The 64013-nt window shown below is 37.0% G+C and overlaps 3 protein-coding genes and 1 pseudogene across 6 annotated transcripts; 2 read left to right on the top strand and 2 right to left on the bottom strand.

Moving 5' to 3' along the window:
- Nucleotides 1-26929: 26929 nt before the first annotated feature.
- On the bottom strand, nucleotides 26930-32753 carry LOC147521967 (N6-adenosine-methyltransferase non-catalytic subunit MTB-like). 4 transcript variants are annotated; one of them, XR_015194806.1, is made up of 5 exons: nucleotides 32519-32753; nucleotides 30761-30844; nucleotides 28367-28457; nucleotides 27751-27902; nucleotides 26930-27485 (listed from the first exon to the last, which is right to left on the bottom strand). XR_015194806.1 is itself a non-coding variant. In XM_086559482.1 (5 exons), exons 1-4 carry the CDS (start codon nucleotides 32522-32524, stop codon nucleotides 27792-27794), a joined length of 306 nt encoding a protein of 101 aa, XP_086415608.1. In that variant the 5' UTR covers nucleotides 32525-32753; the 3' UTR covers nucleotides 26930-27485; nucleotides 27751-27791. The 4 variants fall into 4 exon arrangements, 1 of the variants encoding a protein (XP_086415608.1); XM_086559482.1 differs by having other exon boundaries at nucleotides 28367-28471; XR_015194803.1 differs by lacking the exon at nucleotides 30761-30844 and having other exon boundaries at nucleotides 28367-28471.
- A 6730-nt stretch (nucleotides 32754-39483) lies between these two features.
- On the top strand, nucleotides 39484-44425 carry LOC147521968 (small ribosomal subunit protein mL104 (rPPR9)-like). Its single transcript, XM_086566848.1, has 3 exons — nucleotides 39484-40404; nucleotides 41421-43043; nucleotides 43938-44425. The coding sequence occupies exons 1-2, from the start codon at nucleotides 39527-39529 to the stop codon at nucleotides 43015-43017; spliced, it is 2475 nt and encodes an 824-aa protein (XP_086422974.1). The 5' UTR covers nucleotides 39484-39526; the 3' UTR covers nucleotides 43018-43043; nucleotides 43938-44425.
- Nucleotides 44426-44959: 534 nt separating this feature from the next.
- LOC147521969 (putative methyltransferase At1g29790) lies at nucleotides 44960-46442 on the top strand (annotated as a pseudogene).
- Nucleotides 46421-53346, bottom strand: LOC147521970 (cleavage stimulation factor subunit 50-like). The gene is made up of 14 exons (XM_086589787.1): nucleotides 53086-53346; nucleotides 52925-53008; nucleotides 52739-52866; nucleotides 52564-52636; nucleotides 51799-51882; nucleotides 51637-51723; nucleotides 51115-51185; nucleotides 50622-50673; nucleotides 50468-50525; nucleotides 48572-48672; nucleotides 48304-48458; nucleotides 47224-47332; nucleotides 47012-47068; nucleotides 46421-46923 (listed from the first exon to the last, which is right to left on the bottom strand). The coding sequence occupies exons 1-14, from the start codon at nucleotides 53203-53205 to the stop codon at nucleotides 46768-46770; spliced, it is 1335 nt and encodes a 444-aa protein (XP_086445913.1). The 5' UTR covers nucleotides 53206-53346; the 3' UTR covers nucleotides 46421-46767.
- Nucleotides 53347-64013: the final 10667 nt, after the last annotated feature.

Raw genomic sequence — 64013 nt, forward strand, 5'->3', positions numbered from 1 at the left:
TCAATGGCAATCTAGAGAACTTTATTGATGACTTAGAGAGGAGTAAACAATGCGTTAAAAAGAATAAAATAACAATTTACTAATAGTACTTGCGAAGGTGTTGCGCGTTCCATGGTTTGACAAGAACGTCCCCTTCAACAGTGCGCAGATAATAAAAACCAGTTCAACCAACCTTGTCGATGATGTATGGCCCTTCCCAGTTAGGCCCAAGCTTGCCATTGGGCTCTGGGACCTTGCGCAAAACTAGATCTCCATATTTGAAAGATCGAATCCAGACTCTCTTGTCGTATGATCTCTTCAGAATCTGTTGGTTAGCAGCTAAGCGAAGGGCATCACCTTCTCGCTTTTCATCTAAGAGATCCATTTCTCTACATAACAATTCCTCATTGTCCAGAGTGTGCACAACATCTGACTTCTGAGTGGGAGCTACCAGTTCTGGAGGTATGACAGCTTCAGTTCCATAAGTCAATGAAAATGGGGACTCACCAGTTGACCACCTGGGTGTAGTTCGGTATGCCCATAAGACCTTAGGTAGTTCCTCAACCCATAAGCCTTTTGTGTCGTCCAATTTACGCTTCATGTTATCCAAGATGACCCTATTAAAGGCTTCAGCCTGGCCACTCCCTTATGGGTACCTCGGAGTTGAGAACATGTGGGTAATGTGAAACTCCTCACAGAGTTCTGCGACCAATCCTCCTACGAACTGTAGCCCATTATCTGAGATGATAACTTTGGGTATACCAAACCTACAGACAATGTTGTTCCAAATGAACTTTTTGACGTCCTATTCTAAATGAAGACAAGGGGAACTGCTTCTATCCACTTGGTGAAGTAATCCATTGCAACCAACAAGAATCAGACATTGCTAGAAGCAGGCGGTAGAGGTCCTACGATGTCAGTTCCCCACTGTGCAAATGGTCATGGGCTGGCCAACGGGTGCAGTTATGTTGATGGAGCATGGATTAGAGGAGCATATTATTGACATTTTTCACATATGCGGGCAAAAACCTGTGCATCCTTTTACATATAAGGCCAAAAGTATCCTTGCCTTAGGATCTTGAGAGCTAGTGTTCTGCCCCCAGCATGGTTGCCACAAATTCCTTCATGTACTTCTTGCATAACCTGTTCAGCGAGATGTGGGGAGAGACATCTGAGATGAGGTCCCAGAAAGGACTTCTTGTACAGATCGTCTCCAACGAAGGTGAATCTTTGTATCTTTACAAGCAGACGCCTTGTTACATTATTATCCTCAGGGAGTGCGTCTTTGAGGTAGAACTTATATGGATCCATCCAACTTGGAGTAATAGCTGGAACAACACAAACTGTCGTAACTGGGATCTGAATGCTAGATTTTTCCTAGAAATCTATAGGGATGGAACATAACTCACTATTGCCCAGCATCGAGGCAACATATGCCAAAGCATCTGCGTGTCAATTTTCGGATTGAGGCAGCTGATGGAACTGAATGTTCTCAAACTTTTCTTGAATACCCCTTACCAGTTCCAGGTATTTGGCCATTCGTTCATCCCTAGCCTCATACCTTCCATCAACTTGGAACACAACAAGCTGTGAGTCACTAAAAACTGTGAGGTGTGTTAGGCCCAGATCGAGGGCCATTGTGAGGCCAGCAAATGACGCCTCATACTCTGCCTCATTGTTAGAGGCGTTCCAACCTAATTGAATAGATTTTTCCAGTCGCATGTTGTCGAGAGTAACTAACACAGCTCCAACTCCTGCACCTCTATCATTTGAAGATCCATCAACAAACAGCCGCCATCCGGAGCTCGACTCACATGGGTCTGAACGGGAGTTTGGAGATTCAGGCAGGATGCCATCATCGAAACTGGGGGTGGTTGAATCGTACCCTGTGTAGGTCATTGGGAAATCTCCTAAGAATTCTGCTAGTGCCTGACCCTTCTCTGAGATTCTGAGGACGTAAATAATATCATATTCTGACAGTTGCATAGACCATTTAGCTTGCCTTCCTGACCTGTTCGGTCGTTCCAGAACTGATCGTAATTGTCTGTGATCACTCTGATGGTGTGGGACTGGAAGTACGGTCGTAATTTCTCTGCTGCAAAAGCAAGTGCTAAAGCAACTCTTTCAAGTTTAGGGTACCTTGTTTTTGCTGGTAGGAGCGTCCAACTCAAGAAATAGACAGATTTTTCAATCTTCTTTTCATCCACGCGAATCAGTACAGAACTGATGCCGTAGTCAGAGGAACAGAGATAAAGACCCAGGACTTCTCCCTCAACAAGTTTTGCAAGGATCAGTGGTGCCCCCAGGTATGTTTTGAGTTGATTGAATGCCTTTTGGCACTCTTATGTCCATGCGAAGGAGGTGTTCTTTCGCAGTAACTGAAAGAGGGGTTTGAACTTATCTGAACTCTTGGAGATGAACCTGTTCAGAGCTGCTTACCTGTCTATAACTTTTTAAACCTCTTTCATATTTTTAGGTGAGAGCATCTCTATGAGTGCTCGGATCTGATCTGGGTTTGCTTCAATCCCTCTCTTAGTAACTAGGTACCCTAAAAACTTTCCTGATGATACAATAAAAACACATTTTGCAGGGTTGAGCTTCATGCAATACTCTAGAAGAACGTCAAATGCACGTTTCAAGTGGGAGAGATGATCTCCCCGTTTTAGACTCTTGATCAGGAGATCGTCCACATACACCTCCACAATATTGCCTATTAGTCCTTCAAACATCTTGTTTACCAAACACTGGTATGTGGCTCCTACATTTTTCAATCCAAATGGCATGAGTTGATAACAATACAGGTCATCCTCGGTTGTGAAACTGGCATGCTTGTGGTCCTCTTCATGTAAAGGGATCTGGTTGTAGCCTGACGACCCATCTGTGAAAGATTGCAGTTCATGTCCAACCGTCGCATCCACCAACTTGTCAATTTGTGGCAGAGAGTAGCTGTCTTTTGGACATGCACGGTTTAAATCCGTGAAGTCAATACAAATTCTCCACGACCCATTCTTCTTTCTTACAGGGACAATATTAGAGATCCAGGTGGGGACATTGATTTCCTTGACAAAATTAGCCGCCTTTAGTTTTTCAACTTCAGCTTTCACCGCCTTGGATCTATCAACACCTATCCTTCTTGGTTTCTACTTGACTACTACTGCATCACTGCGGACATTGAGCCAGTGGCATGCCACGTGGGGGTCAATTCCTAGCATTTTTGTGAATGACTAAGCAAACACATCACTGTGCTCTTGGAGGAACTGTATCAGAGCTTGGCGCTCATCAAAACTCAACAAGGTGCCGATGGAGGTGGTTTTTGGCGAGCTACCACCTACAATTTCCACTTCTTCTAACAGCTCCAGTGAGGGGGGATCCTCCCTCTCTCATAGGACCAGGTCTGGGAGAGGTGGATCCAACTGTAATTGCTATTTGGTGGGTCGCCCTACCTCATTGGTTCAAAAGGGAGTAAGGACTGCTTCATCGCCAGCGCGTAGCATGCTTTGGCAGCCACTTGATCGCCTCTGATTATCTCAATTGTCCCGTTATGAAGGAACTTCAGACATTAGTGATAGGTGCTAGAAACAGCTCGGAGTCTGTGCAGCCAGGTCCTCCCCAAGATCATATGATAGGGTGTGTTAACTTTTACCACTACAAAGTTTATAATGAGAGTTACCGGACCAGTAGCTACGGGTAGTTGGATATCCCTAACTGTCAGAGCTTTGTCTCCACTGAATCTATATAGGTTTGAGTTGGAGGCTACCATCTCAGAATCAGGAAGCTGCAGCTTCTTGAATGCATCGTAGTATAGCACATCTGCCGAGCTGCCTGGATCAACCAATATGCGATGTAAATCATAATCTCCAAAAGAAAGTGTCAGGACGAGCGCATCCTCATGGGGGCTTTGGATGCTATAACAGTCAGCCTCTGTGAAGAGGATGATCGGATCTTTGTGAGGCACCGCATTAACCTGAGCTCATGTAGTCAACTCACTGTTCATGATCATCATCAGCTTGGCGATGCGCATTTGGTATCGTGTACCATTTTCAGTGATCTGTCCACTTCGTTTGCTTGCTTTTCTGAAAATCATATTTATTTGGAGCCGGTCTTTGAGCGGTCCAGTACCTAGGGGATCCTGAACTGACGTGCTAATCTCCTCAGGCTGTACTGCGTTAGCATGTTTGTGCGCCACAAACTGTTTCAAATACCCCCTTTCAATCAAATCCTGTAGTTTATTTTTCAGGGTCCTGCAGGCTCTGGTGTTGTGACCCTTACTCTTATGGAACTTGCAGTATGTCCTTTGGTCTCTGGTACCCAGGGAGTCTGGCTTTAGCAGAGCTGGCCACTTGAGGTAACTCTGATTTTTTATCGAGTCCAGAACCTCATCAGGTATTTTGTTCAGATGGGCGAAGTTTCTGTCCATTGAGGGAAGAGCTTCTTCAGTTCCTTCCACACATGGCTTCTTTTGTGGTTTTCCATCTGCACTACTGGCTACATTATGGTATTTCCCTATGGGCATTTGTCCCTTTGATGGAGATTCGGCCCTTTAGCGATTACGATTACGATCTCTCTTTGAGTTTTGAGGGGAAGAATTCCCATTCCTTTCTCGAGGAAGCCCAGGAACTGCCCGACTAGTCTTCTTTGCTTCCTGACGTCTGTTCAGGACATCCTCTTCCTACCCTGCATGAGTTTCAACCCTGTCAAGGAGTTCCTCTAAATTGAGGGGTGGCTTTCTGGAGAGAGATCCGAATAAGGCGTTGTTTTCATTCAACACTTGTTTGAAAGCTATTATAGCAGTTTGTTCATCACAAGACTCTATTTAGATTAAAATTTCCATGAACCGTTGCATGTAGGATCTTAATGTCTCTCCATCCTTTTTCTTGATGTTGAATAGTGCATCAATCTATTTTGGCTGATGCTTAATACATGAGTACCTGTCTATAAATGTCCTAAATAGTTCTTCTGAGGACCTGATCTGATGTTCTGGTAATCTGTGGTACCACTGGAGCATAGATCTAGACAGGGATGCTTTGAACTCCTGACACATGACATTGTCATATCTTTCATAGTGTCCCATAGTGGCACGATATCTGAATATGTGATCCACCGGATCTGATTTTCCATTAAAGACACTGAACTTTAGTTGTCTGTAACCACGGGGATATGGCTTCCTCATCACCCGTGATGCAAAAGGAGATCTGCCTGCCCCCATTATGGCGGATTGAACAAGGGAGTCTTACATTTTTCTCCCCTTGCCTGTCTGATGCATCTAATGGATCAGGTCATTCTTCTCAATTTCCCATGCACTCTCTTTGGTAGAAAGTTTCTTGCTCTGAGCTCTTTTCCGATGTCGAGGGTCGACATCACGATCATGGTCAGAGGACCCTGGTTCTGAAGTTGTTCCTGAGTCTTCATCTAAGTTATTGTACTCTGACTCTGATGGCTCACCTTGTATTGGATCCCCACGCCTTGGGTTCCTAGCACGACCACCTTCTGAAAGGTCGTCATCATCGAGATCGATGAGTGGTTCTTTTCCAGTGTCTAACCAATATAAGTGCCTTAGCAGCTGTAATTCTCGCTCAAGGTTGTTTCTTTGTTGTTCCAGAGCCTACACCGCCTGGCTTGCCTGAACAGACTCTGGGTTGGTAAGGACAACATTCTCACCATTTTGGTGTTCCTCCTGAGTGTTATTTCTGGGACTTGCTCTAGGAACTACTGGTCCATTAGAGCTGGTCATAGGTCCTTGGGGGAGATCATTCACATCTTGATGACTGATGTTCTCACCCCCTTCTAGCATCTCGTGCACTTCTTCCCTAATGGCGACGCTGTGCGTGGTAGCGCCACCCTTTGTTTTCTTTGCTCCTGCCATCACAATGGTAAGATTTTTTAGAATAAATCAATCGTTTAAAACGAATATTTACCTGCTATCGTCCCCACAGACGGCGCAAAAAGATGTAGGGGATATTTCGTGTATCTCCTGATCTTCCTCTGTGCCTTGTGATTTAGAATCCTTTGCTGAATAGAGAATGGATGAGATGATGGTGAGTTCAAGGTTGAACTGTCTAACGGCTGCCTACGTATCTCCTCTGTTCTATTGGAGAATCAAACCCTATTTTGCATAGTTCCTAAGAGCGAATCCCTTCGGTTTATATAGGAAGAGCTACGAGAGTCCTAAGGTTAGGGATGTCTTCACCGCTTATGAGTTCCCTTCCATCTTTGGACTCTGCCTTCCTATTAGGATTCATCTTCTTATGGAAGTTTGAATCTAGACCATATCTTACGAGAGGTAAGTTTCCTTGTTGATAATAATGTCACATCATGTATGGGAAGATTATATCTCAAAAGGAAACTCCTAAGATATGTCATCACGATTCCTTCCTTATCATTAAAGATCGCCATCTTCAATTTCCTTCTGTTTAGGAACTATCTATATCAGTTCCTAACGACTGGGTAACTGTTATGCTTGAAGGCGGTCAGTCATGTGCTTGGCACATGTCCACTAAACACTCGTGCTGAGCACGAGATCACTTATTCACATAACTAATTCGATGGTCCTCGTCTCATTCTGGACATCTATAGTCTTAGGTTATTTCCCATACACGTGTAATCTGTTCAGTGATAGAAAATCCCCCCTACAAATGTATTTTTAATTAATTCACTATGTATTTTAATTTCAACGTCTTTTTAATGTATTACGTATTTTCTTTGTGTATAATTAATGAACTATGCACTATGTTTAATTAATCAAGATAATTCATTTCATAGAAATACAATTACCAATAAAATTAAAATACATTGTAATATAGGAAATACATTACACTTTGGAACTTCATAGTTCACTTATGGAATTACATAAAAGACAACTCGATCATATTAAAACATAAAATTAATTTACTTAGTTCACGTTCATTCACTTTCATTTTCCCCTCATTCTCCCTCTGCATCCGACGAACTTGGATCATAAATTGGTGCTGGTACATTATCAATACCAGTCCAATTCCACACATCCTCAACTAAGTCCCTTTGAAGATTAGTATGTGTAACTTCATTTCTAATTTTATTTCTTGCTTGAATCATCTGATAGACAAAATGAAAACCATCCTTTTCCTGGTAGAGCTCAAGTGGATTTTCAGTCTTCCTACCTTTCCAATTCCACACTCCACTTGTACGTTCATTCTCAACAATCGTATTATGTATTATAATGCATGCCTTCATTATATCCCCAAGAACAATAACACTATGACAACGCGCAGAAGCCTTAATAATATGTCATCTTGCCTGCAAAACTCCAAACGTCCTTTCAATATCTTTTCTTGCAGCTTCTTGATGTTGACTAAAGATCTTTTCACGACCATTTGTTGGATAACGAATAGATTTCACAAATGTGCCCCATTTAGGATAAATACCATCAGCAAGATAATATCCCATATCGTAGTCATTACCATTCACATTAAAATTAACAGCAGGAGACTCACCTTGCTCTAATGATTCAAAAACACGAGAACGATGAAGCACGTTAATATCATTATGCGAACCTGGTAAGTCGAAGAAGCAATGCCATATCCAGCAATGTTTGTCTGGAACGGCTTCAAGTATAATAGTTGGTTCCTTCTTGTATCCCCACATGTTGCCCAGCCCATCCTATTGGACAATTCTTCCACACCCAGTGCATACAATCGATTGATCCAATCATTCCTGGAAAACCCCGGCCTTTCAGCATTTTCAGCTAATATTATAACCAAGTATGCCTCAGTTGGTCGTCTCAAGTACTCTTCCTCAAATGCTGTGATTATTGCAGTGCACCAATGCTTCAGAGATTCAGCTACTGTAGAATCTCCAATTTGGAAATATTGATCAGTTGAATCAGAAGAATAATCAGTTGTTAATTGTTCAATTGCAGCTAATCCCTTCTGCGACCCAGAAATTGCTTGTCGACCCAATCCATCCACCTTGTCTTGGAAGTAGTCATCGAATCCTGCAACAGTTTTCAACATATACGAGAAAAATTCTTTTTGCATCCTGTACCTTCGCCTAAACTTAGGAGGAGGCCACCTACAAGGTGTTGTGAAATAATCCCTTAGTATAGCTTGTTTACGTACATCACCACAATCTCTAAATGTATATACTCTGCCTAACACAGATCCACCTCGTTTGTCTATTTCCATATCATTTTCAATGATTGTTTGAGCTGTTTGAGCTATTAACACCCCAACAGTGTACAATAACTGCCTCCTCCTCCTTCTTCACCTCACCATATCAATATGCTCATCTCTTACTCTTTCCATGTAAGCAGTTTGAGCGTCAGTACCAGAAGATAAACTACTACTACTAGATGCCCATAAACTTTAGTTGTATGCAATTTTATCTTGTCTAGACATTTTTTTTATCTGGAAGAAGATGGTTGTTTGATCTGGAAAAAGAGTAAAACGAAATATGTAAGGTCACATGTGATAGCTAGATTTTGGACCACTCTCCAATTGACAACACATTCTATCCAAATGTACCATTGATCATGATGGATTTAAATGACAATACGCACCCTCAATAATAGTACCATAAATAATTTCAATGTATAGAAGCCACAGTGGAGGGGTGTCGTTTACCAGACGGGATATTTCATTCCTCCTCGGTTGAAAATACTAGACGGGATGTTTCATTCCGTCTCGGTCTAAACCATACACAGCCTACCTATATTTTCTTTTGATTGTGGAAGCAGCGAATACAGATGATGCCGCCACTCTATTTTCTAAGTGTTGGACGGATGTTGACGCTAATGGTGAGTGTTGGTCGACTTTACAACGTGGTGGAAAGTTAAAACCAAGCTCAATTTCGTCATCCTCGTCCACATTTTGAATCATTGATGACGATCCTTTTTGCCCTTTTTTTGTGTAATTTTGCGTTTTCCAAACCATCTACTACGCTCTTGATATGGTGAGGTAGGTGGAGAATCACTGGGGGTTGATAAGTCATTAAGTGTGAGGTTAAATTGAGGAAATTGCAAAAAAAATGTAATGGAGGTGGAGAAATTGGTGGAGAAGAAGAAGTGATCTTGTCTGATTCGAGTATGTTAACTAGACTGATGGGACGGGATGTTTCATTCCGTCTCGGTATAAAATACCAGACGGGATGTTTCATTCTGTCTCGGTATAAAATGCATTTAGACGAGACGGAATGAAATATTCCATCCGAAGTTTAAAGTCACATCTACATTGGGCAACCTGATAGCTTTTCACCAGCAAAATTGTGTTGGGGAATAACGATACCAATCGATCCCCACTACACAAATAACTTGTAATATACACCAACAACTGCTCCAGACTAATTCTAAATATTCAGTACAACCAACCTAGTATGCCCAACTCTCTAAACAACTATTAACAATAGATAATAATGCAAAGAAGTAAAAACATACCACAACACAAAGATATACCGTGGTTCAGCCAATGATGCCAACTTCCACAAGAGCTAATCATTTTATAACGTGGGAAGGAAAATTACAATCACTCCTCTCTCTTTACAGACTTTTCTCTCTGCAAATGTTATCTCTCAATTTTGATAGCTCTCAAAATTGGGTTTTCTCTCTCTCTTATATTGCTTGGTTCGTGTCTTAGGTTTTGCCAAAAATCCCTTTCTTATGCTGCAAACTCACAGTTCTCAAAAATAGAAATTCTGGCGAAAATAGGCATGAGAGCGGGCGTTCCCTCAGACAGGCCAAAATAACGTGTGCGCGGCCTCTTCGATTTTTTCAGGAAAAAGTCCAGTAGACTTGTTTCGAAAAAAGATGAGAAAAAACCTATCTTCTTTTTCTCTAAGGCTCCTTGGGCAAGACTAGTTTCGAGCGTTCGCTCGCTCAAACTTCTTTACGCAAACACCACCAGATTCTCTCTCTCTTCCTCATGTGAGGGATAACTCCAACAATCTCTCCCTACCAAACAGTGAGGGGGGGATACCTCCATACAATTTCCAAATCAACAAGAGGAGTGTGCTACCATTCCGGTGGTAGCACAACAAACATCAAACTTACATTTCGGTAAGACTTTGGTCATCATATCCGACCCGTTCTTGTCGATATGGATCTTCTCAATAAACAAATGTTTGTCTTCGAGTACTTCTCTAATCCAATTATAACACACATGTATGTGCTTGGATCTAGAATGAAAACTCAGATTCTTGCTCAAATGGATGGCGCTCTGATTGTCACATAGAACTACAAACTGTTTCTGTTTTAGCCCTAGTTCATCGAAGAACCTCTTCATCCATAGCATCTCTTTGCAACACTCAGTGGCTGTAATATACTCGGCTTCTGTAGTGGAGAGGGCAACACACTTTTGCAACTTAGATTGACAAGAACCTGCTCCCCCTGCAAAAGTAACCAGATAACCGGAGGTGGACTTCATCGAGTCAACATCACCTGCCATGTCTGCATCAGTGTAGCCTTCAAGTAAGGGCTTACTCCCACCAAAACACAAACATGATTTGGAAGTGCCCTTGAGATATCTCAATATCCACTTAACACCATCCCAATGCTCTTTACCCAGATTTGACATAAATCGGCTTACAACACCAATGACGAAAGCAATATCCGGTCTTGTACACGCAATTGCATACATCAAGCTGCCCACTACGGATGCATAAGGAATCTTTTCCATCTAACTCTGCTCATGCTCACCCTTTGGACACATCTCTTTGGTCATGCAGAACTGGCCACTAAGCGGACAACTTCCCATGTTGAATCTCTTCAACACCTTCTCAATGTAGCTTTCTTGAGAAAGCTACAACTTCCCACTCTTTCTATCACGAGTGATCCGCATCCCAAGTATCTGCTTTGCTTAACACAAATCCTTCATCTCAAAGGACTTACTCAAGTCTTTCTTCAGCTTGGATATCTTGTTGATGTTTGGTCCAACTATCAACATATCATCCATATACAACAAGAGCACTATGAAATCCCCATATGAATTTTTTTGAACAAACACACAATGATCGGAAGCAGACTTTTTCTATCCTTGCTTCGCCATAAAGGAATCAAACTTTATGTACCACTGTCTTGGTGCCTGCTTCAACCCATACAAGCTCTTTATCAGCTTGCTAACTAGGTGCTCCTTGCTTTTGACCTCAAACCCCTCTAGTTTATCCATATAGACATATCCTTCAAGGTCTTCATGAAGAAAAGTTGTCTTAACCCTAGCTGCTCAACCTCTAGGTCCATACCTACGGTCAGATCTAATACCACCCTGATAGAAGTCATCTTAACAATAGGAGAGAAATTTTCATCAAAGTCAATACCTTTCCTTTGACCGAATCCCTTCACAACAAGGTGAGCTTTGTGCCTTAGGTGTGGATTATTCTCCTCATGCTTGACTTTGTAGATCCACTTATTCTTGAGAATTTTTTTTCCTTTCGATTTCTCAACTAACTCATAAGTGTGATTCTTATGTAAAGAATCCATCTCATCATGCATGGCCTTCAACTACTTCTTTTTGTCTATACCTTTAAGAGCCTCTTTATAGTAGATAGGTTCTCCACCATCAAATAATAAAATATACATATGTGGTGGATACCTGGTTGAAGCTTGTCTCTCTCTGTCGGACCTCTTTATCCTAGCTTCTTGTGGCTAAGGAGGATACACTTCTGCTTGCTCAGGTGGTGATTCATGCACTTCATCTGCATATTCTATATCAATAGATTCTATCCCATAATGAGCAATAGGATCATCATCATAAGCTTCAAACTCATGGTTCTCTGCATTCTCAATGCCTTCTGCACGTTCCACAGTAGGAACTTCTGGTTCTAAATCAACAAGATCATTAATGAAAGCTTGTAGCTTCTCACCCTCCTCAAAATCTGCTATGGTTTAGTCTTCTAAGAACACAATATCTCGACTTCGGATTACCTTCTTGTTAATCGGATCATAGAGTTTGTAGCCAAACTTCTCATCCCCATAACCCAGAAAAATGCATTGCTTGCTTTTGTCATAAAGCTTGGATCTCTCATCCTTGGGAATATGAACAAATGCTCTGTACCTAAATACCCTCAAGTATCCATAATCAACATATCTGCCTAACCATACTTTCTTTGGATAATCACTATTCAGAGGCTTTGACGGCGATAGGTTGATCACATGCACGGTTGTACCCATTGCTTCTACCCAGTAACTTCTAGGTAACTTAGAGTGAGACAGCATGCATTTTATCCTCTCTACAATAGTACGATTCATTCTCTCGGCTATACCATTATGTTGCAATACTCTTCAAATGGCCCTATGTACTCACCCCCATTATCTGACGAATACACTTCAAAAGCTTCCCTGTCTCTTTTTCCTTCATGCTATGGAAAGTCTTGAACATGCCAAGTACATCATCCTTAATTGGTCTTCAAACTATATGCTCATATCTTTCTTGATGCATCATCAATGAGAGTCAAGAAGTACAAAGCTCCCTCGTGGGACTTTACTTTCATAGGACCACATAAGTCAGTGTGAACTGATAGGGTTATATACTAAAAACATTACTTTTATATTAACTCTAATTCTTTATATTTTGAATGAGAATCATATGGGCAAATGTTATGCATATTATATATGTTATTAGTTATATGCATGTGTCTAATACTTTATATTGTAGATGATATGGTGTGGACACATAGAAGATCATATCATCAGTACCTTATAAAGTATAAGTAATCGTTCACAACCTAGATGGATTTAGACAAACCATTGGTACGGTTGTAGTATAATCTGGTATTAGTCTATCTTGACTATAGGATTACACTAGTACACTTTGTGTGTATTGAACAGGACCAAGTGAGGTTGTTTCTCCTTATCTTGACTATATAAAAGAACAAACGCGTCTACATTATTATGGATGTTTGTCCTCCTAATCCGGATATAATAACGGGCACTTACATACATTGTACATTACTTTAAATCATCAATGAGTGAGATTCATTGGTGAATCAACAAACTTCGATGGATTGGGTAATGACATTGTATGTAAGGTGTCTTTTGATTATAGAAGGAATCGTGTCCCGCAAAAGTCGGGTTGATGATGTCCCCCTTAGGGAGCTCAAAAAAGGTTGTCATGCAAACCCTGCGGTGGATTTATTCCGACATGACAATGAGGTTGAGGGTACTACTCAAGGACATAAGAAGTTGATTAATGTAGTTGTCGATGAACTTGACTTAATCAACGGACATTCGATATCTTAAACACGGGAGATCAACGAGAATATAATATGGAGCCCATAAACGCCGACCGTAATTTGGGATTAGAGGCGGTAGTGCAACAATGGCCTTTAGTGGAATAAGCCATTTGTTGACGGACTTGGGGCGCGTGTTTCGGCTAACATGGGAAGCCCAAGCCCGGGGGAGGCCCAACCCTAATTTCTCCTCATGGTCCCTGTTGTAGCTTATAAATAGAATACTATTTCTCTCTGGCTGAAATTCACTATTCACTAGTTCTGAAAAAGAGGAAAGAAAAGTAGATCTGAATTCGTTTCTGATATGATCTTGAGAGAAAGAAGGGGATTGGTAGATCGTTGTTCACACAACGTCCAATCTATTCTAAAGGAATACAACAGAAGATCAAGGAGTTGATTGTTGATTTCGGATTTGATAAAGCTTGGATTCTCAAAGTTATCTAAATCGGATTTAACAGTATGTTTTCCAATCACAAATCATGGGCACCCATTAATTCCGCTGCGCGTGGTGTTTGCAATTTGTAGAAATAGTCATTCTGAAATAACAGTTCCTACATGAACTAGCTCAAGGACATTGTCCTTTCTGTGAGACGGGAATCTTTGGAAAGACACCCTGTGTTACTTTCCTACCAAATAGTGAGTACATCTATTTAAATGCGTACCTTTAATATCTGGCAAGTCCTTTTTGCTTGGCAAGAACTTTCATGCCTTTTTCGCCCATATGACACAGTCTCTTGTGCCATAGTTCAGAGGAAGCTTCTTCTTCTGCCCCATTTACTTCTGTTGTACACAGACTAGCCTGTGTCTTGTAAAAAGAACAAGTTTTCTTCCCTTTGGCTGCTACAATGGAACATCTGCTCAGTTTCCATACCCCATTACCTAACGAGTTTAGAAAGCCATCATCATCTAACTTCCCAGTGGAAATTAGGCTTAGCTGAATGTCAAGGACATGTCTTACATCTTTGAGTGTCAAGGTGTAGCCGACATTGGTAACCTACAATCTTCGAGACGCCACTGTTACCAATCTTTACCTCACCAAACTCACCACAGTTGTAGGTAGTGAAGAATCCCTTGTGCGGTATGACGTGATAGGATGCTCCTGTATCTATCACCCACTCTGTATCCTGGCATGAGGTACTAAGACAGCACACACCACATTCTGACACAATTCCCACTAGATCATCGTCTACTAGTGCGGTAGTATCTCTGCTTGTGTTTCCGTTCCTTTTTACCATGTCTTTATGTACACAGTTATTCTTCTCATCCATCTTCAGTGTTCTGCACTCATACCTGAAGTGACCCTTAGTAGCACAATAGTAACATTGTCTCTCTGCCTTAGGAGTTCTAGCATTACTCATAGATTTGCTTCTATCATCACCTCTAGAATGAGATGGGTTTCTGCTTTTACCTCTCCCCCGCTTCTCTGTGACAAGGATCTCTGAGTGAGAGGAGCTACTTCATGAACCCCTTCTTGTCTCCTCATTCAACAATGCCCCGGTAGCTATCTCTATGGAAATAACTCCATCCTTAGCGGCTTCGTTAAGAGAAACTGCTAACGTCTCCCAATTGTCGGGTAGAGAGTTTAATAGGAACAAAGCCTCAACTTCGTCTCCCATATCAATTTTCATCAGGTGCAACTGATTGATGATATTATGTACTTCATTGAAGATGCTCAGACATTGAAGAATCTTCTTTGTACTTCGTGTTGGTAAACTTCTTAATGAGCAGCACTTTGTTTCCGGCCGACTTCCTCTCATAGAGGTCTTTGAGTTTCTTCCACAAGCCAAAAGTTGTAGTCTCTTGGGATACATGGTGGAAGATACTGTCGTCACTCCACTGTCGAATATACCCAATTGATTTTCTGTCAAGCTTGCTCCACTCTGCCAAAGGAATCGCTTTCAGTTTTTCTCCTCCATTCTAAATGAGTTGTGCCAAGTCCTTGTAATAGAACAAGTCTTCCATCTTCGCTTTCCAAATGGTGTAGTTAGCTCTATTCAAACTAATCATGCGAGTGTTCACGGAATAATCTAGCTCTACAAGTTATTTTAACTCAAATCTTCTGTCAGGAATTTCGTCAAACACCTTCTAAGCAAAATTTGGATAACAACCTAGGTTAATCTAACCTGGGTCTTATACCACTTGTTGGGGAATAACGATACCAATCGATCCTGACTACACAGATAACTTGTAATATGCACCAACAACTACTCCATACTAATTCTAAATATTTACTACAACCAACCTAGCATGCCCAACTCTCTTAACAACTATTAACAACATATAATAATGCAAAGAAGTAAAAGCATACCACAACACAAAGATATACCGTGGTTCGGCCAATGATGCATACTTCCACGAGAGCTAATCATTTTATAACATAGGAAGGAAGATTATAATCACTCCTTTCAGTTTCTCATCTTACTAGATCACTCCTCTCTCTTTACACCTCTCTGCAAATGTTATCTCTCAATTTTGATAGCTCTTAAAATTGGGTTTTTCTCTCTCGTGTTACTTGGTTCGTGTCTTAGGTTTTGCCAAAAACCCTTTTCTTATGCTGCAAACTAGCGGTTCTCATAAATAGAAATTTTGACGAAAATAGGCATGAGCGTGGGCGCGCCCTTAGACTAACCAAAAATAGCGCGCATGCGCCCTCTTCGATTTTTTAAGAAAAAAGTCCAGTAGACTTGTTTTGGAAAAAGCTGAGAAAAAAAACTATCTTCTTTTTCTCCAAGGCTCCTTGGACAAGACTAGTTTCGAGTGTTCGCTCGCTCAAACTTCTTTACGCAAACATCACGGATTCTCTCTCTCTTCCTTATGTGAGGGATAACTCCAACAAGTAGCTATGAGGGGAAATAATCCTATGTGACACCTACGTGGAGGTGAAAAGTTGTTTGCATTGGGAATGCTCTTAGATCATCTTTTTAATCTGTTTCTCATAGCGTTTCCAAACTATGTTGTAAGCAAAAGGAATCCTAAGGTGTAGTGGTTACAAACTGTTGGTTTTAACTTTTAAGTAAGATGAATTTTCTAATTTTTATTATGATTAAAATCTATCATGCAAAATTCCTATTATAATTCTTAAACATGATGAGAAAAATAAAAATAAAACTAGAGCCTGTAATCGGACGGGTCAAAAAAGCTTGTTGACACCTATAATAGCATTTTGTAGAATTAGGATAATAAAGTTCTCTTGATTTTCAAGGATCATATTAATTCACCAGGTTACTTTCCTGTCTTGATTTTCAAAAGTGGGTCAGCAAAACTTTTAGGCCAAGTCCTCCCAATTGTGTAAAACTTTTAGACCAACGATTAAGATGGCTGTTTAAAGTGTTGATTTTTTTTTTTTTTGATAGAGTCCCAGACCAACGATTAAGATGGTTGTTTAAAGTGTTGTCCTGCATGGATGGTTTAAAGTAGCAAATCGCCAAGGTCGGTATATATATTCCCTTCATAATTTTACACAATGCGTTGGCGGACTAGTCCTCCCAATTGGGTGAACTTCATAGGTTTCAGGCCCATCCAGACCATTAAGACGGTGGTTTAAAGCAAATCGCCAAGGTTAGTATAGACTCATTACATATGTTTCAGGACCACCCAAACCAACGATTAAGATGGTGGTTTAAACTTTAATTAACAAGTATGAGAACCGTGCTACATATTGGGTTTATTTTCAAGTCTTTAAACCTATCACCTCTAACATCTATCGGGTAGTATGATTTTTTGAATTCTAGTTCTAATTAAAAGAACAATATAAAAACATTAGGAGGGGTTGAATATAATTTCAATGATACGAAAGAGATTTTCTAAATTATTTTAAATAATATGAAGCTAATTCTAATTTCAGTAAAGTGATGGAGTTTTTTTGTAAATTGTTTAAAAATGAGGAAACTTATTAGAATAATTAAAGGAGGTGGTTCTAAAATCTTAAAATAGAGATATTAGAAATACATTGTTCGGTTGAGAAGTGTGGCTCTTAAAAACCTAGCTATCATATAAACAAGTATGCGAACCATGCTACGTATTGGTTTTTTTTTCAAGTCTTTAAACTTGTTGCCTCTAACATCTATCAGGTAGTATGATTTTTTGAATTCTAGTTCTAATTTAAAAAACAATATAAAAACATTATGAGGAGTTGAATATAATTTCAGTGATGTGAAGGAGGTTTTCTAAATTATTTTAAATATTACAAAGCTAATTCTAATTTCAGTGAAGTGAGGGAGGTTTTTGTAAATAGTTAAAAAAGAAGGGAGCTGGTTCTAAAATCTTAAAATAGAGAGATTAGAAATATACTGTTCAGTTGAGAAGTGTGTCTCCTAAAGACCCAGGTATCATATAGTAGAGTGTGGACCGTGCTACACATTGGTTTTTTTTTCAAGTCTTTAAACCTGTCACCTCTAACATCTATCGGGTAGTATGATTTTTTGAATTCTAGTTCTACTTTAAAAAACAATATAAAAATATTAGGAGGGGTTTAATATAATTTCAGTAATGTGAAGGAGGTTTTCTAAATTATTTTAAATATTACGAAGTTAATTCTAATTTCAATGAAGTGAGGGAGGTTTTTATAAATAGTTTAAGAATGAGGGAGTTGATTATAATAATTGAGGGAGGTGGTTCTAAAATTTTAAAATAGATAGATTAGAAATACATTGTTCGGTTGAGAAATATGTCTCCTAATTAAAGACCCGGCTATCATATAGTAGAGAAGTGTTGTCTTGCATGGAAATTTTAAAGAAGCAAAATTATCAAAGTTAGTATCTTACTTCTTTAAAGAAAACCGAGGGTGTAACAATAATTTTCATCACATCATTAATTTTATTCCCTTTTTTGCCATTGTTTTATTATTTGAATTACGTTTTTGTCCTCCATCAATCCATCGTATATGAATCCAAAAAAAAAAAAAAAACAAACAAACAAACAAACAAACAAACAAAAACAAACTGGGACCCAATCCATTAATGTCGTTAATGGGGCAATAGAATGAAACGAGTGATGTTTTGCTCCCAGCGTTGGTTCCTCAAAGCGCTCCAAAGGAATTTTGAGTCATACACGTCTCATCTTTTCCACAAAAAAAGGGAAGTTACAACCGTCACAAAATCTTCAAAATTTCCAATTTTACTAGTTTGCCCCTCATAAAGGAAATAAAAAGAATAAAAAAAAATGTAAAGTGAAATAAACCAACAAGCGTGTGTATTTCTTCTTCATTTTCTTCCCGCAAAAACGTGTTAATAACAATAATATCATCTTCTTGTTAGTTTGTTCTTAATGCATCCATCGTGTTTTTCATATTTTAAGGGTGATCTTGGACACACCCATAAAAATACTCCCGTACCCCAACTTTAAAATAAATAAATAAAATTATTTAAGACACATTTAGATTCCTAAATTATCTTTTCTTTTATTAAGTATATCCAAATAAGTGTTTATCTTTCTATCAAACACAAACCCTCCTTCACTTATCAGCCATTAATGCATTTTTTTTCTTTCTAATTTTTCGCTTGAGAAATTTCCAATTGGATATATTTCTACTAAACTCCTTTAACCCTTCTACAATTATAAAGAAGAAGTAACTGCAATAAAAAAAATCGAAATTGAAGCAATTTCTAGAAAAAGAAAAAGACAATTTGTTTTTTGGGTATTCTTTTACCTTTATTAGAAGTTCTATTATAGTCTTGATCTTTAAGCAAGAACAATCAGAACACAAAAGATTCTTCAAGGTCGCCCCTCTAGAGTATTACTTTCACATTTTTTTATTTGTTGTTTCCTTTTAGAATAAGTTTTTTTGTTTTTTTTCTTTCTTTACCCCTATTGGAAATACGACAAATTAATTTGGGAGATATTAAATGGATTGAAGCGGTTATTGGGGTATGGCAAAAACTTAGTTAGTCATGGGGTACGGGAATATTTTTATGGGTGTGTCCAAGATCACCCTATTTTAATTCATATTTTTTGTTTTTTTTTTTCCGTTTTCTTTTTATTTCCTTTCTAGTTATGACTGAGGGATGAACTAGTAAAATTGAGGATTTTGAGGATTTTGTGCGATGTGTAACTACCCTATTTTTATGGAAAAAATGAGACGTGTGTGGCTGATAATTACCTTGGAAACCGCCCTGGTTTAACGGAAAAAAAAATGAAGCCACCCAAAGTCCCAAACTCCAAAATGTAAGCATGATTTCACTATCAAAAAAATAAATAAGCATAATTTCTTAACGCCATACATATTTAGCTTTTTCTATCAAATTGTCAAGAAATTTCTTAATACATGTTTAATTCAACGCTCATAGAAATGGTAGTTATTGCGTTGGAATGATTTGTTTTAGGCCGAATTGTTTTATATGTTCAGTTCCACCTAGACCAACGACTAAGATGCACGCGCCCTACGTGCCCCTCGTTGCATGTGTGAATTGTTTCAGATTTTCAGTTCCACCTAGACCCACGACTAAGATGTACGTGAGTATCAATATTGGTTTGAAATCGGGAGTCGTGAAGACTTTATGGTGCACTAGGAATCGGGAGTCCTGATGACTTGGTGTGAACAACTCTCTTAACTTATAAAAAAAAAGATATATACGTAATGTCGATCTTAATTCGTTAACTTATAAAAAAAAAAGATATACGTAATGTCGATCTTACTTCGCTTTGCACGTACATGTGATGGGAAACTATATATCATTCATGGGCCCACATATCCACCAACGATTAAGACAGTTTAAGTGTTAGTCACTGTTCTCTTGAATGAATGTTCAAACATAGTACAAAATATTAGGATATGACAAAATATTGATCTCTGATTTATGGATATCTATCGTGGATATATCCCTGTGTGGATATATTACACTGGGGCATTTGCAAATATCGTAGATATATCGAGATATATTAACAAATATCGTAAAATATCACTTGACTGTGTGTGGGTATTGCAAACTATAAATATCGTAGATATATCGCGATATATCGTGACATATTGACCAATATTGCAAAAAATATCCACAAATCATCTATATCTATCTATATCCTTAGATATATATTATAGCTATACCCTCTTGGCTCTATTTTTTAAGGCTTAACAGAGTCTCCGACTTTTTGTAAATTCTAATACTAATTACGAAAAAAAAAGAATTCAAAATCCTTAGATATATATTATAATTATACCTTCACCAATCATTCTATTTTTTGGAGCACTCACAGAGACTACAGTTTTTTCTAAACTCTATTACTAATTATGAAAAAGTAGGATATAAATAAAAAAAAAAAACAATCCCATCTAGAGTTTCACAGAGTCACCAACTTTTTCTAAACAATATAGCTAATTACGAAAAAAAAATATTAAATTGCAAAAAACATTATTTTCAACCAAAAATGATTTTCCTAAAAGCCTTACACCAAAAGGAATAGTTTCCACACTAATCTCAGGTGAAGTTTAACATAACAAAGTTTCTTTCTAGAAAATGATAATGAAGCTATGAAAGAACAAAGAAAAAAATGAATTGAGTTGCTTGAACATTTACTTTATACATTTGTTAACCACATATATGACTGGGAAAAAAGGAAAAAAAAAAGTAAACTAATCACAAAATAAGTAATAGTGTATACCCAAAACAATAAAATTGTATTATATGGATTATATATATGGCCCTAACAAATAAAGTTGGATCAATTTGAGGTGAGTCATAGTTAAGGATTTCAAAAACCATAAGCCACAATAATTACGACATATTTTAATTAAATTTATGAATTTTATAATTTCTAATTTTAGCGGAATAATCGGATTCAGTTAAAACAGACGTTGGTTTAAATAAATCATATAACTATTGATTTAGTTAAAGTGGACGTTGGACTTAAATAAATTATATACCAAACCAAATCAAACCAAAACAAATTACATATGGAAAATTAAATTATACAAAAAATAACATCACAAAATATATAATAACAAATGAAAAAAAAAACCCCCCCAATAATGACAAATATTTTAAAATATATATATCTGAAAACTAATGTCAAAGATCAATTGACGAGAAACAGAAAACTAGATGCAAATACATCGAACTAACTTCAAATAATATTTAACGGGAAATCGGAAATTGGATGCATATGCAAGCATTAAACTAACCTCAAAGAATAATTAACGGAAAATCAAAACTTGGATGCAAATACATCAAACTAACACCAAAAAATAATTGTCGGTAAATAAGAAATTGGATGCAAATGCATTGAACTAACCCTCAAAGATTAAATTAACGGGAAATCGGAAACTTGATGCAACTGTATTGAACTAACCTAAAAAAAAACTATAAATTGGAAACATGATGCAAATGCGTGAAACTAATCTTTAAAAATAATTAACGGGAAATCGAAAATTGGATGCAAATACACTGAACTAACCCCAAGAAATAATTAACGAAAAATCGGAAAATGGATGCAAATTCATTGAACTAACTTCAAACAATAATTAATGGGAAATCAGAAACTAGATGCAAATGCAACCTTATCGAATAATAAACGAGAAATCAGAAACTGGATGCAAATGTATTAAACTAATCTCATAAAATGATTAACGGGAAATCGAAAACTGGATGCAAATGCATTGAACTGAGCTTGAAGAATAATTAGCAGGAAATTAAAAATTAGATGCAAATGCATTAAACTGATTGCAAAGAATAATTAACAAGAAATCGAAAACTGGATGCAACTGCATTGAATTAACCTTAAAAAATAAATAACAGAAAATTAGAAACTGGATGCAAATGCATTGAACTAACCTCAAAATATAGTTGTGTTATATATTGTGGGAATGTCTCGATAAGTATAGTTTTGCATTTAAAACGGTGTTTATCTTATCTTTTTTCGTTAATAATTGGGGACACCTTGCTATTCAAGTAGCTTCAATATGAACTTCGTCTTATTAGACAATCTCACAAAGTTTCAATCAAACTTCTATTATTAAACAACAAATGAAGTTGAAGGGTTTTATCAATGGCGAGTTATTTTTTAATAGAGACGTACGTGGGGTTTTCATGTTATAAGAAATTTGGATGAGTGACCAATATAATATTTGTATATAATTGTTATGCATATATTTTTTAGAATAATTAATATAACAGGACCCGTTCGTAGATAATCTTTGAAGATCCCACATAGTGAGTCAGGTATATAGTTTAAAGAATAATTAACGGGAAATTGGGAACTGAATAATCTTTGATGATCCTATATAGTATATCAAACATGACTTATTTTTATGTCATGTTTGCAAGGACACTACAAATAGATAGGTAGAAAGTTGGTATTACACACCACATTAGATAATCAAAAGGAAATCGAAAACTAGATTCAAATATATTGAACTAAGCTCAAAAAGTAATTAATGGAAAATCAGAAACTTTATGCAAATGCAATAAACTAAACTCAAAAAGTAATTAATTAGAAATCGGAAATTGGATGCAACTGCATTAAACTAACGTCAGAGAATAACTAATGAGAAATTAGAAATTGGATGCAAATTCTTGAAAAATATTTAACGGGAAATCGGAAATGGTATGCAAAAATGCATCAAACAAACCTCAAATAATAATTAACGGTGAATCAGAAACTGGATGGAAATGCATTGAACTAACCTCAAAATATAATTAATAGGAAATAAAAAACCAAATGCAACTGCATTGAACTAACCTCATAGAATAATTGACGGGAAATCAGAAACTATATGCAAATGCATTGAAATAATCTCAAAAAATAGTTAATGGGAAATCAGAAACCGGATGAAATTGCATCGAACTAACCTAAAAGCATAAATAATCAGAAATCATAAACTAGATGCAGATGTCTTGAATTAACCTCAAAGAGTTATTAATGAGAAATCGGAAGCTGGATGCAAATGCAATGAACTAATTTAAAAACTAATTAACGAATATAGAAACATCAAAAAAATGGATGGAAATGCACTAAACTAACCTCAATGAATAATTAACGGGATATCATAAATTTGATGCAACTGCATTGAACAAACCTAAAAAAAATTAATGGGAAATCGAAAACTTGCTGCAAATGCATTAAACAACTAACCTCAAATAACAATTAACAGGAAATCGAAAATTGGATGTAACTGCATTGAACTAACCTCAAAGAATAATTAATGGAAAATCGAAAATTGGATACAACTGTATTAAACTAAAATAATATATTAACTAACAGGCCGGGAAATTAGAAATTGGATGCAATATCCTTGATGAATATTTAACGGAAAATCAGAAACTGGATGCAAATGCATTGAAATAACCTCAAAGAATAGCTAACTAGAAATCGGAAACCAGATGTAACTACATCGAACTACCCTCAAAGCATAAATAACCGGAAATTTGAAGCTAGATGCGAACTAACTTTAAAAAATAATTAACGGAAAATCAGAAACTGGATGCAGATGTATTAAACTAACCTCAAAGAGTAATTAACGGGAAATTGGAACCTTAATGCAAATGCAATTAACTAATCTCAAAGAGTAATTAACGAAACATTTAAAGCTAGATGGAACTACACTGAATTAACCTTAATGAATAATTAATGGAAAATCGTAAACTTGGTGCAACTGCACTGAACTAACCTCAAATAATAATTAACGGAAAATCAGAAACTTGATACAACTACATTGAATTAACCTCAAAGAATAATTAATGGGAAATCGGAAACTTGATCCAACTACATTGAACTAGCCTCAAAGAATAATTAACGTAAAATCAGAAACTTGATGCAAATACATTAAACTAACCTCGAAACATAGTTGTATTATATATAGGGAGAATATAATATCTCAACAAGTATAGTTTTGCATTTTAAGTAGTGTTTATTATAATTATTTTATTATGATTGGGAATGTCTTGCTATTTAAGTAGCTTCAATATCATCTTCGCCACATTGGGCATTCTCACAAAATTTCAATCAAACTTCTATTATTAAACATAACAACAAAAATAAATCGATGAGTTTTACCAAGGTTTGGTGCTTTCTTTTGATAGAGAGTGATGCAAGAAATTTTGAACAAGTGATTAATATAATTTCCATATCTCATAGCTATAAATAGTTACTAATATTTTTTAGAATAATTTAATATAACGGCACCCGTTCGTAAGACGGGTTCGAAAACTAGTCTTAATATTAAAGCTCTCACAAGAGGTATTTTTCAAGCTCTATTAAAATTCCACATCATCATCTCCTATTAAAACGAGAATTTTTTTCGTATTGAAAAAATAAAATTTAGATACTTCTAATTAAAACGGGGATCATTTTCCTATTAAAACGGGAATTCCTCCTCTATTAGAAAAGATAAATTTTAGCATTTATGATTAAAACAATACTCTTTCTCCTATTAAAACGGAATCACACTTTTAAATTAAATCAACTATTAAAACGGGATCCCTCTCCCAATTAAAAAATAGATTTTTAAAACTTAATTAAAATAATTTGTTGAGATATTAAAATGGATTTTTAAAACTTGATTAAAACAATTTGTTAGGAAATTAAAGCTCCCACAAGGAGTATTTTTTTTAGCTCTATTAAAATTCTACATCATCAATTCCTATTAAAACGGTAATTCCTCCTCTATTAGAAAAGAGAAATTATAGCACTTCTGATTAAAACAATAATCATTATCCTATTAAAATGGAATCACACTTTTAAATTAAATCAACTATTAAAACAGGATCCCTCTCCAAATTAAAAAATGGGTTTTTAAAACTTAATTAAAATAATTTGTTGAGAAATTAAAATGGATTTTTAAGATTTGATAAAAACAATTTGTTAGGAAATTAAGGCTCCCACAAGGAGTATTTTTTTAGCTCTCTTAAAATTCCACCTCATCAATTTCTATTAAAATGGAAAATCCTCTCCTATTGAAAAGAGAAATTCTAGCACTTCTAATTAAAACGGGAATCACACTTCTAAATTAAAATTGGATTTCTCTCCCAATTAAAAAATGGGTTTTTAAAATTTAATTAAAATAATTTGTTGAAAAATTAAAACGGATTTTTAAAATTTGATTAAAACAATTTGTTATAAAATTAAAACGGATTAGCAACGAAAACATGAATAACGAATTAGTCAATTAGAAAATTTCTAGGGTTAATTAGACTTACCTCGATACCCCAATTGCAAGATCCAACGGTTACGAGATGAATTTTTTTTTTCAGATGAAGAAATCTGACCGTTGGATCACTCAAATGGGTATCACTAATATTTTTGAAAATGGGGGGGGGGAGGGGGTAACACTAATTGCAACTAGTAATGGGGGTAAGTCTAACCAACCCAAATTTCTATATGTATAGTTATGATTGTTGAGCAAGTTTTTAAAAATGCCGGTGCATATGCACGGGTTTACTTTTTAGTCTTAATATTAAAGCTCCCACAAAGGCTATTTTTCGAGCTCTATTAAAATTCCACGTTATCATCTCCTATTAAAACGGGAATTCCTTTCCTATTTATTAGACACTTCTAATTAAAACGGGAATCAATTTCCTATTAAAACAGAAATTCCTCCTCTATTAGAAAAAAGAAATTCTAACACTTCTAATTAAAACGGAAATCTTTTTCCTATTAAAACGGGAATTCCTTTCCTATTGAAAAGAAAAAATATAGCATATCTAATTAAAACAAAAATCATTTTCCTATTAAAACGGAAATTATATTTCTAAATTAAGTCAACTATTAAAACGGGATTAAAAAATGGATTTATAAAACTTAATTAAAACAATTTGTTATAAAATTAAAACGGGTTTTTAAAACTTAATTAAAACGATTTGTTATGAAACTACAATAGGTTAGCGACTAAAACGGGAATCATGATTTGTTAGAAAATTTCTATATGTATATAATTATGATTGTTGAACATGTTTGCAAAAGAGCCGGTGCGTATGCACGGGCCTACTTTCTAGGTTTCTTTGAATGTGGTCATACTTTTAATATTTTCTTTGTACATATTTAGGATGATTATATGTCGTTATAAAGTCATATTCGAAATTTCAAATATTTAAAAAGTCATACAAATTACTACACTGGTTGTAACGCCTCAGGATTAAAGAAATATTACAAAGCGTTAATAGGACTACGTTCAATTTTAATTAATTAAAATTAATGATAAATCATCATTTTTATTTTATAAAATCCGGCAGAATCTCCTCTGTATTTTCGACATTTAAAACACGTAAATCAATATAACTTTGAAAATCAAAATAATACAATTCTCATTGATTCAACATTTCCAAGATATGTATATATATACTCCACTTTATATATATATATACATATCTTGGAAATGTTGAATCAATGAGAATTGTATTATTTTGATTTTAAGGTTATGAATATCTTGGAGAATTGTAACTTTCATTTATTTTATTTAATGTATTTTGTTATGAAAGTGGATATTTAATGTATTTTATTTATATATATATGTCCACTTCCGAGATATTCAACAAACACATTAAATATCCACTTTCATAACAAAATACATTAAATAAAATAAATGAAAATTACACAAAATGAAATTGTAGTACATGAGATACAACAAATTACTACTCTGGTAACATTCTGGACTCACAAAATGAAATGACGGTCAAGGACTTGGGAAATAACGCCTTAAAATGACAAAGTTAACATATTTTCTCCCCGAGGAGAGAGTAGAGCTACGCAGGAGATTCACTAGCCTCCCCTGTGATTCTTTTGGTTTTTCTTATCCTTGAGGACAATGATCACCAACAAAAAGCAAAATAGCATAGACGCACAAAATTAATAATGGATACATAGGGCTTTCTTCCTATTCATTTATCAGGAAAAAAGAGTTACAGACCTCAATAGCACACCATTTGGGTGCTATACTATAATTTAAATTACAACAAATTATTGGCTCCTTGAGATACAAAATTTAGTTGGTCTCCAATTGCTTGTCCGCCAGACGGCTCATATCCATAACCATCAAACGACTTGTCATCTCGGACCACGTTCACTGTATCTGGTGCTTTAATGCCAACCATTGGTGATATCCACTGGACCGGCATTGAAGCGTTTGAGCTGGAACCTTCTTGGTTCAGGCTCAGAATAGTGCGATTCTGTGGAGAGGTTGTTGCAGGTCTCTTGTTGACTGAAGTGACTGTTGTCTGGGAGAGGGACGATGACTGCGGCTGTTGCTGATTCTTCTGAATTGGAGACTTAGGTCGGAGGCCCTCTATATCAGGTGTTGTCAGCACTAGATGAGGTGCTTCGGGTGGTGGATTCCATCCTCCTCCTCCTTGCCAAACTTTCCCATCCTTGTCACAAAAGTTCCTGATATAACCCTGCATTTTTTTTAGGGAAAACCCTTTTCAAGTTAGACACAAGATACAAGTATAACCAAAACGATTTAGCAAATCAGATTTTGACTCCTTAGGATTAACATGCAATTGATCTTGTGTCATGCCCCCTTTCCAAGTCAGACACAAGATACAAGTACAACCAAAAAGATTTAGCAAATCAGATTTTGACTCCCTAGGATTAAACATACAATTGATCTTGTGTCATGCTCTTCAGAGGAAAGAAAGGTGGGTTCGTTAGATACTTTACCTCTGCATTAAAGTTTGAAGAAGATAATCATTTTCCTACAGTCAGCCAACCAGACCGAATGTTATGATCTTCACCAAACAACTCAAGTCTCCTGCGCCCAAGGGAGAAATGCTCAATAATCCTATACATATATTCTGGTTTTTTACTTGAACCTGCCATTCAATTGGTTACAAAATTCAGCACCATGCTCAGCAGCAATATAAGCAGAATATTGATACACAATGGAGTGAAATATAAAATATATAACTTGAAATGAAGCAGGAATAGTTAATCCGATATCCATGCTTTACTATTCATGTATACAAAAACATGCACTGGGCCATGACAATGAGTGAAATCATCAAAACTTGTTGTCATACTCTAGTAAAGTATGACATATACACACCGTAAGGAGGTTATTCTGCGATTATAATATCTGTGTCAATGTTTGCATGGATAATGTGACCATCCGTGCTACGACGTACTGTTCCGTTTATGCCCACAATCTTCCTACATTACAGATAAGAGACTTTCGAAAAGTAATAAATGAGTTGTCTTGAAGAGTGATAACGGCACTTCTATGTGTGGAAGCCAATAATGACAAATGTCAAAAACCATAAGAGAAGATATAACCAACCTTTGAATGCTGAAACAAAGTGTGAGAATCATGCCGCAGACCAGGAGCTGCATTTGATTTGTTCGTCTTCACCCAACATATATCCTCACACCTCTGGAATCCCCACTGCATAAACAACATTACAATTTATATACAGAATTACAGAGTACAGAAGTACTATCCAAGTATCTAATAAATAATATCCAATTTGGTCACAGGAATCATTCCAATCCAAGAATGATGGTGGGTGACTCCATCAAATCTGAATCATTTTCAGTTAGAATTATAATAAGAATTAAAGAGAGTTCATTGTTTCCATCAAGAAACTCCAACAGCAATGTTGTTGTGAAACCTGATGGCACTTTGCAGTATAATGCAAAAAGAGAAGAGCGGCCAGAGGGCAATTGTGATAAGACATTCCACAAGAGGTACAAAAGAAAACAGCAAAATATTCCAAGAGAAGAATCATTGACATGAATGATTAAAATTCTAAAGAGAACCCATATTGTGATGTTAAAAATGGGCTAACTAAGAGCTATGAAGCACGGACACTGACACACGACACGACATCATTCAAAAAGATAGGACACGGATACGTCATGGACAAATTTAAATCAAAATATGAACTCTAGTTTTGGACATGTCCAAAAATACAAGCTAATGCCAACGAAAGAAATAACAATTATAGAAGATTCATAACAAATATATATAAAAAAGGAATTGGCAATCATCAAGTGCAGTCATGCATTGTGCCCAGGGGCGGATCTAAAGGTTGGCTGACCGGGGCTACAGCCCCCCCAAACTTCCTCCAAAAAAAAAATAATACTATGCACACTAGCCCATAGGTGATAGTACTATGCGAACTGGTATCCACCATGTGCAGAATGGACTAAACTGAATACAAATGGAGCCTCAATTGGAAATTTTAGTTATGCTGGAGCTGGATGTAAGCTTAGGAATGAGAATGGGGAATTTATTATGGCGGCTGCCATACTGATCTTTCAAGATGCAAATATTATAGCTGAATTTCCAGGTATGTTGGTCTTACAGTTGGATGCGAGGAAGGTGGAAATAAAACAGATTCTCAGCTTCTGTTTCAAACAATCACTAACTGCTCTATGGGATCTCACTGATTCTTGAAAAGATTGCACGAAAGGTTATCATGATGCACGTGCAGATTCTTTAGCGACCTCTGCCAGTCTAGTTGCGAGTAATTCATGCAGGAACAATCATACAGCAAAAACTCAACCTGTCCATTTCTCGACCTGAATTTCCTACCCTTTTTTTCATCTGTTTGTTGGCGTAGTCCTCCTTTTGTATATTTATATGCTAGAGCCTAGAGGCATATGTACTCCTTGTATTATCATTAAACAAAGATAGTTGGTTTCTAATGAAAAAGAAAGTACCAATCTCTGGACTTGGTGTTAGCTCAGGCCTCGGGTTTGGTTTGAGCGAGAAGTTGATTTGTATCCAATAATAGATGTATTTGATAAGAATCCACGCAGGTCAAAATTTTACTAGTATGATGCTAATGTGCTATGTTATTCTTGCACATTTTTTTATTATATTTGTCTAGGTCTATAGTGAAAACACTATTTTGTCCATTTTGAGTAAGGTAATAAAAGTGATAATTCTTTTGTTTATCAATGCTAGCTTATTGGTTCTTAAAAAAATCTTTAAAGGTTAACTCTATGGCAGCCCCCTCTTATCTAAAATCCTAGATCCGCCCCTGATTGTGCCTCATTTTTCTTATTTCAAAAACCCCTACCAAGTCATGTATTCTTTTAAGTATTTTAATCACTTTTTAAAAAATAAAAATAAACTGTAGAAGTGTCCCCAGCATGTCCACAGAGTGTCTAAAATTCTAAAAATTAATTATTAAATCTGACACTCCAAATCGAGTATCGGACACGTGTTGGAGGCGTGTCGGGGAGTGCCGATGTCAGATACATTGCCGGTTGCCCCTAGAGGAGTGTCGTTGCTTCATAGACTAAGAGCTCCTTATTTGATATAAGGACTTTGTAAAACGAGTATGAGAAAATATATCAAACTTAAAAAGCTAAAACCCAGTTACTGAAACTCCAACAGTAATACTATAAAACCTGATGGTCTTTACCGAAATAATACAATGAGAGGGCTAGAGATTTCGAGATAAAAACACTCGCAAAACATAAAAAGAAATATTTCTCTATATGTCTAAATAGTCCAAGTGAAAAAAAAATGTTGACACTGAGTCACTAACGATTAAAGAGGACGGAGGATATGTTGAAAATTGCTAATTAAGAGTTCTTGATTTGAATGTTTGACTTAATGACTAGTGAAATGAATACGAGAATATCAAACTCAAAAATTCAGTTACGGAAATGTGTTTTACACGTGTGATGATATATGTGTATATACCCAAACAATACTTACCTTTCTTAGGCACTGCCGGCCCTGCTCAAGACCCACACCATCACCAACCCATAGGAATATAAAAGACGGTGTGTCTGGATTTGCCTGAGGACACCCGAAGAAAAGGTTAGACTGCACAAACGCATGAAGGTGACACTTAGACCACATAGAATAGCAGTGGAAATAGGCAAAAAATGTACATGTTTTGACCAAATATGATCAAAACACTAAGTGGTGACGAAACAGACGAAGAACGTAGAAAAGTAGTTAGAAAAATGATGGTGATCGGAAGATTGATGAGACTGTACCTTTCGGTTGCCTACGTACCCAAATTATCGGTGGGATCAAGTCTCAAGAACGTAGTTCTAAATAAAAAATAGTTTGGTATTTATATAGGTAGAGTAGAGAGTCCTTGTAGCTCAAGTATTCTTGTAGCTTGAGTCATTGTGATAGAATATAACTCTCAACTGATAATTATCTCTTTTGATAAAAAACGAATCTGGACATAAATTAACGTACATTAGTGGCAAGTCATGTGGCTAAGGTTCAAATTAAACACATGAGTTAATGGGCTGTCACATCGATTCATGGTATTGGGAATTGGGCTTTAGCCCCGCCGGTCAAACGAATAAAGTAGAGACCCTACTAATGAACGCGTTTGCCACGTAGGTTGGGGTCGAAAACACACTCCTCTTTGGCATCTGAACAAAGTTCATATGGCAAAGAAGAGAAAAAAAAAATAAGTAAAAATAGAATAAGAAAAGAGTGAAATGGAATGTATAACAAAGTGTCGTGTGAATGTAAATGATAGGAAAATGGACAGTTGGAAAAAATTCGTGAATTATCGGGAACGAAATAATATCAAACTAACGTATACGGGGCGCAATGTAATTAAATAAAAAAATGGCTGAAAATGCACAGAAAAAATTGCAAAAGAAATTGATGGGCGAAACTGTACCGAACGCATTACGAAATAATACAAAAATTGATTTCGACGACGCATGCCAACAGAATCACGATATTAGGATTAGACAGTTAAAATTAAATATAGGGGCATTTTAGTAATAATAGGAAGAAAAGGAGTAAATACGAATTAGATTCGAAGGTGAAGACTTTAGTGGCTAAAACTGGATGCCAATTTCGGATTAGATAAAAATTCGGATTAGATAAGAGTTTGGATTAAATAATAATCCAACCATCAATGTAAAACCAGATCGAAGAAATATTATATAAGTGCTGGCTAAGCTTTATATACAAAACAGTAGACGAAAGGAAAAAAAAAAAAAAAAAAAAAAAAACTAAGCAGAGAAAGATATACAAGAGTGAGATATGGCTTGGCAAGGCAGTATGCGATATAGAAGATTCATCGTGGTGAAGTAGCATCCAATTACTGACAACGTCTATAGGAAAACAATTGCCAAGAGGAAAATCTTCAAGTCTTTTCCACATACTATGTCGTATAGCGTTAAAAAGAATTGATTGAATCTAGGATAAAGGGTATAGCAGTCTGGGTCTAGAGATATTGCTATGCGTTGGAGTATATAGATTCACTGCTATTGTATGGAACTAGTACTCATCCTTTGGAACCATACTGTAAAGCCACATGTGAGGGTTGAAATTTGCTAGTGTCAAAGCTTAAATTCCCAAAGTATGAAGTACGGAAGTACCAATGAAAGAATCAAGCAGCATAATTACTTCCAGATTTAGCAATTTCAACCGCGAGAAGAAATGTTAAAGCATTATTCAAAGCAAGTGATGAAAGTACGTGATGTAAGATACCTGCATCACTCATGGCATATCCTTCTAAAACGTTGTCGCGTTGATGAAATCGAAGGAAACGAAGTTCAGGTACTTGTTTGATTTTTTTTTGGTTTTGTCCTTCGGATAAGGAGAATTCCTAAATATATCATACTCGAAAAACGTATATTGGATTCTTGGCGTTTAATTAATTGATCTAGTATGGGACTTTCATCTAAAGCTTAAAAAAGGTGAGAATACACCCAAGAGAGTGCAATGATCATCACTGTTCGGTAAAGTGATTAAAGAGTTTGTTATGTGTTTGTTTATGACATGTGGCCCTTCATGTTCTTGACTGGAATTTGACAATGGTTTTATCTGTACAGGACACACAAGCGTAAGAGAGTTGGACCAAATATGATCAAAACACTAAGTGGTGACGAAAGAGACGAAGAACGTAGAAAAGTAGTTAGAAAAGTGATGGTGATCGGGAGAATGATGAGACTGTACCTTTCGGTTGCCTACGTACACAAATTATCGGTGGGATCAAGTCTCAAGAACGTAGTTCTGAATAAAAAAATAGTTTGGTATTTATATAGGTAGAGTAGAGAGTCCTTATAGCTCAAGTATTCTTGTAGCTTGAGTCATTGTGATATAATATAACTCTCAACTGATAATTATCTCTTTTGATAAGAAACGAATCTGGATATAAATTAACGTACATTAGTGGCAAGCCATGTGGCTAAGGTTCAGCCTTAAACACATGAGTTAATAGGCATGTACATCGATTCATGGTATTGCGAATTGGGCTTTAGCCCTGTTGATTAAACGAATAAAGTAGAGACCCCTACTAATGAACGTTTGCCACGTAGGTGGGGGTCGAAACAGTACCTCAATCTTAAGGTTTGATATTTGTTCAAATGTCCAATATTCCGTATGATCAGCAACTCCATGTGCTCGATGGACATACTCCTCCCAAGTTTCTTTCCTTTGCCACCACCACCACCACCACCAATTATATTCGAAAATATCGTGATTAAAACAAAAACTTTTTATATCATCGAAATATCACGATATATCCACAAATATTGTCGATACTTATACTGGTATTTATCCAAACTAATATCGCGATTTTTATATACCCATCTCTAAAATTTTGATATTTATCGTGATATATCGCGATATTTTGTACTATGGTTCAAGTGTTGTGACTGTTCTCTTGTATGAATGTTCGTAGCAAGGCCCAAAATATCGAATTCAGTGCATATTTCGATGTACTTAAAAACCGATATATATCGGATATATCGAAAATATTAGAGATATTTATTTTTTTGTTGACAGTCAAAATTTTGTTTTGTATTTCGATATATCATAAATATCGTTGATTATATAAAAAACTAGGGTATGCCCGTGCCTACGGCCCGCGAGGCGTTTACGGCGCTATCTCAACGTTCGTTGCATCTGCTCGCCTTGTTTAATTGGCGTGAAAGAAGTTTGACGCTTACAATCACTATTGGACATGGACACCACAAAACACTATGTGGGAACTCCAAAAATGTATTCCGTTGTTAAGGTGGTTAGGAAACAAAACATACTTTCGAGATGTCAAACATAAATAAAAATTTCTGGTCATGGGGATTAATCTATATAACAATACTCATATAACCAAAAATTTGTGTTTTACTATGGGTCAATAAATCTTCTCAAATCTCAAGAAGAGCTGAAATAACATGAAATGTTTGGAAAAAAAACAGTGGTGATTCAAACTTCTCTGCAGACCAAAGCATAGGCATTTCCAGTCTTCCTCGGAGTATATATCCATGTTCAGGGTCTGGACAGAATTTCAAATCAGTTGCATCACGGGAAAAGATATCAACATTGCCACCGGTCAAAACACTTCCCACTTCCCATAAAAATTGATTCTACATCAAGTTCTTGTACTTCACATACAAACAAATGTAATCATCAATCTGCGGGCAAAAAGCACGGTTATAACACCAAAAGTGGGGGGTTCTTCATAGAAGATTCCACAGAAGAAAAGAATTGGAAGTTGCTTTGACATAAACTAAGCAAAGACTTCTCAACATAAAAAAAAAAAAAAACATTTATTTTGCCATCAATTGTTAAACCTTGCATGCATGACGTAAGTGTTTCCTTAAGATGGACACGGACACGAACCATATTAAGTGTGTTCATCTGGATCGTATATATGCGGCAAACCATATTAAGTGTGTACATGGTTACAATGAAGTTTTGTCTTTTTGTAATGGTCCCGGTAGCCTGAGAAGGTCCAAGACCTCATTCTCCTTACGACCAAAAATCATTCCTGCTAACATACACAACTCCTCAAAGTTTCTAGACATCCAAGTCGAAGCCAATTCACAATCGGACCTTGACCATAGCTATACGACTCAAAAGGCAGACCTATAAGAATAATACACAAAGGTCGTTTACATCACTTATAGCCCTCTTACCTCCACCTCATCATCGACATATCTGGTATAGCCATGGCAATATAGCTTTAACTTGTGTACAAGGCAGACATAACTCATCACAAATGCATGAACATGTTACGACGTTCTAGGGGAAATATTGATTGGGCGATATGGTTCAACCATAGCAGTATAGTTTTCCCTCGTGCAGAAAGCAGCATCACAAATGCATAAAAACTTTACGACATTCTGCTCAAAAATATTTGGAAAGCCAGAAATATAGTTTTGCAAAATTGTCATTAAATTGCCAATTTCCCACACAAAAAAAAGTCGTTTTTAAGAAAAGGCCTACTAATTGAGTAAATGTCAGTGATTTTAACAAGTAAGATGAAACTCGTAATTGTAATGTAGACACCCATAACACCACCAACTACAAAAGAAGTGAAGACAACTGACCATTAAAAACCAACTAAGCCCTCCAATACAAATCATTTAATAATAATAAACAAGATCCAAGAAACAAGGGCTAAAAATAACAAAGGAAAGTAAAATAAAAGTAGTACCTCCAATACCAAGGTTGAGTTAAAATAAGTGGCCGGACATACTTATATCTTCTAGCAAAAGACTGATTCGCAGCGGGAACACCCTCGCGATGATAATGATAGTGTTGGTGGTTCCATTGGGTTTAGTGTAGTTGTTGATGCCTTTGTTTGTTAGTATTGCTTCACTTGTGTTGTTTTATTTTTTCATCATACCTGCACAAAAAAAAAAAATGTACATGATTAGAATATATAATATGTCAACCGTCACAACAAAAGGTATTATTATAGCAAAGAATGAATATAACAATGGCTACCTCGACGCCGACGATTTGTTAAATCTTTGCTTAATTGGCGTGAAAGAAGTTTGACGCTTACAATCACTATTAGACATGGACACCACAAAAACACTGTGGGAACTCCAAAAATTTATTCCATTGTTAAGGTGGTTAGGAAACAACATACTCGGAGGGTTCAATATAGACTTAACATTTGCACAACTAAAAGTCGAGGGGTTCAATATAGACGGATGACAAAGAATCTTTGATTAAAGGCATCAAAAGATACCACAAAGATACCAACAACATAGATGGTTCATGGCTACCTCTTGGACACTTCTACCTCATATCCTCTTGTCCTCACATTTATTTTCATAACTCTTGGACAATTTATTTTCTTTTGTGTCTAGAGATACTTGACTACTACTCTAGAGATACTCGACTACTACTATTTGGCATAGGTGAATACCAAAAAATTCAAATAATGCATATCACATTCCCTTGAATGCAATTACTAAGATTAGTGTCGCTTGTAGGCAAGGGCGTATGTTCATCCCAAAGGGAAAAAAATGAATATCAAATATTACCAAAGAAAATATGAAAGGGTCAACCCACACCAGCTTTTCCAAAACGGAATATCATTATTGAGAAGTTCTAGCAGGTGTTGCTTGAAGCTTTTGTCCATGTTTCAACAGTACTGAAGACATAACATCATAGAATGTATGAAAGGGTGAACCCACATCAGCTATTCCAAAACGGAAAAACATTACTGAGAAGTTCTATTAAGTTATACTTAGTTGATTTTAAAGTATTAAAATAATCCACTTATGGACCTAGCCGATTCGAATATATGAATGTTTTCAATATCCAATGATAAGGACCACGATAACAATTGGGAAAATAATTGGGGGTGCAAAAAAAAGCAAATAAAAAAGAAAGGTCTTCGTTACTCACCTGGGGTTGTGGTTGTTGTGGAAAGGTCTTCAGTCGCGAGTTCTCGAAATTGAGGCGTATACCGCGAGTTCTCGAAACTGAGGCGTATACCGCGGGTTCTCGACAAGATGAGAAAATGGGTGGGAGTGATGGCGGCGGTTAGGGCAGATGTTGGAAGGAAATGATTATTTCTTTTTTTTACCCTAAATTAGAGAAGAAGAGATATCGTGGAACCGCTATTAGCTTAGAAATGCAGCACACCACCTAGATGAATTTGAAAGTGCCATGTCACAACTTAGAAAAAACAATGGTAACCACTGGATGGAGGTTCTGCGGGCCCCACACCATTGTGTTTTATTAGATAGAAGATATCGTCAATATATCGATTAAAATCAATAATATTTGGTCAAAATCAACAATATCGGTCAAAGTCAACAATTTATATCGTATATATCGGTCGATATATATCATTATATCGGAAATTGCAATATATATCGGAAAAAAAAAGATTCAATATTCGGTTGAGATATATCGAATATATCCATATCGGTGTATCAAAAAAAATAATATATATCGGCGATATATCAGATATATTGACGATATTTTGGGTATTGGTTTAGTTGTTTACAAAACTGATGGCAAGGTGCTAAATCAAATGTGGGCGGTCAGCTAGTTTGGGCCGGGCAACCACAAAAATCCAATTTTTGGTCAGTAGCAATCTCGTAGTTTTTTTAAAAACTGAAGGCAATGTACTAAAATGAGAGAGAAACATGTGAATTTCACTGTATAAATTGACGGTTTTACCCCTCCCTCACCTATAATATTACATAATACCCTTTTGACCTTAATTGTAATAATTAAACCCATATAGGAATATAACTAGAAAGATCCACTGTTCACCGAGATATTCTATTTAAAGTAGTTAGATTATATTCAACGCTTTACAAGATAAATTAGTGTCAAATTTATCCAATTTTATCCACTGTTATCATAACAAAAACATCAATTTATCCAATTTAGAACTCAACATTCATCTCAAACACTACATAATAGAAAAAAAAAAAAAAACTTACATCTTTTGAGTTAATCAAACGTGGTGGTGGGTTTCTTTGTAGTGGTGATGAGTTTCTCGATCTGTAGTGGTGGTGGTTCTCTCTGTAGTGGTGGTGGGTTTCTCGTTCTTGAGTGGTGGTGGGTCTCTCTGGTCATTTCTCTGTAGTGGTAGTGAATTTCGTTTTCGTTGTTGAGGGGGAGGAAGCCACTTCGTCATATTCACTGTTGGAGAGGAGAGAGACAGCGAGAAAGGGAGAGATTTGTGCGTTTTTTTTTGGGTTTATTGATCAAGGAAGTTTAATAACTAGTTTGCCCCCGTTCTATTCTTTAGTTGTTTGGGTGCGTGATCTGGCAATTGGATTAGATGGGATTGAACGGACGTGACAAGCTGGCAAGATAAGCTGTCAATTGGGGCTGTCAAGATAGCTAACCCCTTTCTTAACACTATACATATTTAGCTTTTTCTATCAAATTGCCAAGAAATTTCTTAAGGGGCGCGGTATTGGCACCCCGATAAATGGGACTAGCACTCTTTTGACAAAAAGTAAAATAATAATGGTTATTCTTTATATGTTCTTTTACACTCCACATGTCCATAGTTCTACGACAGTCAGTTGCCGCGAGATCGCACAATCCACGACATCGGGTTCTGCGAGATCGCATATCCCACGGCGCGCAGTTGCTGCGGCATTTTTTTTTTGTTTTTTGTTTTTTTTTTTCACTTCAAATTTTGCGTATTGAACACACACGACATATGGATACCTCATTTTCTTTTTTAAAGTTTTTTTTATATACTCCAAGAACAACATCAAAACCATGACAAAAAAAATATACAGTCGAGCTATAAATTTGCTATCTCGCGGTAAATATTTTCATATGCTATAAGAAAATTTTGTGATCAAATTAATGAAGAAGAATTTTGATAATTAACACAAGCAAAAACTCTATTTTAGTAAACAAAATCATCTCGCGGCAACTAACTTTTTTTTATGGTGGTTATTAAAAAAAAAACCCCCTCACGGCAGCCACCTTCCGTGGGATATGGGATCTCGCGGCAATCCGATGCCGTGGATTGTGCAATCTCGCGATAGATGCTTGCCGTTAGTGTTTTTTGTATATTTAATGAAGGAGTGCTAATACCGTTGAATTGGTCAAAAGAGTGCTTAGTCCAATTTATGGGAGTGCCAATACCCGGGCCTTTCTTAATACATGCTTAATTCAACGCTCATAGAAATGGTAGTTAATGCGTTGGAATGATTTGTTTCAGGTCCACCCAGATGTCCTAGTCCCCCTGTGTGAATTGTTTCAGATTTTCAGTTCCACCTACACCAACGATTAAGATGTACGTGAGTATTGGGTTTGAAATCGGGGAGTATCAGTGTGAAGAGTTTATGGTGGCAGTGGGATTCACTTTTTAGAGCTTCCAGATGACTCTTAACTTATAAAAAACAAAGATATACTCATATACGTATCGTCGGTCTTACTTTTCTTTGCACAAAGCGGAAACTATATATCTTTCATGGGCCACCACCAACGATTAAGACAGGTTCATATATTATTCATGGCTCATGGACGTGTTACAAGATAAGTTTGCATCCAGCTTGGTTCAAAGTTTAGCAAATGTCTTGTGACGGTCGTTCGTTTTGACTGTTGTCGTAGACTCGTAGGTTATAAATTAAAACGATCGAGCATTCAGCTTGCATCTTCACAACTTAGAACTCACCCCTTTCATTTCCCCTCCTTGAGAACAGCTATTAATCTATTATATTATATATATATATACCACCCTTGATTTCTTTGAACAGATGGAATGAAATGATTAAGGGTGTCTGTTCAGGATCAGTGGATTACTTGCTCAGATCCTACCGTCCAACCCCACCGTCTCCTATTCCTGTTACTCAGGCTGACGAGTCCATCGCAGTGATGGAATGTGCTCTTACGCAGTCATCAGTAACCCCGACTACCAATCTAGTGACGAGTCCTGTTACGACGACACAGACATTGATGGGTCCATCCATAGCCGCCACCTCAAATATTCCAAACACACATTTGCGCAACTCATTTACCCCCTCAAACTTTGCTTCCACGTCCACCCCCGAATTCCTAAATCCAGTTGCTCCAATTCCAGTTACTCAAACAAGCACGTTAACGCTTCTAAGCGAAAACCAGTCAATGAGCTCAACTACGGCATTAAACCATCCATCAAGACAATACTCTTTTTCTTCTTTTCTTCCTAATAATATGAAGTTGATGGTAAAAAACCCATTTGCAGCACACCAGCTTCTTCTAGGAATGTCAATTGCTGTACTACTTGCGATTTTAGGTGCGGCTGATGGAAACAGTTACATTCCTGCCAAAAAAATTTGCCTGAATACAAGGCTGTATAATACATTCATCATACTGGATGCTATTGTATTCACTGCTTCTGTTATAGGCATCTGCCTCTCTCTCCATGAAATGCACCGCCGAATTAGTGAATATCTTTCTGTAATTTCATTTATTGCTTTGGTGTGTGTATTTGTTATATACATCTGGGTTCTTCTCCCACCTGAGTTGAAGTTCATTCCCTACGTGTTCTTCTCACTTATTTTGTTCGTATCGGTGTACGTTTATGTGCGCTCCGAGACCAACTTTGATCAAGATGAACGTCATGCGAATCTGCCGAACCCAGTTAACCCAGTCCTGCCTTACTAGTCCATAACTCCATATAGCTACCACGAGTAGCTCTATGATATTTTAAATTCCGGCCGTATGTAGTTGATGTGACTATCTTATTCTTCATGGTGGTAAGATTTTTTTTTTAGATAATATTCATGCTGGTAAGATTGTATCATCGTACATACGATGTTAGATTGTTTGTAATGGGCATTAGAGTTGTCTCATGCATGCAGCATGCAGCATGCATGTCAGGTTTTGGTGTTCCTCACCGCTGTGAAGTGCATTATATATTTTCATCATCTTTGTTGAAGTTTGTAAAAAGATTACATAAGAGATGGCCGGAGTATGTCCTTTTTAAGATTTTGTCTCTTCTTACATTAATCACCATCAATTATTCATCGTTGCACACTTAATCATCATCATCAATTTACAGTAGGAGTACTGCAGGAGATCGACTACTTGTTTTGGTTTTCTAGCAGGGGCGGAGCCAGGGTTAAACACCATCAATTTTTGAAACAAAAAATAGTACTAGAACTTACCAATAGCAAACTACAAATGTATATGGATAAAAATATATATAATTTATTTTTTGTGAGCAAAAATATATTTATTGATGAATTAGAAAAGAAGCTCACTGCCATGGAACAAAATATGATATGGTGATCCATCTACGGTACTAAGGACGCCAATTTTCTGATTCCACAAAGTCAATGCATGTTTTCTACGTAATTGGAGAATAATATAGAGGTTTGCAATGTATGACCCACGTTGAAAACATATTTTCTCAATTTATCAAAAATATATGATTTCTCACATCATGAAATTGTAAAATAGATTTCCGCTAAATAGTGATTTTTGTACCTCATATTTTGTCGAATAATAGAGTCCGAATATGTGGACAGATTTGTCCACAAACATCATATTTCTTTTGGGCAGTAACACCACCAATCAAAACTGTAGAATGTTATTGGAAGCAAAACTTTGGATTGGGCTAAGTTGAACAGAGTTGGACCAAATTATAAACCCGAGCTTATTAGTTTAGGTCTTAAATCCACTTGACAGTGAAACCTAAAATAAAAATAAAAAATAAAATGTGGAGAGCTTCTCATCTTCGAAGGTTTCTCCTTTGTACAATCTCCACTCCTTCAATCAAATCCCAAAATCTTTCATCATCACTTCTAGCACATTCCTCAAAACCCATTTCCTCCCATTTCTCAAACCTATTATTTCTCTATCCTAAAACCTTGTCTACATCCACACCACCTTCATTTGAGCATAACAACAAACACCTTCCAACCACTGAAAACATTTCCCAAGAAATCACCCAAGAACTCCTCAAACACACAAATGAAGACTCTCTTCCACTGCCCCAACGTTTAGATCTTCATTTCTCATACATTCAACTAACTCCATCTCTTTATCTCCAAGTTTTAAACCAAAGTTCCGAAGCGGGTCGTTCTGTTCTTGATTTTCATCAATGGGTTTCAACCCGACCCGGCTTTAAACACGACGACGAGACCTTCTCATACATTGTTGATTACTTTGGTAGGAGAAAAGATTTTAAGGTGATTCATGATGTACTTGTTAGTGGCAAAGGTATTACCGGCCCGAAAACGTTAGCGTCTTGTATTGATAGACTAGTTAGAGCTGGTAGAGATAGTCAAACAGTTGCGTTTTTCGAGAGAATGGAAAAAGAGTATGGGTTTGTTCGTGATCGTGATTCGCTTAAGTTGGTTGTTACTGCTCTTTGTGATCATGGGTTTGCTAGTCATGCTGAGAAAATGGTAAAAAGTCTTGCTAACGAGTTTTTTCCTGATGAAGTTACTTGTGATATACTTGTTAGGGGATGGTGTGTGGATGGGAAGTTAGACGAGGCGAAAAGGTTAGCTGGGGAAATGTATAGGGGAGGGTTCGAGTTAGGTACATTGGCTTATAACTCGATTTTAGATTGTGTTTGTAAGCTTTGTAGGAAAAAGGATCCGTTTCGGTTGCAAGGGGAGGCTGAGAAGATTCTTATCGAAATGGATGTTGCGGGGATACCTCGCAATACAGAGACTTTTAATGTGCTTATTAATAATTTTTGTAAGATTCGGAAGACTGAGGAGGCGTTGAATTTGTTTGAGAGAATGGGGGAATGGGGCTGTGCTCCTGATTCGACAACTTATCTTGTAATGATAAGGAGTCTTTTTCAAGCTGCGAGAGTTGGGGAAGGTGATGAAATGATTGATCGAATGAAGTCTGCGGGGTTTGGGGATGCTATTGATAAGAAGGCGTATTATGGGTTTTTGAAGATATTGTGTGGCATTGAACGAATTGATCACGCTATGGAGATCTTTAAGAAGATGAAGTCTGATGGTTGTAAACCTGGGGTCCCAACGTATGACCTTTTGATAGGTAAATTAGGTGCTCATGGTCGGGGGGAACGAGCTAATACTCTTTTTAGAGAAGCTATGAAGAAAGAATTACCTGTGCAACCAATTGTCTATAAAGTGGATCCTAGGTTTGCTAAGAAACCTAAAACTAAGAAGAGTGAGAAACCTAAGAGGGAGACATTGCCAGAGAAAATGGCAAGGAAGAGGAAAACTCTCAAAAAGCTTCGGCTGAGTTTTGTAAAGAAGCCAACGAAAATGATGCGGAGAGCTTTTTGATCATAACTACCTTTGGACTCTGTGAGGTAAGGAGCTTCAAGGAAGTGTGTATGGTCATACAGTGTTGTTTTCCACTTACTTGGTTTCTCTTGTTGTTATTGTAGTCTTTCCTTTGGCATTTTAGAGTTTATGGTTTTGTTTTAAATTTGATTTTCTTTTTTGTCTTCCATTAACATTCAAAAGTAAGACTGACCTTAAGTAATTTTAGCATCTGGAGCAGCAATTTTAGTTACCAGGCTCGCTCTAAACAATTTAGATAACAATATTATGCTTATAGGCTAGTATCATCAAAAGTGAAGTTTCAGTAACAGTGAAATATTTCTCAATTGTCAATTTACAACAGCCAGCAATTACACTTAATGATATTATGTGTGAACGGAATAGAATAGTCGAATCATTTGAGATATTGCACATTCTCTTTTCGGAACCTTATTATTCATTATGGGGGTTCAGTTAAATTCTTAGTTGCATGCACTGGAATGATGTGTTGAAAATTCCCACTTTTCTCCCTCGATAATGTCTGCCTTTGGTGAACTTCACAAAATTATGTTGTTGATTTGAATTCTATAGTCACATATAACATATTTTACAATTCTCCATAGGACTATAACTTTTTTATCTTATGCTCGATGAAATCTCCATCTTGCTATCCTAATTTTATATGAACATAACCCCTCAAAGTTGAATTGCCTTTTTGAGTTGTGTTTGCTTTTCTAAATCCCAATCCAATGATTTGTAAAATTATTTTTCCCCTGGCATCCTTTCAAGCGTTCCTTTAGTTTATGCTTTTCTGCCTCCTCTGGGTTTGTTAGTGAATCTACTTTTCTGCCTCCTTTGGTTTTTTTATCTAATTGAAATGGTGAAAGAAAATCCCTTTTATTTGTTCTGCTTCCCTTCTAATTCTTTGGTTTATTTTGTAGGATGGTTCTCAAGTGTGTTGACCCTGCACCTTGCGGTTGGACAGATCCTGAAACCTTGACATCTACCTTGGAATGAAGTTCGGCTTATAAGTTTGAGGCTAAGGAGAGATGGGAACCTAGAAGGACGACATCGCTGAGGAAGTGGTAACATCTTAAGAAGCGTTGCCTCAGCAAAGAAGCCTTAGTGAATGGTGTAAGAGCGTGATTGTGAAAAATAAAGAATGTTTCAAGTGACTTAAACACAAATGGTAATGCTGTTAGCACCTTGTTGGATATTTACTGGTTTGCGTTTTGGTCTCATTGTTTTTATTCAGTGGTTTTGCCACCTTTTGTAACATCAGTGCGTCATTTGGTATAAGGTGAAGTCCAGACTTTAGACTTCTATCTTTTTGTGGCATATTTTTTTTAGGTTCATAGTACTGTTTCTAATAGGACGATGATTTTAAAGCGTCTACGCTTTATCACAATATATCTCTGGCTTTGCTGAACTTCACAATTTCTGTGCTGAAGCAAACATTTCTATCTGTTTCCCAAAGGCTAAAGCTCATAATTCTATTGTGGTTTTTCGTCATCTGATCGTGTTTAGAGTACTTACCAGATGTGGGTTTAGTAGTTTTTTCTCCTATGATTTGGGGGGGGGGAGGATTTCACCTTTTTTCTGCTCAGGAATGGTACAGACTGTTTTACATGTGCTTCAGGTCGTTTATGTATTTCTTTACTAGACTTGATGCACAATTAAAGGCTGGTGATCAAAATACTCCTTGAATCCTCAATCCTCGATTTTACTTCCTCTAGAAAGTTGATGTTGCTTAGGAAGAAGATCTGATATTAATTAAATATCATCAAGCAATTCATGAAGTTAAAAAATTAACACATCTGTGCTAACATCATGGACGAAGAGTTGAAGATCAAGCACCTGGGAAATCGAACAGAGAATATAGTAATAGCAAAAGAGAACTCTTAACTTCGACTTTCTTCAAAGTCAACCAAGGAACTATGACAACCTAATTGGGGTTCCAAACAAATAACTGCCAAGTCCTCAAGATGCTTTCCCAAGTTGTTATATCCTCTTCTATTCGTTACCCTAGTCATTATCATCAGTTCCAATATATCCTACCCAACTTACTTCAGTTTCATTCGAAGTACTGCTCGTGAAGACATTGTATTGCCTTTTGCCCTTCAAACCCAGGTGTCACATATACAGAACCAGCTTGGAGTTTTATTGCGACAGTTACATACAGAAAACACTGAACTTACGTCTGTCGTGAAGTTTGCTGATCAAGTACTTGGCATTGCCGTATCAGTTGACAAGCTTGCAGATAAACTGTGGCATTTATATGGTGATCTACCTACTAACCAAAATTACACAAGTAAGCTGGACGAAGAACTAGGTGAAAGTGAGGAAGGTGAAGTCGAAGAAGGATCAATGGGTGAGAGGGTCTTCGATTCTGAAGAGCTTCGCAATTATACTGCGCCCAAGCCTAACCAGCAGAGCGGGAAGAAAAATTTTCTGGGTGTTGAAGCACTGTACCCATCTATTGGATTGCCATGCATTGGTGTGGCGTCAAGTATAGACCACTACATGACTTACAAGACTAACGGGGTCTGCCCTGATGACTGGGTGGTGGCTGAGAAGCTCATAGTAGGTGGGTGCGATCCTTTACCAAGAAGGAGATGCTTCTCAAGGTCACCCCAACGTTATAGTAAGCCCCTTCCTATAAACTCCTCTCTTTGGATTACACCTGCAGGAACTAACATCTTGTGGACACATTACAAGTGCAAAGACTACTCTTGCCTAATTTCCAACCAAACAGTTCGAAGAAGAGGCTTTTTCAAGTGTTCAGATTGCTTTAACCTTTCCAAACGAGGTTGGGAGGTACCATCGAATGTGACTGCCTCAGCGGAGTTCACCATCAATGAAGTCCTCAGCTTGAAACCAGGTGAAATACGCATTGGGTTGGATTTCAGTCCTACAACTGGCACTTTCGCAGCAATTATGAGGGAGAGAAATGTGACCATTGCTTCAGCTACACTGAATCTAGGTGCTCCCTTCAATGAGGTAATTGCTTTGAGAGGTCTCCTTCCTCTCTATGTCTCAGTTGGCTCAAGGTTGCCATTCTTTGACAATACACTGATATGGAGATACTCCAGTATGTTCTGTTTGATTGGGATCGCGTTATTCGGCCAAAAGGGATCCTTTGGATAGATCGTTTCTTTTGCAGCAAAGAAGACATGAAGTTGTACTTTGGCGAGTCTACAAAACTAGGATAAAGAAAACTAATGTGGAGATTGGTTCCAAAATCAGATGAAGGGGATGAACTGTTTTTTTCCGCTGTTTTGGAGAAGCCCCTAAGAGCTTAAAGGTTACAGTTACTGAAGTATACAATATTTTGTTTTCGGGAAGAATGATACCCGCAATTCAAGAACTCTGCTATGTTCCATTCACCGTGCACATGTTAATCGTAGGTAATAAGGCAAAGTCATGTTCCATGTATCAAAATTGTATTAGCAATAATAACATTTGTAAATTCTCAACCTCGATCAGAAGTCAATCAAATTTTCACTCGAGGTGATGTTTACATCTCAATCATTACAGCTAATTTGCAACTCTACTCTAAGGGAATATACCAGTAAATCAAAAACAAAAATTACATTGAAAAATAGCTAAGGTTCTCAACTCTAGGACTCTGGAAGATTGTGGTTGCCCTTTCCACCCATGGGTTTCAGCGCTTGTTGAAGGGCTACCGCAATATTCATATTCTTTTCTTTCTTGCTACTATATATGGTATCAATACCTAATTACTTATGCAGCACTTTCTCCACAATGCACCTAAAGAACTTCCTTCCAGTACCGAACTGATCTGTCCGTCCCACAGGAAATAAAAGTCGCCTCAGTTGGCGAGTGTTCTAACCACCTTGGCGCACCAATGTGGTTGGATGGGAACCTTGCCACTTTCTCCGAAGTTAGTGCATCCCAAATAACAATCTGCAACTCATTATATCAGCGACACCTAACTAATGGACTGACATAGTACAGTCAGTCAACAACAAAAGCAACTAGAAAGTGAACTAACCTCATTGTTTGGTTCGTCTATTGACAGCACAAATTCTTCTGTTTCATTAAAAACAGCCTGCAAACAGATATTAATTCACCAATGACTCTTATGCTGAAAGCCACTAAGACCATTCTACTAGGAATTTCCCTAGAACTGCTAAACACAAAAATACAAAGGATGCCCCATGCTTTGACTCGCTAAGAAGTAGTTATCACAAGCCATGTACAAACCTGGCAACGTAATTGTGTGTGTGTAGCTCCTAGATATTGCTTGACCAGTCTTCCACTACCAACTTCCCAGAGCTTCACTGTGGAATCCTTCCCAGATGACAAAATAAACCTAGTGGTTCAAGACAAGGAAACAGATCAAAGCTAGTGACAGCAGCTTAACAAAATGGATGAAATACAGTTACCAAAATTGGATGCTAAAGGTAGTAGTTGTGTTACTGAACCACTAAACCAGCTAAAGTAAGAGGATGATGTTTTGTATATGCACTCAGGGTCAGCAGCGGAGCTAGGATTTTTGTTGAATAGCAGCTTGCCACTATAGCATAGCTTAGTTGGCAAAGCCAGAACTTGTTTTAATCAAATAGATTTACTAATTCTTATCTTTGTATATTTTATAACAAAATTGTGAGTAAATGCCTATTTGTAGCCGGGTGATATCAGGTCTAAACATATCATATCTCATTAAATCATTAAAATCGGACGATTATCACTGACATATTACAATATACTAATTTCTCCCACTGACTGAATCATTTATTCAACTAAACTAAAAGAGCAAAAATCAACAAACCCTGAACAATGTGTTGCCAACAGATGGTATCTATTATTTCACAGGCAATTCGACCAAGGAGCAAAGTGAACCAAATAATGTTCACAAGAATGGTGGAAGTGCACTCACAGTTGTAATCACATAGCAAAGTCCAACAGACAAGTTTTCCAACAAATATTTTCCAGATCTCAACACTTCAGTAGTAATTTGTCAGTTCTTTTTCCAGCTCAGGAATTCTATGTGCACCAGTTTAATTATTTTTGCCAATCATTATTGATTGTGCGTTTTAACTATCGGCTATCAGTACCGTTAAGCATACTCTTCAAAGGGGACTTGTGAACAGCATATGCCAGTATACATATATATCGTGCTAGAGAGAGCAGATCATTTTCTGTTTCCTACCTTTCCATTACAGTTGTGATTTATGTCAACAGGCATCTAAGCAAAGTCAAGGTGCAGTTCATAGACTCTAGGGCAATTAAGGGCAAATAACATGTCTTTCAAGTCTCAACCAAGTGAAAAGTTGATAATACCTTTGGTCTTTGGTAAAACTTGCACTGGTAGCCTCAGCTGAACCATGTGCCCCAACAATAGCGCGCACACACTGAGCAGTTACTCCATCCCATACTCGAATAGCACCATCTTTAGATGCTGTTACGTACATGCCACCTGTAGATGAATACCTTACCTGTATTCCATATACATGCCAGTTAACTGACTTGATTGGAGCAATGAACCTTGATGCAGTTCCACTTATGCTGACTCTTAAGTCTTAAGTACAAAATTTATGAGATGACGTACCTGATTGATTGCACCATTTACTCCTATCTCTGGGTCATTTGCTGTTAGGTAACATTGGAAAGTATTTATATCGTACAAATGTGCTATATGATGATCCGTTCCTGTAAATGTGGAACATCAACATCAGTAATCATGATATATTTAAAATAGGTATCATGCGTATGTTTTGTGATGGAACTTGGTTACATATTGGATGCATATTATACAGAGAAATGTATAACTTGGGATTCAAACTCATATGTAATTTACTCGCATAACTCCGTCCATGGACAATGAGCAAACATCGATGTGCATCAAAGTTACAGAACAGAACTATGCTCCTTCTTAACTTATACATGTAGAGTCAAATTACTATAGATAATATAACGGGTTATTTAGCTTTTGGCCCCACTTTATATATGGATATTAGCGTTTGGCTCTCCTAAGTTGCTAAATTCGTTTTTGGCCCCAGTTATGTTAGTTGAATCAGTCAACTTTAACTCCACCGCATGTATTCTTCAAAATGGCAATTTTACCCTTCTTGTGACTTGCACGTGAAATTGTAACAAAATATTCTATTATTTCATTTCAATTCGAAATTCCATTACATTTCGATTTCGAAATTCTATTATTTCTATGATTACTATTCATCTTCTTCTTGTCTACTACTGTGTCAAGTCTACTACCCATCCGAAATGGATAACATCAACTGGGTTGATTACTAGTCTACTACTGTGAAGTCCACCACCGCCTGGGTTGATTACTAGTAATAGGCAACACCTATAAGTGGGTGGTTTTGTGTTGGGTTCAGTTTTATCACTTAAGATTTTGGGTTATAGCAACATGCTAAGCAAATAATACGCAATGAAAAAAGAATAATATGTAAAATTTAGTTGGTTTCTTACTTGTAGAGTTTAACTTGCATTGTAGGTTGCATCTACATCTACTAGTAAGTAGATAACTGTAGAATTTTACTCAATTGTTTTAAACCTTGCATGAGTGACGACAGGGTCTTGCATTGTTAACACTATCAGCTATTCTTCCCAAACAAAGATCACCTGGCTGTCTGGACAGTGGCAGCAACAGCAGCAGCACCTCCTGTGCATCCCCTTATTCTTTCCAAGTCTTCTTTTTCTTTTCATCTTTGTATCTAGTAGCAATTGCACAGTCAGGGCATAAACCATGTGTACAGGCTTTTGGAGCTGATCAATTTGACGGACGACACTTAGTTGAGAGCAAGTCCAAGAGCTCATTTTTCAACTGGTGGTATTTTGGTTTATGTGGTGGTACAGCCGTTACAATCTTTGTCTTGAACTACATCCAGGATAACTTGAACTGGGGTCTCGGATTTGGGATTCCATGTATTGCAATGGCACTGGCACTTGTAACATAAACTACTGTGTGCATAGTTCAAGAGTGTTGATCATTTTGTGTCAAGTATTCATTTTGGTGAGGTTGTAATTCTAAACTGTTGAGAAATGTATAGCCTGTATTACTTGGAGGATGAAGATGAATAGTGATCAATTAAGGGAGAGCAGGAGTGGTTAGATTGGGTTATAAGGACGGTCCTTAGATTAAATTGTATTCGTTCGATTGTTATGATCTGGACCGTTTTGATTAAGACACGTGTCTGTTACTATACACTTCAGTTAGTGGACCATTTTCATAATAGCATATTGGTAAATATTGTTAAGGGGTATTTGAGCCATTACGAAAATATGAGAAAATCAACTCACAGTGGAGTTAAAGTTGACTGATTCAACTAACAGAACTGGGACCAAAAACGAATTTAGCAACTTAGGAGAGCCAAACGCTAATATCCATATATAAAGTGGGGCCAAAAGCTAAATAACCCATTATATAACACCACAGAGTAGATAAATAAATCAACAAAACTACGCCAAATATGATAGCTACCTGCTAAAAGATATTCCCCTGAAGGATGGAAAGATACAGAACGAACATTGTGAGTATCCTGTACCATTTCAAAACATGTTCATAAAAAGTAAGCCATCTTCCACTCCCAAGTTTGAGTATAAATCTAAATTCAGAAAAGTACGATATGGCGAACCTGAATAACTCGGAAAGCTTTCTTCGCCACTGCTTTTGAAAAATCGAAGAACCTGAGTATTTCATTTCCACACATCAGACATTATATACAATTTGCAGTATGTTGGAGACTGTTAAGGAACATACGAACCAGAATTCAAAAGGATGTAGGAGCAAAAATATATTTTCGTTTGGGAAATAAAATCTTCAAAGAAGTTTAGTAACTTTTTTACTTTTTTTTTATCTACAGATGTTAAAAGCTTACTATAGCTGGACTATGTATAAACTATAAAGGCACTCAGTCAGTTTATTCATTCCTTCTTCCCATGTTAACTTGTTAAGGATTCTACATGGCCCCTAATTCTTTCAGTTATCTTCCATGTAAAGTCTCTTAGAATTCTGTTAATATGACCAGAAAATAATCATGAAAAGGTACACGCGAATACACAATTTCTCAAAACAATGCAAAACTTACAAAGGTAATAGGTAAGATTTGAAAACTAAGAGAGACATACTTTATAGTGTGATCTTTGGCCCCAGATATCAGTACAGGAGATTGAGGGTGGAAATCCAAATCATTTACTGGCTGCAGATGTAAAATAATAATAAGAATGATATGATTAATAATAAAAGAAAAACAAAGCTCTAGAACAGAAAAACACATGCTTACGACATATCAAAAAAATAGTAATAAGAAGAATTGTTATCATCTGTAGTATGAAAAGAAAATATTATTGTATATATTAAAGTGAAACCTATATATTTCTATCTATACTGTAGAAAATTTTACTTGTGTGAACTAAGTATGTGATTCTTCCACCGCAGGGATCAGCATAAACTTATGTAAGGAAAAATGCTGACTATTTATGTTTTTTAGGAGAAAACAAAATAGACGGCAGTTAATATAAAGAGTCTAAACACAGGACTGCAACAAATCAGGTAACCAGATTAGTACCTAGTACCTACAATAATCTTGTATGATGTTTGTTGCTTTGTTCGTAACTATCTATATCATGATGTAAAGGAAGGACATTTACCTGCAAATGGTCATAAAATGTGCGTATGACAGGTCTTATGGGTCCTTCCCTTGTATCTGGCAGCATCATTTGCTTGATTTTTGAGACCTACAAAATACAAACTTTGATGAGATGCAAATTGCATGCCACAGTTATGTGCACTCAAAAAGTACACTTACCAACCTCAAAGAGCTTAATCGATGTGTCTGCACTTCCAGTTGCAACATACCTCCCATCAGGACTGAATCTTGCACACCTCGCAACATTCTGCACAACTTAACAGCATAAGCCATGGGTACTATAAAAAAAAAATAACATCTAGTTAAATACATGAGCATTATTATATGTAGGATGAAGCACATCCAACAACATGAAGAGCGTCCTAGAAGGTGTCTATGATCATGATAACTGCCAACTATGGGTCTATTATGATCATGACTATTAGGTAGCATCAAAGGCCATTTGTAAAAGCTATGAACAAATATTTATGATGTTTGACATAAAACATGGAAGGGGGTGTGGTTTGAACATAAACAAGTAGTGGAAATGATCCCCAACCAAGAACGAAGTAGAATGTAATAAGACATGCCACGTGGTAATTCAATCATATTTTGGTCCCATTCATTTCGCCCAACATATCTTTTCTCTTTTTTATTTGCCTAAATGCAAATGTTTAGGACTATTATTTACTAGAACTCTCAATTTTTTAGATGAATTAGAACTAAATTCTGAGTTTAGAAAACTAATTGATTTTTCACAAATGAGATAAACTAGAACAGGACAAACGGAATTTCTTTTTCCCAAATAATCACTAGATTAAAAGATGAATATTTTCAGATTATGGTCTATGGATGGGATTCATCTCTCCTATGTAGCATGCTCAAAATTGGCACCTCTGGTACTCAGCTTGACACACGATCATATACAACTTATTTAAAAGACGTATACCTTATGTTCTGAGACATGCCTCGTCTCATGCTTTGAGAAAGTCTTTGAGGAGCCTTTCATATCCTGCACAACACTGGTTTTAATAAATGTAATATTATTAAAAAATTCCTTGTAATTCTTTCCAGAAACACATAATTAGCATCCACAAAACAGAATATGAAGGCAATATAATTACCTGAAATCGACTGCAGTGGCTTTTGGAGGTGGGACTGATCCATATCCAGCAGGTATGACCATGCCAGAATCAAGCATTGTCGCGGGGGACAAACCCCTCGAAGCCTCGTCCCTCTCCACTGCAAGACCCTATTAAAAAACAATATAAAAATCCAATCAAAAATGATTAATTATTATAATGGCAAACCTTGGCAACAAGCTCAAGAAGCTTATTAGTAGGAGCTTCAAAGTTCAAGGGTGTCATTGTTGCAGTCGCTACCGCAGTTGCAGCCTGTTAAATCAATCGAACTCACATTATTATTATTATATTTGACACTAAAAAAAACACATTGTTATAAACAAACTTGCCTGACTCAGATTGTTATCACGAAGATGGGCAACTATTAAACTGTTAACTTGACGAAGCAACTTCCCATCTTGCAGAATCTTTTCTAAGCTTGTTTCCATTTCTTCAAAATCAAATTTCATGCAAATTCTATAATTCCATATTTTAGTTTCGATATTCCCCGAAAGACTGTTCGAATTCCGACCAAGTTTCCGTTTTCGAAAATTTCCACAAAACGAAATCTTAGATTCTCAGAGTCGGAATGTTCGAAACTTTTTATCCGCTTTTTTTCCGTTTCGATGTTGTCGACATTTATTCGGAATTCCGATTCGTTATATTTCGTTCCGAAACTATCGAAATTTCTTTGAAAGCGTTCGAAATATTTTTTGGGCCGTCTTTAGGGAGTATATCAGATAAATAGTAGGGTTAGTTACTCGAGTTTAGCGGTGCTGCTACATTGACACAGAAAATTGATATATTTATATTACAGATTTTGGGTTTAATCTCCCTAGTTGATACATAACTAGCATAAAAACCCCCTCTAACTGAACACATGCATAAAACCTCCCTATTATTTAAAACATAACATTAAAGCCAAAACAGACCAAAATACCCCTGTAAAAACCGGGCTGACGTCATCCTATGTAAATTTGTATTTACATATGACAATATAAAATTTGTATATGACGGCATCATATGTAAATTTATATTTACATATAAAAATTCATATTTACATAACCTGTGTCACCTGTCAGATGTTAGAAAAAATGTCTATGAAATTTCATATTTGCATATGTAAATTTGTATGCACATATGTAACTTCATATTTGCATATGTAAATTCATATTTCCATAACCCGCGTCACCCGGTTAGAACTCAAATGTCAAAAACGCCTATAAAAATTCAAATGATCAGAAATATAGTTTTACAAAATGTGTCTATATAACATCAAAATGAACAATCAATGGAGCAAAGACCACCAAGGCTAAGAAAGGGACGACGAGAAAGAAGGGCTTGAACAGGTTCTACAGCAGGTAGAATTTAAGGGTTCCTATTTAAACCAGAATCGCACAATTCCCCAATTAAAGGAGACTCTTCTTTCTTTTGTTTATCCCGAATTTCCAACACATCCTGACTACTATAGCCTTAACTTTTTAGGCATCGGATAAATTAACGACTTCTTTAAAATGTATCTTCCACATATTTCATGGTGGAACTACAACTGTTACATAATAATAATCAACACTTCGTGAGTTGAGTTTCAGAACGTAATTGAGTTAAAGATATTTCTTACATAATTACGAGGTTACAACACACTTAATGATACAAGACACCGATGATACAACACACAACACGCCCCTAACCAAAGAAAAGGTCTAAAAGAACTCAAGCATCGCATGATAAGAGGGGCTAAAAGAGATCATACATACAATGCTCCCGTGACCCATTGAGTGCATATCCGAACCCAAAGCTTGTTGTCCGACCAACATCTATAAGATCGAACCGCCGATTGTGAATCTGCTCCAACCCATAACTTTGTAAGAAGCATGCACGAATACATGCTCACGGAGCAAAAATCAAATGAAAAAACATATCTGAATATGCAACCCGGGCCGGGCTTCAGTTTCCTTCTTTTCTTTTTTCCCATCTTCTAGATCTTCTGATTGAAGAAGAGGTAATCATTCATTTCAACAAATATAATTTAAGGCAGTAACTCGTACAAGGACAAGATGCAACCACCAGTCACTATATCCCAAGAATATTAGAGCCCGGAGAGGTATCAGTTAGGCAACATAAAAAGACATAAAGTGCAAAAAACAAATGAAACCGATGAAAACTCTAGCTGCAATAAAAAAAAAAAAGCTTTAAACACCCTACTCTTTCAAAAAAAAAAAGGATAAAAAAGAGATGGCCAAAATTATGTTATCACTTTACAATCGGAAAGTGCAAAAGGTTAACAGGTAAACACCAACCAAGTTAAACGCCAAAGAATGCCGAAATATAAAAAAGAAGTGGGGTGAAATTTAGTACCTCTTTTTCAGTTTACCAACATTCCTTGGTGATATGAGGGTCCCCAAATGGGATAATTTGCCGAACTCGACTCACGCAGATTAGTGATATAAATATGCCTTATAATAACCCATAATCCCACGCAATTAACCCAACAACTCATCAATTGTATCGCATGTAAGGCCAACCAATTTGAGGAATCCATTTGACAAACCATTTGACAAGAATCCATTTGAGGAAAAGGTCTGGATATTTGGGAAGATACGATTTAATTGTAGTATCAAGAACCTCTAAGTTTTCATGACTAATCAAGTGATAAAAAGAACACAAGGGGGGTTTTTTTTAATCACCTTGGCGTGGTGCATTTTGATGAAACGAGGATGTTTGATTGCATTGAACCAAGATTTGCTTACCCTTTTGGATTTAAAGAGGATTTGATTAGTAGTCTTGATAGAATGTTGAAGAAGATTTTGATTGGAAGCTTGGACATGAGAAGTCTTCTGATTCACTTTCTTCTTCTTCAATCTTTCTTTTCTTTCCCGACGCCATTTTGATGAAAAAGGGTAAAACGGGTAATAAAATAAAATAGAAAATAGAAATCGGACTGGAATTTCGCTAATATTGGAAAGCAAGGAGTTTATGTGATATGGGCCGATAAATAGGGAGGTTATGTGATATGGACCGATAGGAAGGGGTTTACACTCATCCGGATTAAAACCAAGGGGCTGAGCCCCATTTCTTGATTTATATTGATAAATTTATCCAACACAGTGATATGGCAGATGATACATGTCTTATATCATCGTGTTACAAGTTGTGTATCATTTTGATACATGTCATGTGTCTGATTTCATGGAGTTAGCTAATGGGTCTTAAGTCCCAATGAGGTTTTCTACGAGGGAATTCTATTCTCACGGTGAATTAAATTAACAAGTTCACGAATAGCGAAAAGAGAATGCTAAGGGTTTGAATCTAGATAAAGAATTAAAGGGAATTGAATCCACCTTAATGCGACTTAATCCTACTAATAAAGACTTCGTCTGATCCAAATTGAATGCTTAGCATATCAAAATAGTGATCCTAATCCCTAATTATACATGGCATTTCTACGATTCATAACTAGCATGTGGGCGATTAAACCCGTTCTCATGGTGAATTAATGCGTTTCTAGAGTGGAATAATTATCCGCGGACGATTCCTAAGTTTAACAAAGATCAAAGCGTCATCAAGGCTTCTTCACCCTCTAATGGAGGTTTAGCCTTGATTCATACCACTATCATTTCCCATTGATTTAAAACTAAAACATCATAGCAAAATTACTACTCGGCTAATTTAACTAACAATACTTCAATCTAATTTAACAACTTCGGAAATGATACTTTCGACAAAATTAAAATTAGATCGTAAATTGAAATGACAAAAATCGAAATTAACAAACTAGCTATTTTATTTATCAATACTAATGAAGAACAATGATTCTAAGAGTTTAATCTAAAATAAGAATCGAATTTAAACTAAACTTAATTTAATTAATGAAAACTAGATCTAGAATTATCTATTGTTTTAGGTCTAACTAGCTACCATTAACAAAGAGCTAAGCTTTTGTTTTTATATGTTCAGATCCAAAAATTATGCATGGGCTTGGAGCCATGTTTTGGGCCAGAGAATCGGGCCCAAAACCCAATACTTTCAGTCCAAAAAGGCCTCTTCAACTGTAGTTGGCTTCAACAGACTTTTCATCCACTTGTGCTCCTCTAATTGGGTCAAGGCTTAGACCATTGGAAAGCTCTTTCCGAGCCGGTCGTTTTGACATAAGGTATGCCCAATTCTGAGGTCTGAGTCCAAAAGATCTGACGCCCGGAAGTTCTGTGGCGACTTTGTGTGTTGTTCTACCGCGTTGACTTTGACTTTTCAGCTTTGACCAAGGTTAGAAAGACTTTGTCTTCTTGAATCTTGGCCTTCAATCCGCGAGAACTCCTTAGCAACCAACCATTGCTCCTTTATCTCATCAAGTGGCACATTTACGCACATAATTGACTTTGAAGCCTTGAAATGCATAAAAACAAATGTCGATATTAACTCTTACTTATTATTCACATAATTGGTCCTAAAAGTACAATTGTTAAGGGGTTAAAACTACAGTTTTGGGCTCTTATCAAACCACCCCAAACAGCATTTTGCTTGTCCTCAAGCAAATATGAAAATTAGAATAAGTGACCAAAATGGAGTTCTAACTACTCTTTGTTTGTTGAGTCGCGATTGCATTGACCATATCACGAACAAGGCCTTAAACCACTAGGAATTCCCTAGTGGGCGAGTTATAACCTCGTAAGAGTTTTCGGTGAAGGTACTCTCAAACTTCATCTATACTACAACGACTAAGAAATAAAAACTATTGTTTCCTCATTCATGTCTCCGACTATCTATACATCTAAACAGCAAATGAATAAGAATAACCAAGTTGAAAACCTAAAGCTAATATATGCATAAAATCAATCATCTATGATACAAATATATATACTATGAGTAATACTATGAAATGCCTAGCGGGTTAGTTTTTGAAAACTTCGGAATAAGCGTCCTTTTGGTAGGTCCTCACAAAATGTCAAGACAAAAAACCACTCTGATTTTTCGCTCGAGTTTTGCTACTCCGGTGTGCAATGGGCACACTTTACCTTAATCTCAATGACAAACAAAGGGCGAATTCGATCAAACACATCTGCCACTTACCATCACACTAACCTATTCCTAATTGAGGCTAGAGGTCTTTATTAGGTGTTGGGGGATTAGGAGATGGTTTAAGAAGGAAGGAAATGGATATTCAAAAAGGACAAGTCTGAGATAATAGAGCCTTCATATTATGTAACTAGAGAAAACCTTGTTATTTACTTTTGGTTCTACACTTTGTTTCCATCCTTAGCCATATTTTTTTTTTCTTTGGCTTTTGACTCCTTTTATTCTATTTTTTATTTTATTTTGGAGTTTTTATTTTATTTCTATTTTTATTTTTCTTTTCTTTGGATGGAAACTTCTTTTCTTTATTTTTTTCGAAATTAACTAACTTTTTGTTTACCGAGGTTTTCTCTTCTTCTTTCTTCCTCATTCTATTCTCAGACTTATTCTAGATTGGGTAGGTTGATTTTTTTTTTTTTTTTTTTGTTTTTCTAATAGGGTAAAGGATTTGTGGTTTATGAAAGGCTAAAGAAAGGCTCAGAGGGGCAACTAGCGGAAAATAATTCATAGGTTTGAATTTACGGCTATATCGATCCAAAAGAGGGCCTAAATTCTAGCTTAGGATATGGCATAGTGATCAAGCAATTGGATGTGTGATTTCTCTGTCCGTTTTACTTCTCCCTTGTGTCATTTCTCAAATGTTTCACTCATATAAGGCTTTAGGCTATATTCTCCACGAGGATTTGTAGAATAAGTACTCTAGCCTAGATTTGAAAACTTCTTTTCCTAACAATCATAGATACTCATGTAATATATTTATAGATAGATGCAAAGATTATTACCTACATATTAACCTAAGTTTCTAACAATTATTACTGGATGCAAAAGCTTCATTGAGACTTCTAGATTGTTAAGGCATAGAAAGAAAACAACACCAATATTCTTAAGTGTATAGCATAAACTTATTTATTTATATTTTTGAAATTTTTAACTTGAAAACAAATGCATGTTATACATATCTATATCCTAACAGATGCCTTAATTACACATGTTTCTAAGGCCCCCCCCCCCCCAAACAAGAAGCATGCTTTGTCCTCAAAGCATTTAAATAAAGAGGGTAGGAAAATACCATAGAAACGCGTGAAATTCTTGAACATCTGCAAAACAAGGTTAGAACATACTAATATAGGAAATAAAAATCTTGGACGAACTCTATAAAGAGTTCCACCCATTATGGGGTTATGCAATTAAATTGCTTGGGACATAAGCGGACAATAACAAAACTAAAAACTTACCTTATCTCGGCAAGCATCCTCCTCCTCGGCAAAGAGATGAGGTTCCTTCGCATCTGCCGGGGCCATTATAACTTGCCAAGCTTGCATGCCATTTATCATCTACTAATGCTAACCTTGTTAAGTGTTATTATGTCGATGGGATGTGCGGGAGACCAATTGAGGCTGCACTTTGCCATCCCGCCAAGTCATAATTCTTGATGAGCAAACCACCCATTGGTGGGTCTCATGACTTCAACCCTTTTCAATCTATGAATTGGGCATAGAATCTGAGGTAAACAACTACGCATGATGCGGCTTACCAAAACAGGCATAAGAAGATACTTCGTCTCATGCTTTGTGCTTTCTTAAGACTAGCGACTAAAACTTCGGGGAATGTCATATCGGGCGACGTCCACCGGCTAAAGGAAGAAAAAATGTCACCAGCCGATGCGTTTTGCGAAAATGAATTGCCATTCCCCAAAATATTCATCGATGAATAACATGGTGGTGCCTACGTTTAGGGACAGGCTACCAAGGGCAATGCTATATAAATTCACGTCCATGACTCGAAATACCCTCCTCCATAATACTCATGGAAATATGTATAATCATAAAGGTATGCATTATCGGTCGGATATGCCCATGTGTGAATAGGATCGGTATTGGTAATCCTGAAACTAAAGCGACCACATTTTTATTGAATTCTAGTGTCGGTGTCATCGACTCACGCCGGAGAATTCTTGTTCTCCATCCCCGATTACAATAAAATCTAACGGTAGTGCGTAGAAATAAGCGATAAGTTGTCTTTGAATATGAATCGTCATCACTTACCGGTAGATGGCTTCATCTAACTTCTGAGGATCCTGGCCGGAACCAATGTCCATAGGTCTCGGTTCCCCAACCGTCTTCGAAAGACTGTTCGGTATGACTATAGGAGATGTCATCTCAACTACTCTTTTGAACGACTCTAAAAATCCTGGAACGACCCTCGAGAAAATTGGAAATTTTGTGTGGAATGATGAAAGCGAGGCGCTCCCACTTGAAGCGGTGGTCGCTCGGTGTTTTTGGATTTACAGTGTTTGAAGTCGCTTCGCTTGAACGGGTCGCACTCTGAATAAAATTTACGGAAGTGTCTAGGGCGAAGTCTTCGTAGAATCTTTAAAGCGAAGTTTAAGAGGAAAAAGAAGGAAAAGCTTGGAGTGAAGGTGGGGGGATGATGGTGGGGTGTAGTGTGATTTGTGAGTGTAGAATGAAGGGAGTTTAAATAGGTTCTGAGCTTCCAAAACGAATCGGCAAGTTGCCAAATTGTTTTAAGGCAATTTTTAGAAAATAGAAAAATTCCAAACCCGGCGAGGAAACAAACCATATTCTTGATTTTCTAACAACCCCGGTATCTTTTATCTTTGGATTTAGATAGTAACTTCTAAACTCTCCTAGGTTTCATGCTACCACCACACATATTCATAGATATGCCGATGCGGCCAAATTCTCAACCTTTACTCCAAGACAACCTTACGAGGAAGATGATCATATAACGAATTATGCTCCGGTATAAATATTACCACCCCAAACAATTCGGAAGGTGGGATTAATGATAAAACACGCATAATTCGAAAATAACCATTTATATTAAAATTGAAATCCAAACAACATAAAACAAACACATTAATATTTAAATTTAACAACCGAATTAAAATCCAACTAATAAAACAATCAAAACAATGAAATAACAAATAACACAAACCGATGGTGAACACCTAGCCATGTGATGAAGATGGACCCCGAGATGGAGATTGGTCCGGGATGAAGAATGGCTTGAGCCATCGTCGCTTCCGGCGACGACTCATGCCTCTCGGACTTCGGCTAAAACAGAATCCTCCACGGGTGGCATGCGTCGTAGCATCTCTATTCTGAACAAACGCCTTCCTTCCATCTGATCCACGAAGATCGATCTTGGGCTTGGTGATGCTTGGTGGATAGTCTCCAAGTTAGACAAGATATCGTCTGACCCGCTTTCGAGCATTTCAAGTCTTGTCCGAAGGTTCGTTTGCTTATTTGAACTACAATCTGTCTATCTCGGATATTTTCACAAATACCATAAGCCGCTAACGAAGCGGTTTGCAACACTTGCATGCGTTCTAAATTAGAACTACAACTATCTAATGCATCGTCATCCAGACATGTCATATCCTCCCTTTCATCCTCCGACTCAACCACATTTCCTTCGGATAACGGCCAAGTCTCTTGGATGCAATCCGTATAGATACTTGCATTAGAATGCAATTTGATCTTAATAGGAGCAGATTTTGTGACAGCTCTAAATGAGAGCATGATCTTAGTGATCAATATGGGAAGAGGCACCATGCTCTTTCCCACGCCTCTAATCACATTAAAAATTAAATCGAGGATGCAAAAATTATACTTATTCGTTTGCAAAATTCAGAAACGTCTGCACATTGCGATCCGATATCGGCTGACTTTGTCTTTCCCGGGCGTTCCTACCAATCCACCGAGCTCTGACCCGGTTGATTGGTTCTCGAGGTCACCGCGAGCCTTGAATGAGAACTTCGTATTGTATTCACCCTCCACGGCGGTATCTTTCATCAAAGCAGGAACTCGGTATCTTTGGGATTCCTGAATGGTCGTTTCTAGGTTGCTTTTCGGGCATAATTCCTAACAGCTCGGCCAACAACTGTCGTTACTTCCCTCCTCGTTCCTCGCTACCTTAATGAAAATCATATCCCCTCAATTCTAAGCTTCTTATAAAACTGTTCTACCAAATCGTAGTGATAGAACTCCTCGGTCGAAAGTACCACAGTCCATTCCATTTCTCCTAATCATCTCCGGTGTCGTAAAATGGCGCCGATCGACCCAAACGGCGTGCTCCCGCGATTCTTAAATCGTAAGCGCCATTGAAGTTTTGAAAACAACCAATGGTTTTGTAAACGGTGAAGGAGGCGAGTTTGATGTAAAACAACTAAAAACAACGGTGGTGGCGATGGTGGATACGGTGGCAGGTTGAAGCTTGAATTGGTGGCTGTTTTCGGAGTTTTAAAATTGTTGGGGTTGGTGGTAGTAATGGTTTGGAGAAGATGTCAGTTTGGTTTAACTGCTTGGCGTGGGTTTAGTTAGGTTTCCTTCCTCTTTTCTTTTTTTTTTTTTTTTTTTTTTTTTTTTTAAGGTTGAAACTTTGTTAATGGCGGTGGTAGGTTAGAACACGATACTATTCGTGAAAACAAAAAGGGGCAAGGTACACTTTGCCGGTCTTGTAGCCAGTTTGGGGCCCAAGCCCAATTTGAATCCCCGAACTTTTTCGATATTTCGCGCAATTTCAAATTCAATTTGCCGCTTCGTTACTAGTCCGATTTTGGCGAATGAGTTATGGAAATGATCAATAGAGAATTTCCAATCCAATGATCCATAAAAGACTCAAGTCTAACCATGGGTGACGTATAAGAAGGTGGAAAAACGCCTCAAAGTGCGTGTGTGACGTAAGTTATGCGAACGAAGGAAATTTAAGTTTTAGATAACGTCAACCCAATTGAACTACAACTAATGGGCCTAAGCAACACAAATGGAAAGTTCGAGCAATCTGGATGGAAAGACCGACTGCCCACCCCCAAACAAATTTCTAAACACAAAATTTGTTTTAACATGGGTCGTTTAAAGTCAGATTCCCAAGACGTGTTGGATTTCTATTTCTACGATTTAGAATTTTTTTATTTTTTTATTAGTTTATTATAAGAAAAATGAAAAACAATAAATACATAATTCACCCCATAGAGGAACATGACTCAAAAACTGAGAAAACATGCAAAAGTGGAAAACGTGAATTATGTTAATCGTGGACTTAGGATCCGGTACTTACAGCCACACACACTCCATAGGGAGGGTCCGATTACCGAATGGTGCACTTACCACTATATGGAAGTGAAAGGAAGTACACCAAATGACAAAGGTCAATCCTCATAGAGCGAGTCTGTAAAAGGACTTCCTCTACATCGAGGGACGAAGTTCGTGAAAATGTTTTAACCGTTGACCATTAACTTGAAAGGTACTTTTGTCCTTGGGATTTACCAAGGTAATTGCCCGTAAGGGGTGACTTGATAACGAGAAAAGGACCGGACCAACGGGTTTTAGTTTCCACAGGAAAATATGTAGGCGGGAGTTGTAAAGCAAAACCTTTTGACCAACCACAAACTCTTTTTAGCAAGATTTGCTTATCATGAGCACGCGTTCATGTTAGCTTTATAATCCTTCACGCGATCGTAAGAATCGCCACGGTTTCTTCAAGCTCATTCAATTGCAACTTCGTTTGACACCCCCATCAATATTGAAGTTAAGGCTTTTTATAGCCCACGAGCCGCGGTGCTCTAATTCAACGGGAAAATGACATGATTTCCCAAATACAAGTCTAAAAGGGAGACATACCTATAGGAGTTTAGAAAGATGTCCTATCGCCCATAAGGCATCCGATAGGCAACTTGACCGATCTTTCCTATCGGGGTTCTGAGTTGTTTCTAAAATCTTTTTGATTTCCCTATTAGAAACTTCTACTTGTCTGCGCTAGTTTGTGGATGATAAGGAGTTGCTACTTTGTGTGTAACTGCATACTTTTTCACTAGGGATGCAACAACTCATGCAAAATGTGTTCCACCATCACTAATGATGGCTTTAGGAATGCCAAACCGGCGGAAAATATACTCCTTAATAAAAATACAACCTGTCTTATGATCATTGCTTCACGGCAAGCCATGGCCTCTATCCATTTTAGACCGTAGTCCACGGCAACTAGAATATAAATGAAACCGCGTGGGGAAACGGGAAGGGACCCATGAAATCAATGCCCCAAACGTCAAAAATTTCTACTATCAAGATTGGATTTAATGACATCATATTACGGCCAGGATTAAGCCCAAGTTGTTGCCAACGAATACCGTCTTCAATGCACTTGGGCATCCTTAAAAGGGGTAGGCTAATAAAATCCACATTGA

This window comes from Coptis chinensis, chromosome 1, assembly GCF_015680905.1.
Source record: "Coptis chinensis isolate HL-2020 chromosome 1, ASM1568090v1, whole genome shotgun sequence".
Lineage (NCBI taxonomy): Eukaryota > Viridiplantae > Streptophyta > Magnoliopsida > Ranunculales > Ranunculaceae > Coptis > Coptis chinensis.

Excerpts from the sequence above, each read along its gene's own strand:
- LOC147521967 (XM_086559482.1), bottom strand. Across the intron at positions 28,472-30,760 it reads GCCGGCAGTGCCTAAGAAAG|TGGGGATTCCAGAGGTGTGA; the intron begins GTAAGTATTGTT and ends TTGTTTATGCAG. Across the intron at positions 27,903-28,366 it reads CTTTGTTTCAGCATTCAAAG|GTTCAAGTAAAAAACCAGAA; the intron begins GTTGGTTATATC and ends ATTGAATGGCAG.
- LOC147521968 (XM_086566848.1), top strand. The coding sequence starts at position 39,527 with ATGATTAAGGGTGTCTGTTCAGGATCAGTGGATTACTTGCTCAGATCC. Across the intron at positions 40,405-41,420 it reads AACCCAGTCCTGCCTTACTA|CCACTTGACAGTGAAACCTA; the intron begins GTCCATAACTCC and ends TAGGTCTTAAAT.
- LOC147521970 (XM_086589787.1), bottom strand. The coding sequence starts at position 53,205 with ATGAAATTTGATTTTGAAGAAATGGAAACAAGCTTAGAAAAGATTCTG. Across the intron at positions 50,674-51,114 it reads GCCAAAGATCACACTATAAA|GTTCTTCGATTTTTCAAAAG; the intron begins GTATGTCTCTCT and ends TGAAATACTCAG. Across the intron at positions 46,924-47,011 it reads TAGACGAACCAAACAATGAG|ATTGTTATTTGGGATGCACT; the intron begins GTTAGTTCACTT and ends AATGAGTTGCAG.